This window comes from Gavia stellata, chromosome 2 (genome assembly GCF_030936135.1).
Source record: "Gavia stellata isolate bGavSte3 chromosome 2, bGavSte3.hap2, whole genome shotgun sequence".
Classification (NCBI taxonomy): domain Eukaryota; kingdom Metazoa; phylum Chordata; class Aves; order Gaviiformes; family Gaviidae; genus Gavia; species Gavia stellata.
Genome location: NC_082595.1, coordinates 22,986,405 through 23,058,493, shown reverse-complemented (window position 1 = coordinate 23,058,493; position 72,089 = coordinate 22,986,405).

Sequence of the window (72,089 nt, the reverse complement as noted above, 5' to 3'; positions counted from 1 at the left end):
GAAACATATGGTGCAACCCTAAACAGCAGAGCAATGCTGTAAGGAACAAACATTGCTGGGACAGCAAAACAAAAGGAGACAAAAAGAGAAGGCTTGAAGTAGTAAATAAGACTAAATTCTTCCATACAGTATTTTTTTTTCTACAGATCTATATGGAACTCGACAACTTATTTCCTTGACTTTGACCTTGGAACCTCCATGGATTTTCACAACTTCTAATGGTACATAATGGTGTTTACAGAAGAGCATTAGATCTGGCAGGCTATATGCTAGAAGCCAGATTTTCATCTGCATGAAGGCCATTTCACATCACAACAGATATAAAAAGGGAGGAGAAGACTTTTAAGAAAGTGACTTCATTTCTAAATCTTCACATTGATAGTCTCAAGATCAGTGCCCTGCAAGCTGATTATTACTGAAGGTTTTCAGAGTGGAAAGCATGAACATGGCATGGGAATAGGTCTTTGGGCTAACAGAATGGGTGGCATGAGAATAAATACAATACAATAAAAACATACTTATTTTTCGGATTTGCTCTCTGCAAATTTGCAGACATGCAGTCCTTTAGGTACTTATTTTAGTTTTATAACATTGTTGTTCCCTCAGAACACTGAGAAGTTTTCAATCATTCAGGCAATCAAGGTGTTGTACATTCTTTCCTTAAGCAAATTATATTTGTGGAAAGGTCAGAATATAAGTAATTGAACTTTAAAAGAATAATTGGCTTAAAAGACTTAATGATTTGAATGGCTTTGGAATTTATCCAAACAGAGCAAATAATTTTTATTTCGCTCATGTTAAGTAACAGTGCTGTATTATGATTAAAACCTATACCATAGCTCTCTTCGGACACACGTCATTCCTACACTTTTTGGTAAGAAAAGAAAGATGTTGAGGTTCTGTGTTAGATGAAGAAAAATGTCAGTGGAAATGCAGGGGAAAAGGGCTCTGTTCTTCTAAAGTCTGAGACTGGGGCAGAGTTTGCACCTGAGGACACAGTAAGGTACAAATTCAAACCAATATCCCTGAAATCTGCCTGCCAATTTTTTTACAAGTATGTTGTTTCTAGCACTGTATTGGATTCCAGCTTGGCAAAGTTTGAATAATTTTACATTGTCTAAACACTGTTATCTGTTACTCAGTTTAAATAGCAACCTAAATTCACAACAGAAGAGGTTCTAGAAAGACGTGTCTTTTTTCCCTATTTTGCTTTGTGAAAAAATATTAATGGTAGTTGACAGAGAAAGATACTCACATAAACGTGCTTATATTCTTATGTCACTTTTTTTTACTAATGAAGAGAGTAACAGAACTTAACAGTTTTGAGCACCTGCCTAACTCTCATAGCCAGTTTCCCTTTCATATGTAATTTTGTAATAGCCCCAGTGTTTCAAAAGAATCAATTAGCTGTTTCTTAAACATGACGTGGTTCTTGTTCAGAGGGGATGATATTCATGTTTATGACAATCTTTCATAGCAGATATGGGGAGAAAGTGCAAGAGGCTCCAGCAGAAACTCCAGAAAACTGCCAAAAGCCTGGCACTCACAGCTTTCTTGGTAAGAATTGTCTTTCTCCCTGCAATTTGGGAACTCCCTGTTTTATTGATGCCTACATTACACAGGGTGTTTGCACATGCTGCTCCTTCTTCTCTCACCCCTCATCACACAGCTGTGTTGCTAAGTGGTAGCCAGGGAAGAGCAGCGTCACAGTCGCTACCAAAGGAGGCTTCATTCAGGGCAGTGATAGCCAAGGTCCCCGTGCCTATCCCTGTACAGCCCTGGGAGGGGAAAGGCTTACAGTACAGAAGGGTCAGAAGGGGTGGATGCTTTCAACTAATTAGGATGCAGGCCAGAAGCAGAAATGAGTTTTCTACCTTTTCCAGATGTGAAGCTCCTTGCAACACAGGGCTGTGGGGCAGGCAGCACTGGGACTGGAGGAACGCTGCAAGTTAACTGGACAGCAGCAGCGATGCAAAGAGCACCGAGGAAGAAAAATAAAAACTGCCAAGGTCAAAACTCAGACAAAATAAAATTTCTGTGTTTTGAGGCATGCTGAGTGCCATGAAGGAAGAAATTAATCTAACAAACTGGTATCCTTAAATCCAGATTCTCCCATGGCTGCTTGTTGTCAGAGCAGCTGGTGCATGCATGCCAAAGGGGTTGTTTTCTCAGCAGGAGCTGCTTAAATGTAAAAGAACCAAGCTTTCTCTGCAGTTTTAAACTAACGTTAGTCAGTTATCAAGGATCTGGAATATTTGGGAGCTCAATCAAGGAAGCGAAATAGATAATCTCCCACTGTTCAAGAAAGATATTAACCAGTACCTCTGAACCAGATACCAAATAGGTAGCAGAGCTGTTGTGAGAAGGATTCTTGCCCTGCTGGCATTTACTGATTTATAGGGCAGTGGGGACTCTCCACCCTTCGTTTCCCCAAAAGCTCGTCCCTGCTTGCCCTAGTCTGCCAAGTCTCAGACCCACTGAGTGGGACTCATACCTTTGACTCCTGCTGCAACACCAGGCTTTTGTACGTTCACAACATCATGGCACAGTCCCTCTCCAGTCCCAGGGAACTACAAATAGATACTGTCCATCTGGCCAGTGACCAGCTTCACCTAAGGCATGCAGGAGCTAGGCCATAGGGAAAGACAGGCTGTGGCAGTGCACTGAGCTGGGAATAGCTGTAGTGCTCAGCTGCCTAGCTGAGAGCGAGCTGTGAGGACACCTGGACAGAGAACAAAGACTGTCCCTTCATAGCAAATAACGTTTGACAGGTGCCTGTTGTCTGACATCAGTTTTCTTTTTTCAATATTTTCAAAACAATCTGTATTTCCAGTGAAGACAGGGAGCATTTCAGTACCTCCTGGCATAGGACTTCCCATAATTTCCCATTTCTTATCACCTGAACAACCTGTTTGTCTGGGAGCTTTTAGCAAGTTTAGAAATCCTTCCCATGTATCTCACATTTGTGGAAAGGCCACACTGTAGGATTACCATGTTGTGAACTACACAGCTTTCCATCCCAGAGGATGTTTTGCTGGGAGGATGGACTGCAGCCCAAGGCGGAGCCCGCCAGTGCCTGTGTCAGCAGATGTGTGCATGCTCCTCACACCTACCGCTATTCCTGCACGAATTCTTCATGCACGTGGGCTACACCGACGTTGTTTCATCTTTGGCAGAAAATTGTCTCAAGCAGTATTGGCACAGATGCAAACAAATGGATTTGGGGGCTATTTTGTGAGCAGATTGGAAATGTTACCCAAAGTGGCTGGTTCAGCTGGCGAGTGATAGTGACATTGAGGCACTCTCTGAAACACAGGTAATGTGAGGTTTTTCCTCAGGTACTACAACTGGAGCACACTCAGGATGCCCAGTAGGGAACTTGTTGTACCAGACAATATGTACCATCAAGGACTTTGAAATGAACAACATTGCAGGGTAGTATAAAAATAGCCACTGCGAACCTTGCCTTGTGCTCTCTCTCATTGTATCTCGAGAACAATACAACTGAAACACAACTGAAAAGTTCAAGCCTTGTTACAGCAGCCACACAAAGTTTCTGAGTATATTTTAACTACCACCTAAACCAAAGTCCTGAAGCCAACTGCAGGCTACTCTGCTCCTGGCCTTCTATACAGCATCTTGTGCTAGTTGATAATTGCCTCCCTAAAAGTGTTTAAATTAGTCCCAGCTGGCCTGAACTGTTGTCAAAGCTCCTGTTATCAGGAAGTAACTGTCGGTTTTGCAGATCCAAACTTTTCCTGGATCAAAAGGAAGAAATGGAAACTGCTATTGCTCCTTTCAGGCAGATTAAACCCACAGGAGATTGAGATATGGAAGGGGAGGAATAATTTTTCTCTGCTCTGGGGAAGAAGTCTTTATAACAACCATACATTGGATAAATAACTGGGTTGATTTTCTCCAATTTCTGATAATTGTGTGAATACAGTTTTTAAACACATTTAATTTTAAACAGAACCTTTGCTCTTGGGAGAATGGAAAGAAAGTGGAGAGAACAAAGAAAAATGTAATATAAAGAAAAAAATTATATATAGCGGTACACTGGAAAAAATAGCAAGGGACATAATTTTACCACTATCTTGCTCTGATCACATCATGTCTCTGTTCATGATTTCTGTAGTGCTTGGCTTCACTTTTAATACCTTGTCCAATGTCTTCCTTTCTTACCTCTCACTCCACTTGCTGGACTGATTTTTGTCTAGCACAGTTTGTGACACCAACAACTTCCACCATTTCTGAAATTTTCCAGCAAATGTGAGCATCTTTCTCTCATGCTGCCCAGCACCTGGGTAGATCTGCCTCTCTATCTCACCAGTCCTTCCACTGCCACAACACACCAGTAAGTGTTGGTGTGGCAAAGCCACTGTGGCTTATGCTGACAACTTTTGTCTCAGTGTTTATCTTCCTCCCTTTGAAGAAGACTTTCCCTTCTTCTTCAGATAAAGAGGGCTGAAGTTCATATCCATAGGAATAAACTGCTGGACGAGACCATTAACACAGAAGAGAAAAGGTCATTCATTCTTCCAGTACAGGTAATGGTATTGAGGAAAAATTGCAGGTGCTGGAGAGGTATAGCCTGAAGAACTGAAGGGGCAATAGTGCCATAGCCTGAAAAATGTGGAGTGCAGACAGCAAACATGATTCTTCTGATTCACTGCCAAGTAATTAAACATAGGTATGGCCTGTCTTTAAGAAGTTTTCTATCTTTAATGCATTTAAAGTGAAATAACACATCAAAATGGCTAAGATTTGGTTCATATTTACTGTATCATCTTGTGTGGTCTTGGAAAAGTTGCTTCTTTAACCTGTAGCTCACTTTCAACTCAACAGTGTTTATTTGCGCTAAACAGATGATACCAAAGTACTCCTGTGTTTTAATAATGAGAACAATGAGAGTAGCCTGAATGGATATTGACTGGACAAGGCTGCCTCATCTACACATGGCCCAAAAGACCCTGTGCAAGCTGGTCTAACTTCTGAGTTGGATCTAACTTGGAAGTTGGCCCAGGTGACCTCAGTGGGTCTCTCCCAACCCAAATTACTCTGTAATCCCATGGCAGACAGAAGAAATCTAGACCAGAAGCTCATGAAATAGAGGTTCTTGGAGCACCCCAACTTCTGCCACTGTGTATTGGGTCTGGCTGAGATGGAGTTTATTTTCCCCATAACAGCCCTCATAGTGCTGTGCTTTGTAGTGGTAGCTAGAAAGATGTTGATAACACACCAGTGTTCTGGCCACTGCTGAGCAGTGCTCACACAGCATCCAGGCTGTCTCTCCAACATTCCTGCCTCACCAGTAGGCTGGGGGTGGGCAAGATCTTGGAAGGGGACATAGCCAGGACAGCTGACCCAAACTGACCAAAGGGATATTCCATACCATATGGCATCTGCTCAGCAATAGAAGCTAAGAGAAGAAGGAAGAGGGGACCATTCATTATTTACGATGTTTGTCTTCCGGAGCAACTGCTATGTGTACTGAAGCCCTGCTTCCTGGGAAGTGGCTGGACATCACCTGCTGATGGGAAGTAGAGAATAAATCATTTGTTTTCCTTTGCCTCTGCATGTGGACTTTGCTTTTGCTGTATTTTATCTTGACCCACGAGTTTTTTTTCTTATTTTCTCACCCTGTGTCCTGCTGAGGAGGGGAGTGACAGAGTGGCTTGGTGGCACCTGGCATCCAGCCAAGGTCAACCCACCACACACTGATATTTTGGGTTTCATACATAGTAATGCTGGGGTTCCACCGAAGTCAATGGCAGTATTTTTAAAGTAACACCAGACATGTAGAGAGTAAAGAAAACATGTCTATTCCTTCTAATTAGACAGAATTCAGTGGGGTTAATTGTAGCAAATGCTCAAATATCCTTTTTGTAGCAGTCATTCACTACAAGCAAAAGACACAGAGATGGAGAAATGCAGCAGTGCTCAGACATTATTATCTTTTCATGTTTCTATTAAAAAATTGTTTGCATATGTTTAACCAACAAGAATCCAGTGAGCTTACAAGATCATGCAGATACTTACTGCACCAAATTAAAAACTTCTCTAACAAGTAAGGTTTCCGGAGACTGCAAGAGAGACATACCTGCAAGTATGTACATAAATCTAATCTGTTCCTAATATCTGTATCTCTCTATCTATCTACGCAAAAAGATATATTTACACAGAGAGAGAGAAAGCAGATATATAAGGAGAGTGAAAATGTATACAAAATCCTACGTGTGTCAATAATTTCTCCACAGTACTTCCAGTACTTTCCTTTTAAGTAATTCTGTCAAGCACTTGCTAATATCTAATGATTGTGAATACATCAAACTGGAAGATAGCCAGTATAATCATAACTGAAAGAATGTACTGAATACTACAACCTGGGCGGGAGTGTTTATAATTTAGGTTGGAAATTTCCAAGAAGCCTTTAAATGATTTCCAAACACAAATAAATAGACCAAATTGTTTACATGCCTTTTAAAAATTCCACCTGAGTCTTTTCCTGATTTATTGATTATAAGTATGCTGATTTTAGGTTTATCAATTTAACTGGAGACATTATATTTACAAGAAGAATATAATGTGTGAGCTTTCCAGACAATTTTAGACTGATGTAGCTCTTCTAATCTGTCTGTTTTCTGCTGAGGAGATAGTGTAATAAGTTTGTCGCTCTCAACTGCTTTCACAACGTCCCACAGGATATATGGGCTAATTTCTTCCATGTTGCTATAGAAAAACTATTATCTTACAATATCTCCAGCTGAGATATTATGCCACAAATCCTTTTCAGAAGCTGAATTTCACAAGCATTCCCAGAGAGCTGCAGATAAAGAGAGCCATATTTGTAGGCATTAGCAAGAAGGAAATGAAACAGCAGATACACACTACAATAGGAACTCGTGTAAAATTAGTCATCAGTACATGTCCCCCTGGAAAAAGACTGATTGAATGTGAGTTTCCAGAAAATGAGTGTCGAAAAAGAATTTACAGGTATAATAGAATACACTCTTCATGCAGGGAGCACAAAATTCAACCTCTGCAGAGGATGAATCACTTAAGAGCAACTTATGCTTTATTTTGTCAATTTAAGAGGAGGATGGATAGGGAACAGATAAAATTTAAAGGCACTGCAGAACAAAAAAAGCACATGTAAAAGTTCCTTTTCTGAAATTTGTGATAGCTTTGTGGAAGAGTTTCTTTGGAAAAACCCCTGGAATCACATAATTCTTATCTTCATAGAAATACTATTGCAGATAAGCAACACAGTTTGGGCAGGCAGCCTAAGTTAGCCACTTTGGAGAACAGAAAATGACATGTTGGAAGGCTGGAGTGGGTATGGGTTTTCAGACAATGGAGAACTGTCTGAAAAAAGGATTGTCTAAAATCTGAGAACTGTTTTGATAATGATTCAAACATTGAAACTAGGGTAACACTGAAAAGAATTACCTCATTCAAATGTGGAATATAAAATACACTCTAGTGGTATTTCTGGCCCCTGTTATTTATGCCTTGCCTATGTTCCTGGAAGGAAATTTTTTTCTTGAGAACTTTCCTGTGAAGGGATAGCAATGTACACACTCTGGAAAAAATTTCTTTTTTGCATGCAGATTCCCTCTGAGATAGTTCGCACAACTATCTTCAAAGCTCTTTGTGGTCCCAAGGCCATCTACATGGAAAGGAAAACAATACTGTATGACTGTGGTAATGGATAGCACAACATGAAGAACAGAGCAGTTACAAAGGAGAAACACTGCAAGCAGTAAGTGGAGTGAAGGGTTTGCAAGTGTCTCATAGTTTGAAACAGGTTTCCAAAGAGTCTTCATTCAATCACTCCAGATAACAAACACATTTATAAAAATCAGGCTATAAGACTAATGTCATGGGTATACATTTAGTAATGCTGAAAATAGTGGTTTTTGCACTAACGATAACCATCCCTTGCTCATGCAGGAATGGTAGGAAGGTCCCTCCCCTTTGATGTGATTACTCTGCACCAGTCTGAGGGCATATGCACACTGCAAAGTCCCCCCACTGACCGACTGAGAAAAACAATAGCACACACCCTCTTCAAACCATCAAAATAAATGGCCTGAAATCAAGCGGGTGAGCAGGGGACACATATGAGCACCACAGATATATGACAATGTGCTTCATACATAGCCCTCAGGAGTAGCCATTGCACATGTAGGAGGTGCTGACAGGCTCCCAGGGGCTGAAGTTGTGCTGCAAAGACGGGGAAGAACATGGTGAGCACAGCCTGTGCGAGGGGATGCATTTCTTTGTGGCCCAAAGCCCAGGGCTCCAGCTCTCTGCCACCACAGCCCTGGCAGATGGCAGCGCGGGGAAGTTCCTCAGCTTCCAGCTTGCAGCCACGGGTCAAGGCTTTCCCTTGGGAAAGTATTTAAACAAAGTGTGTCCTGGCAGATATCCCAGAAGTGTGCCCAATGTCTGTAAAACAGCAGGACATTCCTGAGCAGGGGACTCTATGTATGAGTATGTGTGTGTATTTATGTATATGTGTGTATATATTTATACACACACAGAAATACTTTACATACTTTGTATTTAATTCACTTCCTAATAGGGAAAAAATACACTGAGATGAGAAGAGTTTCTCCACTTTTTCTAAGCATAACCTTCCCTTTCCTTCATAGGCTGTAAAACCTCAGAGACTGAACATAGCTCCAGCATACCGCCCATCCCAGACATCAGACCTGCGTAATTTTGGGTGAGCACCTGCTGCACCTGGGAAAAAGTTCAAAATGCATCCTTGCAGGCTGTTTTTCATAATTTTTTTTTTCAATTTAATGTTTTATGATGCTGCAGCTGTGCAAAGCTGCCCTGGGATCTGTAACATCAGAACAATCCCAGGAGAGGTGAGTTAGTGGGCAGGAAGTGGAGATGTGTTCAAAGGTTCAGCTGCTCAATTCAGTGCATGGGTATCACCACCAGTTATGTGCTGTCTTGAATTTTAATGGTGTGCTTCCATTTCTTGGACAAACAGGAAATACTGAAATCAACAAGCAAAAGAGAAGGTTTTTCATAAAGAAATGGTGGTTCTTCTCCACTATGGTGGGAGGTCATTTTTTTCCCACGTTGGTGTTTGGGAGGCTCTTGTCCAGAGGAAATGCAAATTAAAGGGTGGGGGCTGGGCCTGCTGCTAGTGACATCCAGGGGGGATCTCAAGTCACTTCAGCAGACCCCTTGTGCTCTGCCTGCCGGTGTCAACAGGATCTGTGCAGACTGGGTGATGAGGATGTGGCCTCATGTTTATCACAACCCAATAAAGGCAAGAAGTTGAGAGGTGAAAACTGAAATGTTTAGCTATGTTTCTGTGGCTTTTGGTCTTCTCGAACGGGCTGAATATAAAACATCGCCCCAGTAAGAAACATCTACAATACCTAAGAAAATATTTACTAAATGACCAAAATGCTGTGAATTTAAGTTCTAAAATGTATTTCAGTTTAGCTTTCTCCTGGGTGAACTGACAGCAAGACAAGTCTTTCTAAAATGGTATTTGTTGTGTACTCAGATTTCTAGCCTGAGGGTTAAATACTTTTTTTTTTTTTAAATGCAGAGCTACTGCAAAATGACTAAAACCAAGAAGGAATTCAAAGGCATTCAGTCTCTGTTTGATCTGCCTCAATATGATCCAGAATAATGAGACAAGCATTATTGCATTTCCTGCATTGCTACCAAGACCCAGATCTGGATTGTGTCCTCTGCTGAACTCCTCTGTTCCACTGAGAGGTTCAGAGATATTCCTTTCCCATTGTACACCCTATTGAGGACTGTCTTGCAGAAATACTCTGAGTAAATACACACACAGAAGTCAGGAAGAGTTGGCATCTAGCAGGTTTAGCGACTGACTGGAAGCTCTTGGGGAGCATGGCTATACCATTCAGAGGTCTGTGGAGAAACTTCTAATCTACACCAAGGAATTCAGGACACATTTATGCACCCTGAGCACAATCCTCTTGAAAATTGTGTCTGACATGCAGAAGGTCCAGAGTTCTGCTTGCTTGGAGTTAAACCAATAGCAATGCACCCTACATTCAAGCGAAGGTGTGCATGAGTGTGTACGTGTGCGAGTGAAGGGGCTCAGCTACATCAGTGAAGCTTTGCTGAAATAAAAGGAGATGTTGATTTGCTCCAGGTAAAAACTTTTCTACATTCTCTACTTTGAAGACAAAATTTACAGAAATGATTTCCAAAGATTGCATTGTCTCGCTGTGTGGTCAATAGTTTGGCCAAGATAGATACTGGCAATATTACAATACATGTTTAAACATTTAGTCTGTACACATGCAGAGCCAGTCTTCACTGCCTAGCTCACTGCTGTCCCCCTAACGAGGGTCCAGATTTAGTCTTCTTATGCACGGAGATGACAGATTGAGAGTGCTATCATGAAGAACAGATTTTGTGCCTAAGTTTATATCGTAAGAAAATCTAAGTCTAAAAATGCTTGATCACTAATTCAGCTGAAAATCTGCCAGTGCAGAAGGGAGGGATTTTTCCTCCTTTTATGTGGAAATCCTCAAGTGAAAAGGATGCAAAGAATGTAATTGCCAAGGGACAAACAAAAGGATAAGAAAAACATCTTTTTAGTGGAATAAACTCTTATCTGAACCTGCTGACATAATTACAGGTCATCTCCACAATTCATAAAAGTGGCAAAAATTCAGGTTTGGGAGTCTTGAAGCTTCACAGAAATGCCAAAGTTTCACAGACTGAAATCAGCCAGCAGACAATTTCAAATATTTCCAAGCTGAAAAAGCCTTTTAGAAAACTGTGTTTATTTTGTTTGTTAACAGAGATAATGAAACAGAATTTCAGACCTTGTTGTTGTGCCAGGCTGCAGTGCACCAGCATAAAGAATTCAGCCATTCTTGCTGGAGAAAAAGTAAATTAATGAGCTCTTAATAAATACTTTAACAGGCAGCGTCAAAAAATTGTACGCTCACAGTAAATGATACGACAGTGACTTATGCTGGATTCCTCTTTGAAAACCAAGTGCTGGTAAGTTCTAGGGATTGCAAAGGGATGCACATAAAATAATGTGGGCAGTCAGAGAGTGAGGCAGGGGCTCAGCTATACTCCATCTCCTTTGAAATACTAAGATAGGCCTTCTGCAGCGTGTATACACAATGTACGGGGGTAGCTGCACAGGTGCCTGTGCTTGTCCTGGCCTGATGGTGTGTCTCGGTGGTGCAGAGCTGAGGAAGCCATGAGGGTGCTGCTGCTGCAGCTGGACGTGTCCCAGGGTCACAGTGACGTTGGTGCTGGTGGTGCCCGGCCCCTGCCGTGCTCCCAGGCACTGGGTGTTGGAAGCTGCATCAACTCCAGGCAGGTTTGGGCAGAGAAAAGGGGGGGGTGGTGGAAGGCAGATAAACATGACTGCAAAAGTTGCTGCTCTTTCTCCAGATCCAGTGAAGTTTTCCTTCCTTGCTGTTACCTGTACATTAAAAGAGCTCTGTGTTTCTCCTTCATGTGATAATTAACAGAAACACTCAGATTTGATCTAGCACTCTTCGCAGTGGTGCTCCCATGGGCAATGCTGCAAGACGTAGTCTGTTTTGTTTAACATCTTTATAAATAATATGGAGCATTCACAGACAGCTCAGGCTGGTGTCACAGTTTTCATTACCGTTCAGTGTTTGGTCCCTTAGCCAATTCATAATCAGTTTGCTAGCACTGGTGGTCAACACACACAATGCTTTCCTGCACACTGTTGCCAGGAAATGTAGGGATTTAAGAGAGGAAAGATGGTGATGCTTAATTCAAAGCAGTAAACCAGAGCAGACATTATAAACAACAACAAAACTACCACCATCAGCTTAGCAGGGCAGCATGTATTTTGTCTGAAGTACCTTGCAGAGTGTGACAAGAATTTATTTCAAATGCATTATCAAGGACAGAGCAGGCACCAGTCTAGGTAGACCTTGCTTTTGGAAATGTGTTGGCAACACACAAGCAACAAATTTTCTAATAAAGTACAAAGCACATCCTGTGCATGCACAGGAGGTCCCAGTTTCATTTTTTCTTGCACATTTGTGTCCAAAACAATTTAAATAAAGCTTTCATAGAATATTTGATGAGATTCTATAGCAAATGCTTTGCCAAAATTGATCTAAACTCTGTGCAGGTATTCTTTCTCCTCCACATTGCATTTCTGTCCAGAAAAGCAATGAAATTAGTTTATTATGCTTTCTTTTTAAAAATGCAGTTATTTTTGTGCTGATTTACACCCAGCCAAATTACATCCTCTTTTTTGAAGCTGCAGATGTTGCAACTTAACTAAGGACATGGCTGATGTCATTTGTAGTCAGACTTCCATTAATCAAGATGCTCATAGGTTTCTTTCTCTTCATACTTTTACACATTATTTCATTACTGATTGTAATTGAATTAACCAGATGGCAACTGCCAACTTCACATTTGTTACTTACTTCAGATGGCATAACTCAAAATACACTCACACTGTAATATTTGTTGAGATATTGATTTGTGCAGTAAAGCTTTGCTAAAGGCAGTATCATTGCCTATTACTAAAGTGTTTACTGAATAGAAAGAGAGCAATACTTTGAAGATGCTCAAAGGCTCAGATTTTCACTAGATTTTATAACGAAGCCTCACTGTGCTGTTCAGCACTAGTAAGGTATTTCATTGTTGAGGATGAAGGTGTGCTGAGTGAACCTTTGTGAGGGGCATGTTTGACCCCACGTGAGTCAATGGACAGCTCGCCTTTTGGGAAATAGCTCTGGCATAGGAAAGCAGTTCTTGGGTATTTCAAAAAACAAGAATGTAATTCTTAGTGTAGTTAACATTGATGTAAATGGGATTAGAGTTCCGCTGCAAGTCGTGGTGGAGCTGGAAAGATGGCAAAAGACTGATATTTTTAAAATTGTTTTTGCACTTTTCCATCCTTGTTGAAAGCAGTGTTTTTTCTTGCAAGTCTTTGTAGTCATCAAAAAGCAAAGGTGTTACAAAAATTTTCAAAGATCATATTTTTATTCACATTTCAGAATGCATGTTTCTTTTACGGGTTTGTCTGTATTCTTTTGCTTTTCATGAAACATAAGATAACATTCCCCCCCCCCCCCCCTTTTTTTTTTTGGCAAAGGTAAAATGGGAAAAGGAGAAAAATATAAAGAGAAAAACTAAGATAAAGCTAAAATGTTGGCAGATATTTTTGATAGAATGTATAAAATTGCAAAAATATTAAAGTACACAACAAAAAAATTTCCAATTAATAATAACGATAATGAAATCCACCAGTTCCAGCCAGAAAGTTGTATCTGGTTAGAAGAGAAGCCTCTTTCTTCTCACAAAAATTTCAAAATTTTAAATGTATTTCTATCTCTTGTCAGGCTGAAAAATAAAGACAAAAACCAGAAAAATCTAATGTAAACAACACTGGCATATAATTTTGCACGTGACAAGTTTTCTGTCAGCAATATACAGGGTCGTGAGATATTTGAAAGGCTGCATATATAGTTGGATGCAGACATTTTCATTTTTCTGAAGGATAATAATGCTTTTTTTGACAAAACTAAAATTTTCCTTGGGAAAATTTCGTGTTTGTGACAAGAGCCTTTTTCTATTAGTAAGCCATTCTTATGGAAAGTTCTCAAATGACACTGATTGCTTGCTTTCTGCCAATAAGTTTGATTTAAAGTATTACTATTACAAATTTTCCTGCTATGCCTATTAGCTATAACAGCTTGATATAGAGTTTGACATTTGTTTAATTTTTATTCTTCTCAGCTTCAATTAAAGTAAAAGCTGAAGAAGCCAACTGAAATTAAAAAAAAAAAAATAATTTTGAGAGTCACAGCTTGATTTTTCCTTCTGACATTATACATACATAAATTAGCCTATTCTTATGTATCACAAAAGATCTTGAATCTCATAAGCTCACTGCAGCTCAACCATGTTGTATATATTCACTTTCCACCAGTAATTTGCATTTCTCTTTCTCATAGCAACTTTAATTTTTGCTTTAAAGAACATACCAATGGACTTTTAGATAGCCTTTATATCCAGAATATCTCTATGTCCAGCAGATCTGTATCCATACCATGATCCTCAGCACAGACTCTTGGTGCCTAAGTGTGTGTTGAAGGAGGACTGGGAGCTTCATCTGTGGCAGCACTTGGCTGCTGTAACATGAGCCACATTTATTTGCCTGAGATAAAATCAGCAAATAAATGAGAGGGCTTTTTCATGCTGAGGGCAAGCTCCCTGGCTATCATAAGCAAGCGTAGATCTGTTGAATCGTAATGGCAACCTGCAGAGCTGGAATGGGACTTTGGAGCACACCGAAGGTCCTCATTTCTGATAGCCACTTCCCTCCCCACTTTCTCCTTGCTGTTTCTGGGAGAAATTTAGATGCAATTCTTCTGCCCAAGGGCAGTGGCTGTCCATAGCTTTTTGCAAGCCAGCAACCACAGGGCACCCACCATGCTGCCAGCCTGCAGGGAAGAACAGGTCTGGGGCTGTGAGACATTGGACTGTTACACAGAGATTTTTGTCTCCCAAATACTGCAGAGATGCCATACGCAAAATTTTGTATAGTCAGGAATCACACATGTAAACAAGATTTGGATAAAAATAAATATTTAGCAGGTATTTAGCTAACTGGGTAATCTGTTATAAGCTAGAGCTACACTGTATTAAAAACTGAATGGCACAGATATATTGCCAATAACTATACATGCAGAAGTTAGACCATCATGTTTTTTCCAGTCATTGATATTCAGATATTCTGAGCTGGATTTTCACAAAGCATCCTGTGTCTGAAACGAATGGATGGTTTATGTAAAGCTTAATGAAGGTCAGAGAAAAACAAACAGGAAATAAACTCCCTGTTTTCTTGTCACAGCCTACAAGATGACCCTATTTTTCCACTATCTATTAGTGAATATACAGAGCTTAAAGATTTCACAGTAACGGAACATGTTATAGGGTGGAAAGAGCTAACCATAAGAGCCTTTCTGAAACTATGTTTACAAAATCTTATTTGCTGAAACATAATCCTTGAGATTTATTTATCTGACTGGAATATATGAAAGCTAAAACAAAATATATGTAAGGTAAAACCAATATAAATATTGTCATTTGCACAGCAAGTGGTAATTTGTATTAAACACAAACAAGCAATGTTGTTTAGATATTTTATAACATTATTTGAAAGTATGCATGTTTTCTGTGCTTCCAGAATAAAATTAAAAATACTATAGCAGACACTTTTGGATGGTAATGTATTTTATTAATACATTTTATTGAAGCCATCCTTTGTATGTGAATTCATCCATGAAAATTTCTATTAAGGCATTTAATTCTCTTTCTATTAGATATTAATGTTTTCGCATGGTTCCATCTTTATGGAAATACCACAACAGGCAAACAGTAACTTAATAAAAAAAATGAATTTGTTTTTTTAACTACTCATTTTGGAGAAATGCAGTTGAAAGTTTCTTGTCAAAAAGAGTATCATTATCTCAATGGGTATGTTTTTACAACATGGCCTTACTCTCCAAAATGCAGATTCAGTGAGACTACTTACTTTCATAAATGTAATTATGTGACTTAAAGGACTGAAGCCCAATCCAGTTCAAATTGCAGAGTAAGTCGGTTAATATTTCTGTCATGTAAGCCATTGTATTATCATTTGTAATAAAATAATACATCATTCTTTCTTGAAGTTCATATTATATGTATGTGTTCAAAAATATCTGTGTTTTTGGAAACCTCACCATAGCTATGTGACAAAATGTGTAATGCAGTAAACTTTATTCAAAAAGCATCAAAGTTTAATAGGTTCAGAAAAAATGGTGTATGATTTTTTTTTTATCCTAATCAAAAAAAGTGGAAATTAGAGGTAACAGTTTTATAGAAAAAAACTAACTGAAGTGCTCTAAATAGCATTAATCTGAATTGCTGAGGCCAATTGTATGCGGTCCAACAAGGCCAAGTGCCGGGTCCTGCACTTTGGTCACAACAACCCCATGCAATGCTACAGGCTGGGGGAAGAGTGGCTGGAAAGCTGCCCTGCAGAAAAGGACCTGGGGGTGTTGATTGAGATCCGGCTGAATATGAGCCAGCAGTGTGCCCAGGTGGCCAAGAAGGCCAACGGCATCCTGGCCTGTATCAGAAATAGTGTGGCCAGCAGGAGTAGGGAGGTGATGGTGCCCCTGTACTCGGCACTGGTGAGGCCGCACCTCAAATGCTGTGTTCAGTTTTGGGCCCCTCACTACAAGAAGGACATTGAGGTGCTGTAGCCTGGATATTAGGAAAAATTTCTTTACTGAGGGAGTGGTGAAGCATTGGAACAGGCTGCCCAGGGAGGTGGTGGAGTCACCATCGCTGGAGGTGTTCAAGGAACATGCGGAAAAGGCATTGCGGGATGTGGTTTAATGGGCATGGTGGTGTTGGTTGATGGTTGGACTTGATGAACTTACAGGTCTTTTCCAACCTTAGTGATTCTGTGATTCTGTGAGTAATTCTCCCTCTGCTCAACAGACCATTCTAGATATATCAATTTTTCTCCTGTTGCAAACTAGCAGTGGATTTTAAATACGATTTTAAATATGACTTCTCTCAGAAGACAAAAATATACTTAAAATGTTTACATTTTCTTCAGTTTGATGCATAACAATAACATTGAGAATTTCAGGTTCTTTAAGGGCAAAGCTCATATTCTTTCCTTAGCTTGCACAAAAGCTTCCCCTTTCAGTATATTTTTATTTTATTCTAAAAGCTTAATTTCAAGAATGTAATCCAAGGCATTTATAAAGACAAATAATCTTGATGATGCTTTTGCAAATTCTGTGGCATATTTTAAGTAGGATAATGAACTAGGTAATCTTAATAATTAATGTTATACTACTCATATTTATTAATGCAATACCTAAGGATAGAGCCTGTCTTAGGCATTGCACACACACACCTGCCCAGCTGTACACTGGCCTTGCCCTTAATGACTTATTGTCTATTTAGACAGGATAAGTACAGAAACGGGATAAGCAGACGAAACAGTGCAATTGCAGAAAACGTTAGCCCCGTATTTTACAGTGGGGACTAACTGAGGGAGGATAAAAAAGATGGAAACAAGTCATTCTGCAAGCAGCAAACTGAATGACCAAGTTTCCTCTGGCTTTATGACTTTTTACAGGGACACAGTTGCCCCTCAGTTCTCCTCCCCTCCTTTTGCTTAGGCTGGAGGACTAGCAAAAAGCCAGTGGGCCAGAGCGGTGAATTGGCGGCTGCCTCTTTCCAACCTTTGTGCCCAAGGCAGCAGGGGTGGCTCCAGTAGGTGGGCACTGAGGAGAGGTGGCCTTGGCATGGGATGTTTCCCTTCAGAAACAATTCAGGCATCAGGGCATCTGAATTAATAATTGCTTCAAGAAGAAAACAAGAATGCTGTCAACATTAGCATGAAAGACATGAAGCACTTCGCATGGAAGCATTTCTGTGAAGGGATGGTTTTGAGACTGTGCCTATGCAGTTGTGCTATGGTTATCCTTCTTCTTAATGCATTGCTAAATACCCTTCCTAAGAGAGCAGTGCTGTGTAGGCCCTTCTTTCTCTCACAGAGGGTGATTATGTTCTCCTTTTTAAAATATTTAACTCCCCAAGGGAACCTTTCTCCATTAGATCTCCAGCTCTTGAGCCGGATAGATGGATTCATGCAAGAATGCATCTATGCAGATAAGTAGTAGGAAGAACGACTTTTCACACCAAGAAAAACATTTTCAGAAGTATACAAGTGACTGTGGTACCTACAACCCTTTTGCAAAGCCTTTCACAGCAGAAACCGAACCAATGGTCTTTGTATTTCCAAAGTAAGTTAAAAGGATTTTATTTTCAATACAAATTTGCTTGTTCTGTGTACCAGAAAAAATGTAAGTGCCTCTGCCAGGGTGGATTCACACACTACCTCTCCACCTAACAACCTGGTAACGTGCTGCAAACTGCAGGGCTGGCTGCTGCCCTGCAACTGCTTCTGCAGCATAGCTGTAACGTTCGTGCCACCCGAAGGAGGGAGGGTGCCTTCCCCAGGTGGGCTGTACGGTGGGGCTGAAGAGGGAAGGTGAATGGCAGCTTTTATCTAGGAGTCATTAATGGACAAAATATCTTGTAACCTTTCACTCCACATAGTTTTGCACTGTGGAGGGCGAAGTTTAATGAGGACATAGTTTGTGCTCATAAAAATAAAAAAATATACTCTTGACCATGGGCAGCCACAGTTTTTTTATTAGCAGTGTTCAAATACTTATCTGCTAAAATGTGTTAATAAGTCAACTTCAAATGCCTATAAATAGAACCTACTCTAGATTTAATTGTAATGGAGATCAGTCTAGAAACTAAGATCTGCAGATAGATTTCCTGGTGTTAGATCCTTCTGGCCATGTAGGATACCACTGACTTTGAAAACAGTATATGTTTTTTATTCCAGGCTTAGGAACTTAAGGCAATTAAACATGTTTATTCTCTTTTCTACCCCTAAAGAAGTAAGCTCAGTCTGGCATATCAGCAACGCTTTCCCCCCCAGATATTAGGCTTTTCAAAGAATAATTCATCCTGGAACTTGGAAGATTCATTAGTGCCCGAACTGGCAAGCTGTAAGCATGTACATGAGAAGACAGTGCAAGTCACACAGAAAGTTTCTTAATAAGGATACTCTTTGGTACAAATATGATTTAAAAGTTGAATCAAAAGGAAATTAGACAGAGTCCTTTCTCATGATACTGATCATGTGAATCAACTGTGACCCTATGCATTAGCCCTCTAGACATTTAAGACAATATACACTTTCATTGGGTTTTTTTTTTTAATAATTGCCACTGACACTGCTCTAAACATACCGTAGCACACAGAGAACACATCCAAAATGACCTTCTATAATCACAAATCAAAGGACTTCCCTCTTGAACATTAACTTTGAAATTGTTACCATGCACAATAAAATGATCAGATGTCAGGTATAGGGAATGCGAAATATTTATTCTTTGAAGATAACATAATAAGGAAAAAGTGTCTCTGGTTGAAGTTTTGAAGGGAACAAAAGTCCTGTTATACACCGTTAGAGAATTTGGTATAAAACTTCACCTTGGTTGTCGCACCATTTTATTTTACTGTAACTATCATTGCTTTTACTATAGTGTGTTTTATAGAGCACTTTAGCATTCATTTTACAAGCTTTTTTGTTAACCATTTATAATGACACTGTGGAAGAGTCCTATGTTTTTACCATTTGTTCCCTGTTCTCGGAGCTTGGTGAGAAACCATTTTGCTGTATTCTTCATCCCATCACCAAAAAAATCCCTGATTTTTATAGCGTATCATAACATTTTGTCTCCACAGTACAGCAATAACTTAGTCTTTGGAAAGACTGGCAAGAAAGATGTAAAACGTTGTCACAAGCATTTACTTTCTCTTATGTTGCTGCCTACCGGCCATGGGTCTTTCTGCTGGAGGCAGAAGCTGCAAAGGGGGTGATAGCCAGGACCCACTTGGGATCTAGGTCCACATTTAGGCTCTTTAAACTCCCCTTCCTCTGTTCTGTAGTCCTAAATTACTTACGTGCTTGATCTTCCACCCAGTAAGCCTCAGAAATATGTGCAGTCACTGCATAACCACAATCTAGTTGTGCTGGTGTGAAGGTATTGACCTGATGCTCCAAGCTTCCAGAAAAGTCCGAATAAGAAATTTCTACTGCTACCTCATCACTAGGGCCACATCCAGTAAATATTTTCCAATTAGTCACTGAATGGGCCTCACACAAGGCATAAAGAATGGGCTGGTTCCCATGCTAAAGCCATTTATTGCAGTAGATAAAAGAGTTACATTAAATAACTTCACCATAGCAGAGGCTGATGACAGCCAGCACAGTTGTTGACAGATACCCTGCAACAAATTCCTAGGAAGGTTTTCTACTTGAATTTTGAAATGTTGTACTGCATGGTGAAAGATCTGTGTGCACACAGGCATTCCAAATTAATTTTAAGCAAGGTAACGTTTATAAAGAGATGCAGTTATCTCCTATTAGACAATTGATACGATTGGAAGAAAAAACCCCCAAGTTTCCGCACACTGATGTTGACACATAGAAGAGCTTATGTGCCTGACACATGTGTGTCTTCCACAGAAGTTCTTATAATACAAATGTGAGTCCTTTCAATATTGAAACCTTCCATGCTTTAGATCATCTCAGATAGAACAATACCTTTGATACTAACGCATATTAAATTTAGTCAAAACCAACGCATTCTTCAGAAAAGATGCAAAGTAGTGTTGCTTTCACAAGCTTTAACAACATGGAGTGGAGCCACAGCTGGGAAAGAGACACAGAAGCTGCTTTATTTGTGAACTGATTTTTGTCTGTCTTTATTTATCTATCCATAACAAACTTGATATCTTTATCTCTGCCTGAAACCTGAAGTATCTACCTCAAATCAAGCCCCTGTGACAGTCAGCTGTCTAGCACCATACATTGCGCTGCCCTGGGATTTTGCAGTGTTTCTGAGACAAATGCTTTGACAAGGAACAGAAAAGCCCTCAGGGTATGGCTGCCAGGGACACTTTGTGTTCCTCGGTGCTAACAGAAGTGGGTGTTGACTCTAGGGCTCCAGTAAGGATTAAAGTACGGTGTGTTTACTCCATGGTCCAGTTAGAAGGAGAAGTCTGTGGATTTAATGGTGTTACTTTTATTTATGCTGAATAATACTTCTCAATGTAAAAAGATTTTATAGTTGTATCGTTAAACTGAGACTAGGGTAACAACTTAATGGATGGATTTCCACAGAAGCCATGCAGAGTTAAGTGCCCAACACTTCTATTTTATATTGTTTCAAAATCATAGATAATGTGAATGTGGCAGATTTGGATTTCTTAATGCTAGGAAATCTTTGAAGGTATGTAACATGTTATGGTTCCTTAGCACTTTTTCTTCTGCTCATCCGTCTTCATGTGCAGCTGAGGTTGTATAATGTGAGAATGTGCAAGGCTGATCATTATAGCAGGGGATGGCTGCTGCAATCCTGCTATGATCATGCTGATAACAGGGACTAGTACCTCTACTGACTTGTGTCAAAGTCACTGCAGCACTGATGATGGTTACAATGGCTTGTGCTACTTGAGCATCTACCTAGGGAAACTTTGTGCTGTTACCATGGTTTCTGGAAGTTACACAGTTTTTTTTTCTTTATGACACATTTGTGATAGATACAGAAAAGGCTGTAAGCTCTTTGGGATAAAGACTGGCTTTGGGGTCCATGGTTGAGCATAATATCTGGTGAAATGGATTTAGCCTGTTACAAACTATCTTATCAGTTCAAGTTATAATTTTAGACAGAGTGAAACAATAGTCTGAATAACTGGAGGCCAGACCTACAGGGAACAAAGGCTCAAGTTCTTGCAGTGAGTGCATCCAGACTGAATTTACCGTTCCTTAGTTTTGTCTTTAGGATTAATTGAGAACCAGAAATGTGAGTTGACTAAAGGGGTCTATTCTCAGCCTCTTCAAAATAATTCTTATAGAAAAACCTCTCACAGAATAGTTTACTAGACAGCATCTTGGAGCCAAAGGGATTAAGCTGCTCTCTTTCAACAAGAAACAAAACCTACAAAAGAAGATCTGACTATAAGGAACCATAAATAGATATTACTTGCCCAGTGTCAGTTTGAGAGCTGTATTTCAACACTTGCAGATGATGTTTTGTAAAAATTTGTAGACAGGAAGTCTATGGGCAAGTAGTAGTCACTTTTTAAAGCAACAGAGGAAAATCACAAGAAGTTTATATACAGCATCCAATATTTAGGCGGTACAAGTAGATGTGAACTAGTCACATGCTAATACAGCTATAGTTTGATTCTAAATCCTTCCCTTTCTAATAACGTTGTTCAGACATGATGTGTGTCATGTTTTATCAAATCATTCTGGATTACAGTAGCTCAAAGATATTACAACACCACTGACATAACATGATATAACCTGACAGGCCCAAGATAACCTTATATGATTCCATGTTTATAACAAGGATGATTTTATATAGCTGAACACTGTGTTTTAAGTCATTTAAGGCTAGTATTTGTTTTATACGCTTCTTTAAAGACTTTTTTTTTCTAACTGGAAAGGAAAGAAATAGGAAAACCCCATTTCAAATGTCTGCACGTGCCAAGAGCAGAGAGTTTGTGTGGATAGATTAAAGAAATGACACTGCTAGTGGTACCACAGTTACAAGAGTGGGAAAAATCTATGTGGCGAGATGAAACCAGAATCAAAACCAAGTCCTTCCAATGTTGCTCACCACAGCTAATTCAGACCGTGTCCCTGCACATATGCTGATCACCACCAAGAGCAGAGGAATTTGCAGCCACCTGCTATGCAGGTGCTATGATGGAGCTGCTCTCCAGGCAAGCATTCGCATAAGCAGCCCCAGGAGTGCAGTGCCATGTCTGAGTTCCTGGTACAACAAAGTGAAACAGCTATAATTATTTCTGACACTTCTAGTACTCACTGCTGTCACATATAGGGCTTACAAAGTCTAACAATGTAGTCTTTCTAGATCAGTCTTTGCCTTGTCCTTTGTAGATCAGGAAATGCAGTAAGTAAGAGGTGTTAGCAATAGAAATGTTTACTGTCCAAAAGGCTAAATAGTTCTTTTCTTTCCTCCTTTTTTGCGGCATTTCAGTTTTAATTTGTGACTTGCTGTTGTAATAAAAGTTTTTCGTTCACCTGGGGGGGGACATTTAACTGACCAAACTATAATGCTTTTGTCTATATCTGAAACAGCAGTCTAGAGTCTTTTTATGATGACTGAAGAGAAAAAAGCATTTTATATGTGATTGATAATATCTAATTCAGGTATCTGCCTGAAGTTGAGATGATTTGTATCTCAAAATTGCCTATTTTTTCTGCCAAAAATCTAGACTCTAGACAACCATCTCTGATGTTGACCTCTGTATTTAGAAGTTTGAAGTTAGGTCAAATGCATCCCCTCCTTGGGTTCTAAAAGGATTAAAAACTATAGACAAAACCACAATGCACTGAATAATACAAGCATAAAGCATAAAGTAGTTAATACTAAAATAACTATATCTGTCAGCTCTGCAGTATGTTTGCTTCCTTTCTCTTCTGCAGATGTATACGTAATTAGAGTTTGCCACCAAGAGCCAGGGTAGTGCTTTCCCAGTTCCTCCCCAGGCAAACACCTCTTATAAAGTCAATGGATCTTTTGTCTGAACTGGGACCATGGAACTGTGCTCAGTGTTTATGTTTTGTCACAGGATTTTAGCCTTTGCTTGTAGTCAGTGACAAACTCAAAGTGATTTGCACTAGTAACTTTAAAGTAGTGCCATTCCAGTAAAAAAAAAACAGACCCCATAAACTCTACATCCTGTTATTTCTTCAAATATGAATGCTAAATGAAATTGGTATTGTAATGGATTCAAATTTTCTTTGTTTTTAATTTGTCATACGATTTGTTGCATCTCCTTGGGCATATGAGTCAAAATGTGCTGTATATTACATGTTACTACATTTTCTTCCTATCCCAGAAATCTCACAAAAGTGAAATACAGCCTGATGATGCTAGCATAGAACAAGACTTTAAAATAAAATATAATAATCTTTCAAGCATCATCAAACAGCAATTTTCATCACAGTTGCCAAGAACTGCTTATATGCAGCCTTAACCAAGGAAAGACTGGATCTTTCTTTCCACCTATGAATATGACTGACAATAGCAAGTGGACATAAACAGGCAAATTTTACTCAGAATTACTTGGCTAACTGGTATCATTTAGTCGCTGTATAAAACAGATGCTTTCTTTTCCAATTTACGTTTAATGAATATTGATAGCGATTTCATAGGAGTATTAAATGGCAAGCATTGTAACTGGTCTGAAAAAAGTAATGATGTAGCACAGTAACAGTATAAAGATTAGTGGGTAATAATGAACAAACAACTAAAGCAAAACCTCAGCCCTGCTGAAGTTCATCAGAGTTTTGCCACTGACTTCAGCAGAGTGAGGGTTGTGTCACATTTTTACCTTAGACATTACAAGAGTCCTACTTATAAAAAGATTCCAAAGGTTGTGCTAAAGTTATAATTAACTGGACTTTCAAAAGAATTTGAAACTTTTTGTCTTAAAAGTATGCTGAAAATAAGACATTTGTTATGGACCTCATACTTGCAGTAGTTTTGGCCCAGAACTGGTTGCGGATGGAACATGAAGCTGGTTTCACTGTCCAGAAAAATGAGATCTCCATATTGTTATACTGAAAAGCCCATCAGGAGCATCACCATGCTTTTTTTTTTCACTGCTCTTCAACTTCTGAAAGAAAAATTAGTTGTTTGTGCCTGTATGTTGTGAACACCCAGGCATACATTTATTTACATCTATCTATGCTTACCAGCACACGTTTCTAGAGGTTCTAGCAGAACAGGAAGGACTGCGTTTCCATGCCCCAGTCTGCATTTCATCACTTCTGGCTGTGTGGGTGCTGCTGAGCGCAGCAGAGTGGGTGAAGGGAGACAAGCTGGGGTAACCTACACTCCAGTAGTGCTTCTGCTCTTTCTATTCATCCAGCAGATCACCCAGCAGGTGCTGCAGAAGTCACTATCCTCACTCAGTCTCAGGGAATTGTGTGGGTGAAAACATCTCATGACAAGGTATTGCGTGGGAATGAAGGACCCTTGCCTTGCCTTCAGAGGGCTCTGCAGTTATCAGCACAGAAGTCAGTAGCACAATTGCTCTTCTAGTGCATGCTGAAAGCAAATCACCATAAACCGACTTGAAACAGTTCAGAATTTAGAAAGAAAATAAATTGTTAAATAAATGTAAATGGTATACATACCTGAACATGTAGATCCAACTACATTACATGGGGATCCAACAAACCAATAAGAGTGTTTCATACATAAACTAACTTTTGAATTCTTTGATACAAACTAATAAAAAATTAACCCGTTATGCACGTGTGGGAGAAGTGAAAATACACATGGTGCTCTGCACTTTCTGTTGTTGTGTTCTCACTTTGCATAAGGTTGGCATGCACTTTGGGATAATGTTCTGTATTGGTAGATGAATTTAATATTTTATACGGATTTTATAGGGAGCTCTGATTATGAGGAAAAAAGAAATAATACCCTAGCATTTTCATGGGAGGAAGAATACTCAGTCCTATTTTAGACAGGCAATACCTCCATATCTCTTAAATAACTGTGAGATAGGGAAGTTTGTTTTGTTTTTAAATATCCATGTTCAGGCAAGAAAAAAGAGCTAAAGAGACATTATGTAACTTGCCTTAATTTATTCAGAATGTCTGTGAAAGAGACCTAAAACCAAAATCTTACTTGTGGGCAACCTTGTGTTGTCCTCAATAACTGTGAATCTGAAAGAATGGGTTAACATGTTTTCTTCTAACTGTTCCCATAATATAATTCCAAACAGTACGACCAATATTGCATAGCTCACATCATCAATCTTTTCATATTAGCTTTTTTAAAAAAAAAAAAATCTTTTTTTTCATTTACCCTTTTGTGGTGGATGAAAGTTTTCAGGTTTTGCTTCTTATTTTTGGAACTTTACATAGTCTTGAAAGTGAGTGTTTCTGTCTTCTGAAACCCTCTAAATTAATATTTGTCACTTCTAATTATCAGGTTACATAGCTGTCTTATAGTTAATTGGAGAGTGGTTCATACTGTGTGGGTAACACCTGTCATGGTAAGAAGAAGATTTAGACAGCTCTGGAAATCAAAATATGCTGATACTTTCCTCATTAAACCATGGAAAGATCTGCACAACTGAGACTTCCACAAACCAGCAGGTAGTTAGTTAATCCATTAAGCAATCATAAAAAAAAAATAAAAAATAAAAAGTCCATCAGTTCTAACACACTGATTTCCATAGCAACAGAACTGATAGCTTGTGTACGAAGTATATATCCCAGCAAAGAAAGCGGACCAGAGAGGGAAAGTTGCTCTAAACCAAAAGAGAAGTCTGAAAAGAGTGGTACAGTGGTAGTTTTGTACATCAAGAAATACATATAAACCTTTCCCTTAGTCCTATCATGACAAATTGTATACTCTGGGGACTTAGACATTTGCGTGGTTTATGACAGTGAATAGATAGGTACACACTTAAATATGGTAAGTGCTCACATAAGTGTAATTGAGTCTCTTGAAGTCTCACCATGGGGATGGGGTCTCATGCAGTCAGCTGACAAACTGAAATTTTTTAAAGGCTTCATTTTGGAAGTCAATTGGGTACAGAAAGTAATGACCTCAGGGGCTAAAAATGACCCATACATATACTGGCATGTATGTAAGTGTTCTGTATATTGAGGCTTTAAAGTACAAATAAAGCTGTCATCCTGATTCACTAGGTTAGGACTGCCACAGTTTACATAGCAGCTAACATGCTACTTAGTTAAGAAGAAATTTAATCTTTGTTCTTTACACATTTCTTGTCTGAAGGTAGAAGTTGTGCTCTATATGAATGGGAAAAAAGTGACACGTGCGCCCCCTCCATTGCACACACATCTAAAAGTGGTAAAGGCAATTATTTCTTAGAGGTTTACTTATTTTTTTCACTTGGTCTTTCTGAACTGGTCAGATTTGCTACCTGATAACCCGGGTCCTTAGAACCCGATTCTGTTCGTCATAAATTGAGAATTACAGTAGCATTCATGTGTGATGTCACTTCTCTTAAACCGGTGGAGCTCCACTGTATATTGATTTGTCCTCATATTGATTTGTACCTCATAAAAATGAGGTACAATTAATAGAAACCACATAACTGAAGTCCAACTTTTATGTAAATAACTTTGTAGATAAGACTGGGTAAATAGAATGTTGGTGGTGTCCCCAGATAGCAAGATTCCAGGGTTCTCCATGAATAATACTAAAGTGAGCTTTTAAGGGCAAAATGACATTGCAAGTTCAATATTCATGCTAAAGATGAGACGAACAACTATCCTCTTATTGATTACTTACATGACCACAGAATTACTTATCATTAGGGTTCTGAAACTGAAGATGGACGTTAAGTTCAAATGACTGGGGAAATTGTGTCTCAGGACAGAAAAAAAGGTTACAAGTTAAAAAGAAACAAAAAAAGGGTCATTATTTGTTCTCTAGGGATTGATTAAGTGTGTCAAAGGCAGTCAGCCAGCAGCAATCTCTCAGTCCTTCACTTCAGTGGGAGGTAATGAAATTTAATTAGTGAGAAGAGACAGCTTTCACACTAAGGAGAGGAATGGAGAGAAAACAGGAACATCAATGTGCACAGAGAATAATGCTACAGTACATAACCTTCCCTATTAAAATTGAATTAATAGGAGAAGCTGTTTGGCCTCTGCTCTTTGTTGCAGGGCTTTCTCATTTTAAATAAAAACCTGAAAAATGAGCTAAAGCTATATTTTTGTTATTAATGGTATAAGGCTTAGTTCTGCTAGGGTTAAAGGAACAAGTACAATTCTGCTCCTTCACAGTTATATGAGTTCTTCCAAGTTCAGATTAAAGTGTTCACAGATTATTTTTTTTTTTCCCCATTAGAAGCAGTAGTTAGTTTGGGGGTTTTGTTTTTTTTTTTCCTTTTTTTCTTTTTCTTTCTTTTTTGGCTTGCCTATTTTATGGACTTATGTGCCCTGAAGTTCAAATACATTGGGGTTTAGATTAACCCAGTTTTTATGTGCTTGTATCTCATTTAGAACCCCCAGGCAAGGTTTAGTAAAATGTGCATTGCTAATGCACCTACAAATGTTCACAGGGCTGGACTGCAGCAGAAGCACTATAAGCCCATGCCTAGGGTTGCAGATTCCTTGCAATACTTGCTTCACTCAGGAGTGAAATTCTCATTAAAAAGAAAAGAGTTCCTGGAATCGCTGCTTGCGAGCAAGAGCTTGGAAATGTGACCAAAACATTCCTGAAGGGGTAACATGTGCCAGCTGTCCAGCGAGTCCGAAACATGTCCCTGAGTGACATCCAAAGCTGCCCCAGAACAGGGGGGTCCCTCCAGCCCAGCTCGGCCAAGGATGCTCAGCCAGCTTAGCCAGGAAAAGACAGGTCAGAGGTCATAAAGTTGGGGGTAGGTATCGTCTGCTGCTCGAACACCAGTCAGGCTGGACCCCAAACACCAGTCAGGCTGGACCCCATCTCGGTGCTCTCTCCAGGGTACAGACCAGCTGCACTGCTGAGCCCTGAGGGCAAGGTGAACAAATGAAGTCTGTGGTTCATTGATAACATGTGCCTTCAGAAAAAAATGGATTTTGAAGTATTGTCTGTGCTCTGATGTCCTTTTCTTTCTCCTTTGTTCTTCAGATAATCTACCAAGATCCATGATAGTTCCCTGTCTTCTGGAAATACAGACATTTTATTTGTAGGTATGGTGTCACAGTCTGTTAAGTAACCATTAGGGGTTTTTTAATGCATAGAGAGGAAATAACCATCTTTCATTTCCTTCCTCTGCTCCCGGGGGAAGGAGAATCCAGGGATTTCATTGTCCAATTCTCCTTGAAATTTCTGGCCAAGCCATCTTCCCCAGGACGAGGCACTGCAGGTCTTCGTGGCACTGCTGTTTGAGAAACAGCAATCCCCACTTCCCAATACCCTGGGCAGTGCAGAGGCAGCTCCAGTGCCAGGCATCCCACAGCTGAAGGATTCCCAGTCTCCTTGGGCTGCTCAGGCAGAGCCAGGAGCCTGATTCAGCAGGGCCATAGCTCCTTGCTATGGCTTGTGAGCCTGGGAGCTCTTCTAACCTTGAGCTTGTTTTGTTCTTAGATTTTACTGCAGAACAGTAATTCCAGTCTCAGGACAGAGCTATTTCAGAAAACCAGACATTTTTTACTTTGTTTTTTTTTTTTTTTTAACAGAGACTTGATGATGGGTATTATTTAAAAAAAAAAACACAAAGCCCAATGATCATTCAGTTCAAACGGTGACTATTTTACCTTCAAGACATTTAGAGTGATGGCTTCCATGTCACGTGTATGCTTCTGGGGTACTGAGAGGAAAAACAAAACAGAAGACCAAAATGCTGAAGCTCATGCTTGCAGTTAAGTATGTACTTAAGGCCCATCAGACTCTTTTATTCCTTTTCCTCTCTCATACTAGATAATATTTTATAACTTGCACTTGATAGTCGTGTTTTTAAATAGGGTTTTGAACCATTCTAGAGAAATCCATTATGGGAACATTACTATATAAAACTTAAGGGAAAAAACTGAATTCAGGAAAACTACAGAGAGTATAAAGTCTACTTACTATGTTCAAAAGAGCTTTTTGATAAAACCATCTTTCTGATCACATGTAAGCTAAAGAAATCTGGAGTGCAGGGAAATGCTATTTTACTTCTATGAACAAATTTAAATGAAGCAAGAACAGTATTTTTGATGATGAGGCCGCGAGTCCACACAAGGTCAAAAAGCTTCTAGCTATCCATTGGAAAAAATTTCTGTCCATGAACAAAATACAGGCAGGCAAACTCCAGTTTGTCTCTAGTTAAAAGCAGGCTTCATTTTGCCTGTATTTGGGGAACAAACCTCAAAACTCTGCCAGCCATTTCAGATGACTACAAAGAAGATCCTATTACAGTTTTTTGCTGTTTGTTACTCCTGTGGATGCTAAGTCTTTCAAAAACACCAGCTTTAGTTTTGTTGTTGGTGCGCAATGACACACAGAAAATACCGTTCTCCTCTGTCTAGGGAGTGCTTACAACTGCCAGCTTCTCTCAGTATGTATCTAAAATTTCTTACTTTTTGTTAAATTGACTCAGCCTAATGAGCATCCTATTGAAATCCCACATCTTGCAATCCCACTTGCATGCAGCAGAATTATTCAAAGCAACCCAGCCATTGATTATCACTACAATTTCTCCTGAGAAACCACATAAAAAAAGGCAAGTGAAAGGGCATAAAGAATAAAAGGGTAGAAGATTCGAGCCCATCAAAAATTCAGAGTAAAGACTAAGGGCTATCAGAGCTGTTAAGAATATGTGAGATAAGCTAAACATATACAAAGTGTAATTTGGATTCCACTGGATTTTCACACCCACCTCAAATACTACATTATATACTTCTGCCTTGGGCCTAGTGAACCTCCAAGTAAGAGCAAGGCTTGCTCAGAAGCCATGAGTCTACGAGAGTCAAGCATAGTGTTAGAGAAAGGTGTCTTATGCTCTCCTTGACTTAAAAGAAAAACTTCAAACTCAATACCAACAAAATCAATTTCAGAAATATGTGACAGTTGACATGGCAGACAGGGAAAATCTAAGTTAATTGTTCATCAAAGAAAGAAGCTTCAACTTAAAAAAAGCTTTAAATTAATGTTATACAGTTTGTTCTTGAAATAAACCTGGTATTTCATAGTTCCCTGAAGATATTCCAGGATGCTTCAATTCTGGTATCTCCAGAATGTATGAATTGAGTTGCAAACCATGATTATAAATGTAAGAGAGAATACATCATCTGGGATGGTTTCATCAACCTGAAAGATAGTTGTAGAGGGAAAGAGGAAGGAAATAAGCCTTTTTATTTAAAATAAATAACTAACGACATTTGCTTTTCAGCATTGTACTTCACCCCATGGTCTATAGGCTAAGATATACCACACATGAATGAAATTAGCCCATTTCTTACTTTAGCCTTTTTACAGGTGCTCTCTATAGGGGAACCAGTTTGGATGAAACAGCCCTTAGATGTCTCACCCAGCAGCTTCCTATGCCATAAGGCTGAATATATTTTCACACTGCATGACACTCCACCAAGTACATCAGAAAGCATCAGCACTCAAGAACAAAACAAGGTAAGATGCTCCAATGCACACTGTTCTCCCTTTGCAGAGAGTACGTGAGAATAGATAGCATAGTACTGATGCTAGTTATGTTGCTCTATGTGCAGCTGAGAAGCACCAGATATTCCAGTGAGGGATGTGACATAAGAACTTACACAAAAATAGAATATTATGAGAACTGTAGAAATCTCTCAAGTAGAATTATATTAAAATGTACCTAGAAATATTATAAAACTTCCTTCAGATTCCACAGTGAGAGAAAATGTATCAGAATGAATCTAAATCATTGATTTGAAAAAGAAGTTTATGTGAATGTATGAGCCATGGTTTACAATATGACCCATGATTTAAAATATTACCAATAATATTATTGAGAGAACTCATACACAATAATACAGCCAATTTGGATGTAGGTCCACAAAAGTTTCATAGTAACTTAGTCAGGATAGTGGAAACCTATCAGAAACATTTCACTGTTAATGAAGAAAGGCTTCCTTTTTTTTTTTTTTTAAAGTGGCAGAGATTTTCTGCCATTATAAGAAAAGTTTGAATAAAATATAATCTACCCTCAAATGCTGCCTCTCTAATGTACTTTTTAAAGTCTAAGTATATGAATAGTCACGTTGAAATGTTGCCTACACATTTTTGCAGTGTTCATGCCAGAGCATTTCCAATTTTGTTTCTATACACCTTAATCTAAAGCTGCAGTATCAGAAACCTGTCATTTACATATTTTCCCATCTATCTACAGTGTTTTCAGAAAAACTGCAGAGCAGCTTACTCAATAACAGAGAGTGTCTGTGCACTTTAATACTCCAGGTTATATATATCCTCAGCTGATGCATATGAGCAGAGCTCCACTGATTTCAATTGCATTACGCTCACACTGAGTGCAAGCCTCTTCAAGAAACTACAGTGTGGCAGTAAGTCCAGAGCAGCTGACACTCTGCAGAAAGGAGTGCAAAATATGCTCTAAAAGAAACCAAATGAGAATGTGGTGGGTTTTTTTGTTTGTTTTCGTTCAGGACTGAGTCTATTTTGGATTTTGCAGACTTTTTCCTGGAGAGTTGAGGTAGTGGTTGTACTTCAACAACAGATGTTCACTTAGCTGCCGAGCCTCGTAGCACTGGAAAAACAAGGTGAAATTGAATTTAATCTTCTTACTGAATTTAATTTTCTTACTGAAGCTGATATTCACTTAAGGAAGTATCTTTGCTGAAAGATACTGTCTTTCAGTGGAAGGTGAAAGAAGATGAAAGCAGAAGGCGAGCAGAGGGTGCAGAAGACATCCAATCGAAATAAGTCGTGACATTCTAGCCATGTTAAGAGACCTGGCTTTATGTAAAAATACAGGTCTGTGTCAGAAGTTCAGCAACGAGGCCAATTTGTTCAGGAAACTAGTAACAAGATGCTTCAGAGTAAGGTGTGGATGTGGAGGGTTACAGAAGAGCTCTGGACAATGAGGTACATCCTGCTGTCTGAATTTTTTTGGAGGTGCAAAAGGCTGCAGAAGAAGCAAAAACCAGTGAGATGGCATTTTATTTTGTCAAGATTGGCTGCTAAGAGTTAACATACTATCCTCTCAGTAATGTCATAGATTCAGAGAACTTTAAGGCCAGAAATGACTTTTAGGTCTGCTAGTCTCACTCTGTAAATGACCCAGGCCACTGAAGTTCATTTCAAGGGATATTCACTTGGATATACCAGTGTTGAATCTAGTAGCTAAATCAAATTTTCTTAGGAGCTTTCCTTCTAGATTGCCTTCTGCAGTGCAGTAGTTATTGGTGAGATAATGTTAATGAAAAGAAGACAGTGATTGGTACAGTGAACCTAATGGCTGTTTCCACACTGCCAAGGCTGCAACTCCATTTGGGGTGACTAGAAAACTCATGGAGGTACAGTGAGGATTTTACAGTGAAAGAAGAGAATCTGTTTGCCCTACTGCATTCTTGTATGCCAGCTGACACAGGCTGGAGCAATGGGATTTGAAGTGAATATTGAACAGAAAAAAGTGAGAACTAGTAACTTCAGATCAATTATGCACGCCCGATGGTGTTTCCTGTGAAAAGGATATCTACATACATGTTATGCTTTCAAGAAGCAGGTCTGAAAACACAGGAGAAAAAAAAGGTTTATGTTCATTTTGTAGCATTGAGGGAACTGAGTTTTCTCCACAGACTCTCTGCTTTAAGAGCCTGTAGTGCCCGGAGTGTTCGCAGAATGAATAGCTTGATACAGTCCCCCTGCACTGTCAGGAATGAGGTAATCCTTATTGCACTGTAAATACTAACAAGGTAAGCTGTCTAGCAGGGGCAGCTTAGGAAAATGGCCATCAGGCCTTAAACTGAAAGATTTTTGCTTTGCTTCTCTCTCTAATTTTCTCCCTGCACATCTCATATGTGGATCAGTTTAGTGTCCAATTTCCGCTGAATAGCCTACAAAAGGCCAGAGAGACTTAGCATTTTGTAGTGGATTATAAGTTTCTCACAGATACCTGGCATGAGGAGATCTGTGACAAAGTCAGTAAAACACTATAAAGGCATTTTTTAGAGCCTGGGAATTATTATGTTCCACATAAACATAATAATTAGAATAATAAATTTGGCAATACTAGTCATTATTTATGAGTAGAAATAGACAGTGCATTCAAATTGAAGTAGTAATTTATTCTTAGGCAACCAAGAAAGTCAGCAATTACCAAGTTAGCAAGACTTAGATGACATTGTAGTGAAGAAGGGCAAATGGGTCATAACCAGTTGAAACAACTAATGAAGGAAAGGTGAAAAAGTTTTCTATCACCGTCTTATTATGTTACAACTAGGAAAAGTTGTCTGATTAAAAAAAAAAAAAGCCCAACTCTTTAATGCGTTCTGTGTATACCATGTGGATTAATGCTTTTACTTGTTTCACTTCTACTTTTTCTTACTTTCAGTCTGTGTTGATCTGGAATGTCAGGCTTGTCCTATCCTTGTACCTACTTGTCTTTGTGCATTTTCAACCTTTGGTCAAATGAATAAGATTCGTTTGCTGCCTGTCTTTTTGTTTCTTTCCTCTTCATTTCACTGTCCATGATTACTTCTCAGTTTGAAATGTAGTGGTATGCAATTTGCATAACAAAGGCTCAATCTAAATAATAATACATTTCAGAGTATCAATCAGGTATTGTTCACTGTATCTTTGTATGGCTTTTAAAGAGACAACATAAGAAAAGACTATTGATAGCATATGAAACCAGCTCACTAATCTTGATTTTGCCTGTGTCCATTAAATAGAATAAAATAAAAATATGTTAAGACTAGAGAATAGGAAAAATGATCTAGCTGGAATATAATGTCTTCGGATATTAAGCTACATTGTTTAGGTAGGTAGAGCATTTGCTGGTGTTCAGAAGTAGCGGTGGTTTTTAGGCACTGGTTACAGTAACTTTTATTTTTCATACATATATTTCTTTTGTATTCATATTTGGGATGTTTGGTTTTCAGATCTATTGGAATTTCCCTATAGGTCACACACAGTCATTTCCCATCTGCATCTGTACTTTAGGGAAGTAAGAAGTTCAACATCAGAAATTAGATCAGTATTGCAAATGTGTGTGGTTACTTCTCAGTAAAATTCCTCAGCAGTCCATTTCCCCAAAACACTGGAGGGCTGAAATGGAGAACTAAATATTCAGTTAATTGAGAAATATGAATTTACTGAAGATCTGAAATATTAAATTAATGGAGAAATATTATTCTGAACCCTATTAATAACATCAATTTCTACAGCTCTTCTAAATAACTCTTCTAAAGGGTGGCACATGTGATAACCATTGCTTACTGTGGTGTGCAAAAAACTCACTATCTTTTTATGCCTCAATCTGTTTGGTACATCTACCTGTTATTTCCCATATGGTAAATTATTTTGGACAGAGAGCTTTACTTTATTGTGTGTTTTTACATGATGAAGCTTTGTAGCCTGAAACCCTAATCTTTAAATTCCACAGTAACACAAACAGTAATTGTAATGCCACAGGAAATATTATTCTCCTAGATATAGGAAATAGGACAACTTATCTCCTTGATTAGGAAATAACAGAGGAATCTCAAACCACACTTTATGGATGTCAACTGCTTTTTTAATCCTCATTATGGTAAATTCTGCCATTATTTATTTTTTTAATTATGGGTGTTTCTACACTGCTTGTGTAGAACATCACTTTTACTAGAAGTTCGTAAAGACAGGAACAGATGTCGTTGTGTTTCATGTGGAGCTCTTAAAGATTAGCAAGCATACTCCCACTGAGTAATTGAAACTTACATATGTAATCACCTGGACAATGGACATACGGTTCACTTTTTGACATAGGTAGTATATACCAAAGTGAATTTGATAGCTCAGCAGTCACAGAATCTTTAGGCTAGACTGTATGCTCTTAACCGAGGTTAGGACATGATCTCTTAAAACAGAATCTTTAAAAATAATTTGCAACACCACCTGAGCTATCCAAAGAATAAAGTTGTGAATATAAATAGATAAAGGGAACAAATATCAGAGCTGTGAAAACCACACAGTCAGGAACAAGCCCATGAAAATCAATACAAGCTGCAATTTATATTTCAAATTTTAATACTTTGAGTAAGTCCTTGAAAGCTATCATTATATACAAAAGCTAGGAAAAGATTCGAGAGCAGAAAATCTCAGAAATATTCAGTAACAGTTTATCAGAGAGGAACTTTTGGTTATGTTCAGGCAACACTGATAAAATACTCTTTTTTCTCAATTCATGCAAAAGACCAATTAAGCTAATGCTTGCAAAGTGCTTTGGAGGTGAAAGCAACTGCTACATGATGCTATCACGCTAATGATGCAGCCAGTCAATTCTCTTGCACAGCACTTCTTCCGGACAGGAAAAAATAGGCGAGAAAAAAGAAGGCAACTGCCTTTGTCTGAGTGCTGGGAAGTGAGGCAGGGATCCACAACCAGGTCTGCTATTAGGGGCTCTGGTGCCACCTGTGACAAATCTCACATGGCTGTGACTTTTCCAGCCCCTTGGGACCCCGCATACGTTCGTGGGCAGCCATAGAGGATTACAGCTGCAGAGACATGGCCATAAATGCTACCCAGGAGCATGCCATAGCTGCAGTGCGAAACTGCAGCCCTGGATTAAATTTCACAGTGTGTTTAGCCCAGGTCAAAGTCCAGGTCTGGGACCTAGCCACATTCAAAGTGTTAAACCCTTGAAACTGCCCCTTGTAATGGGTGGGGATGAGGGCATGCCACCACCAAGTTGCAGGGGGGAGGCGAGCCACTTCCAAAGAGCAAATGCCAAAGGTGCTGCTTACCTCCCTCCTGCTACCTGCTGCACCTCCGTGGACACCAGCCCCTGCCTTTCAGGGCGGGGGAGAAGCCTGGGTCTCATGAACAATACAAAAATACCATTAGAGCATTTTCCATTGCACAACACTATGTGATATAGGCATGCTTTTTATTTGGGAATTTTTCTTTTTGGTGTTTTAACGCCACCTGCAAGAGATTAAATTTCTCATCTTTTTTTTTTAATAATGACAAGGCAGTTTCTTATATATAAATAAAGTTTGCTAAAATTATGTATTGCAAAAGGAAGTATTTTCTTGTATCTGAGAGAGACACTTTTAGTACATCTGCCTTCTGCTCCTAGACTATGCCAATGATGTTCTTCACCCCAATCTTGACTAAAAATGCTAATCTAAAAAATACTAGCCTATCATGCATACATGTCTAATAATGCATGAATTCCTAGATGGCACCTAACTCCTCCCCTAATCCCCAAATATAATCAGAAACACTGGAAGGGGAATTGATGTGCCATAGTTGGCATATTACCTATAATGCAGGAAAACAATTGCTGTTAACTTGCTTTTTCTAATAGATCACAGATATCTAAAACTCACATGTAACCAAAAGCATGTCAACAAGGTTTTGTGCCTTTTATTTCTATGGAGAAGAAAGATCTTCTATAAAGGAGAAGGAGGAACGGATCCTGGAGCGCCTGGATCCACATGCACTGCACCCCATAGCTCCATGAAAAAAATTACTAAGAATGTTTGGGATAATTAAAATTTATGATAGTATTTTTTCTTTCCATTAAAAGCATTCAAAAACCAGTGCGAAGCTAATAGGGTCCTTGTCACACAGGTATTTAATAGGTCACTTACAGTAGTAAACTCAGCTAGGGTATCAATTTAATGACTGAGGACAGTGGGGTTTCTGTTCCTGCCTTTATTCCTGTCAGCAGCTACAGTATTGTCATCACTTTCAGAGGCAAGTATAATTTTACCTGAATAAGTAAACTTTAGAAGAACTGGGAAAAAATGATATGAGCTTCGCTCGTACCTCTCAGGGGATCCATTAGGTCTGCTGAGAAGCTGTCACCTGACTCATAAAACTGAACCATCTGTAAACTGAAATTACCGTGTACAGAGTCACGAGCAATGCCATCTATTTTTCGTGTCGCAAACGCTATGTAATTAGAACAAGATTTTCATCATCTAGAGAACATTGCTCTGACTAACTGACTGACTCTGCTATAATGCTGTGTTTAATCAGTCTGTCTAAAATCACCATCACATCTTAAGTAATTTTTCTTGAACTACTAGTGATAGGGTTGTATATGCAAGTAATTATAATTTCAACAAATAAAAATAACCAAATCTTACCACTATGTTGAAAGAATGACTCACCTGACATTCTGATTCTAACGGATACTTGAAAACAGATTTAATATGATATTATTATTTCTGGGATAACAGCAGAAAGTTAAGATAATTTAAAAATGTGATGTTTTAAGGCTGTTACCAGATCCTTAGAGAACTAATTTCATGATAACTAAAGTTAAAATAGTTGATACCTTTTCCTGTGTGTTAGGATAGTGCAATCAAATGGAATGTGTAGGAGTTAATCTTTCCAAATAAAGCAGAGGGAAATGTTTGTTAAAGAAGGTTTTGTTTGGTATTCTTTTACTGGAATTTGCTTTTGGAAATATTTTTAGTAACAAAATAAGATTTTTTTTTTTCTGAATACTTCTGTAATAATGTGTTCCAGGCACTGTATATGAATGATATTCCTCATTTTGTATGTAGGAATTGGTTAACTAACACACAATATAAGCACAACAGTTTTACCTATTTAAATAGCTCTTTTATATAATAAACTTCCTGCCTAGAGGGGACTTTATTAATAAAATAGGATAACTGGGAAGTACTGATTTTATTTAATGGAAACACACAGATTCCATTAAATTCCAGAATGCGCACAGTTTTTTGATATTTATCCAAATTATGCCAAGGCATATGGTGGCTAAATCTTCCCAGATGTATTTTATTATTGGTTCCTAATATAAGATTCTCTATTAGGAAGACATATGGGAATGTGTTGATTCATTCTGCACAGGACAGAAGGGAATTTATTAATTAAATGAACATGTACTTCAGTTTGGATCAGTCTATTGTGAAGAAGCCGCTGCTTCTAGTCAGGGGTTCAAACTGGGAACGTGTGACATAGTAAGAGAATGTTATGATCCAAGGCACAAGACACCCAAAATCTGTAATTCATGTTCTTCAGTATAGAGTTTGATTTTTGGTCTTTTTCAAAAGAACAGTAAGTTCGCTGATTGATAATAAAATTGTGAGCACATGTGCTCAGGATGTGAAGACCATTGTAGGGCTCAAACCTACCTCTCCAGGTGTTCTGAGCCCCCAAGCTATGGCACTGTACGGTGGGAGAACACTCTCCTTCCATGTTGTGTCTGGGCCAAGAAAGAGAAACTTCACCGAACTGAAGAGAGAACAAGGAAGGTGAAGAGCAATGTAAGGGACACACAGAAGTAGTTGGAAATCTTGGATTCTACCTCCTGTGCCTAGGAAAATTTCTATTTTAGCCATAATTTTTAGTATAAATTCATAAATATTATGTACTAAAACTTTATTTTTAGCTGAACAATTGATACAACATTTAATTGTGCTTATCAAAAGGACCTCAGTACTGCTTTGGTTTAATCCCTTTGTAGAGCATCTCTAAGCCAGGAAAAACTCTCCACTGGTACCCTGGGAATAAAGGTATACTGTGTGTTTGCAACTCTGTCAGCATTATTTGTATATAATTGTTCTTTTTGACTAGTTTCAATTCCCTTGACTGAGACACTATAGGAAAAGGGAAACAAAATTCAGCACTCGGAGAGAAAATTAGCAAAGGTTGCTTTTATTTTTGAAGTAGGCCATATAATACCGGTTTGCTCTAGCACAAGGTGTATCAGGCACCTGTTCGAATAGGGGACTCTCTGTGACATAAGGTGAGAAAAAATGCATTTCATGGAAGTGCTGAGTTTGCTGATAGTCTGCAGCACTCCACCTCCTGAGAGCATTAGTACTGTTGATGTAGTCATATTCCCTCCATCCACACACATACACGCACACACGAATCCTTCCCCCACCCTGCCCACATTCGTTCTCTCTTTGGATTCCCTGCTCATTATTTGGACCTTAGCAAAGCTACTGGCAGCATTCTTTATTTTCCCATCATTGGGATGGATGAGGGCAAGCTTGCTTTCTCCAAAAGCTCCTTGCTGGTTGGCCACATGACTCTCCTGCTGAAAGAGCTGATGGGGTGGCTCCAGGAGCTCCAAGGGAGCAACCTGGATCAAGGAGAAGAGGGAGGACCCCAGGTGGGGAAGGTGCCAGAGCGCACTATGGGTGCGGTTTTAGATCAAGACTTCAGGTTGAGATAGAAACTTTTCTTTTTAAGAAAAAAATGGTGTTTGGGAGCCTTTGAAAGAACTGGAGACCTCACTGGAGAAGAAGGAGTCACAGGCACGCAGTGAGTCTGGCAGGGCAAGTCTATGAACAGTGAAATGTGGGGACAAAGAAAGAAGTCTGACACTCGCATATCTTTAAATGGATAAACCAAATCTCCCTAAGGACACCCATTTGGGCTATGCATTTCCCGTGGAATGTAAATTTCCTAAAAATTTTCTGCATGGGAATCTGGTAAATCTGCAACACCCCAGGCCACAGAAAGTAGGCTTTTTACTCTCCTAAATTTCAATATCCTGGCTCACCTATCCTCTCTGGATTTGTAAGTGTATTTGTACACCTAACATAGCTAGTCCTGACTGCCTAAGCATACGTAGAAGGTATATAGCAAATGACAAAGGTTACACCAGAGGAAAAATATATCAGTGACTGTGCCTTCAAATAACATAAATAAGTAAACAATTCTACCAGAAACTGTAAAATAAAATCTTACTGATTTTTTTTTTTTCCCTGCAAAAAATGATTCACAGTGTGTTTTCTTGTGTAACAGAGCGAAACATGCTGTTACAATACTGGTAAAGACTGCAGTTGCACCATGACAAGGAAAAGGGTTTCCAATTTAAGCTGCCATAGGTATTGAGATTAACCCATCCGTGCTGCATTCCTTTCTGCACTAAGTGGCAGTAGCTTATCTGGTCAGATGATTCTTGTTATGAGTAAAGCGAATTTACTCAGCAAGCCCAATATAAAATGCCAGAGTTGTGCTTGTTCAAACATAATTGAAGAGCAGCAAAAGAGCACATTAATTGTTCTTTCGATGCCCATTTTCAATCTAATTGCCATGAACCTTTCTGCCAGGGGTATTTTTCCACCTCTCTAATGATATTAGTTGTCCTATACAGGGTCCCTTCAACCCAATTGTGACTTTATTACTAAGGCAACCAGTTGCGTACTGCAAGCAGCAGCCATTTTTATTCATCTTTTCACAGTCAGACTGACAAAGCAGTGCTTTTAAATAGCATTTTTCTTTCATCTTTAAAAACTAAGTCCCTAGGGAGCAGTACCAATTTACATCAGTTGAAGATTTGGATCAAAGAGCCTGAGCACCTGACAGAGAGCACCGTGAAAAGCAGCAACAATCTGGGCAACTCAGCAACGACTGATCTATGTGATGAAGGAATCCCCAAAGTCTGAAAATACTGCTGAGGTCCAGTTCTTTAATTAGCACTGTGCAGTCGGAGTCCCCTACTGTTCATGGCTGAGGAGAAGGTAACTGGAACTACATCTCTTTGTTGCTTTCTGTGAAAGCAGTGGCTTGAGCATCTTTCCTCTCTGTCACTTACCACTTGTCTAAGGCATGCAGGGTAGGATTTTTCAGCCTGCCAGTCAAATCCACTGCAGAATGATAAATTGCGTTCCCTGTGTTCAAGTGGAGAATTCACTGTACTTTAGTATTACCCTTTTCTTACAGATCCTGGGATTGGTAATCTCACCAGAGCCCTGGGAAAACTGAATGGACTTTGTCATGTTGTTCTGGCTGGATGTGATACTGTTTACATCAAAGAACTGCTATGCGTAAAAGAGCTGCATTAAGGGTGTACAGGCTGCCTTTGTTAGGACCACTTTTGAGAATTTGCCTTTGCAACCCCAAATTTTTGTCCCCTTAATTTGTATTTATGCATGATGTACCCCACTCAGACCAACCATATATTACTCCATTGCTGCTTTTCTAATAGATAAAACTGTATCTCTCCATTCAGGAGTCTGCTCCTCTGAGCGTGCCCTCCCCAGGGCTGTGGGTCTTGGCAGACACTGCCTGCATGCCGCAAGGCTTTCCTGGGCCATGGGGAGCTGAATCCCCCACAGCCCAAGGCAGGCACACTCAGCTCCTGCTGAGATTTGGGCAGGAAGGTGCTGCTGCTGTTCCTACTGCTCTGCCCAAGCTGGGAGCTTTTTCATCTGCAGGGGCCTCCAGCTGGGAACAGTGAGCATCTGTCCAGGACAGGTGATTGCTGCTGAGACCACATCCCTGGTTCACCTTCCCTCCCTCCCGGCCTCCCCACCTCGAACGCTGTGTGTATCAGTGTGCATACACACACCCATGCATGCAGGAGCGCACGGGTGCGCATGTGAGACCTATATACTGCTTGTAGGCTCAATATGCTTCTTCTTGACCATGTAATCCTTAAACCCAGCAAGAGCCCTGAAACACTGCCCTGAGCCCCTCCCAGTGTCGCAGGTGCCACTGGGCTTGTTGCACTATATCCTCAGTCAGGGACCCCATGGGGATCTACCTGCCTGGTCCTGCCTAACACCCTCACCTACAAAGCAGCCTCCTGCCCCACACCTGCGATCTTGGGGCATTTTCCCAGTTTAACCTCACTGTGGCAGTCCCCAGGCAGACTCAGACCCAGCCACCCTGGCTTCCCCCTCCATTTGGGATTTCCCCTATCTGCTTTCCGGCTGGCTATACTGATGGACCCCAAGATACCCCTAACTCTGTGGTCATTTTGCTGATGGAATTCACAAAAGAGCTAAAATCTCTTAGCTTGAGCACAATGAGAAGTTTTAATTCAAAAGCAAGACTTGAGGTTTGTCCATGGTGGATCCACCCCACAAAATTTAGAAGGACAAGCATGCCTGATACTCCTCCAAAATGCAGCAATGCTTTAACTTCAGCAAAACAGTTACAAGCAGGGTCTGTTTTCACACGTCCGTGGTGTTCTGTTTGCTTGTTTTTCCAGTGTGGACAAAATATAACTTCAACAAAATAGTTACAAGGGTTTGGTTTGGGGTTTTTGTTGTTGTTTGGAGTTTTTTTGGTTGTTTTGGGTTTGGGTTTTTTTCCCTTTCAGTGTGGACAGAATGATGTATCTTTTCCTTCAATATATTCTTGGAAACAGCCACTTTATTTTGGCCAAAACATTTAGAAAAGAGAACAAAAACAAAACACAGCCTGAGGCAGATGCCAGGCATGGAAGGTTCAGCCTAAATCTGTAATTTTTATGAAGTTATGAGCAATGGAAAACAGAGTCATAGGATGGAAAGTGTCGAGCAGCTCCTGTAATAGGTGCCATTGCCTCTGTCTGTAATGTTCGAAACAGGGAGCCCAGGATTGAAGGCAGTGCTGCAAAGAGCACCTCAAACAAAGGTGATGTAGATGCGCCATCAAGGAAATGGCAAAAAGGATCTGTTCTTACTTTCAGCTACAATTAAATCAGTCTATTTTTTCCCTGCAGTTATCAGACACTGGCCGGACTTTTGAAGATGGAGCAAAAGAGGGAGGTTGAGGGCGTAACTAACTGGATGTAGTGCTGGCATGGCTGCTGGAGTAGCCTTGCTCTGATCTGGGCTCTCAGAAGCAAAAGGCCACTGAAGTTCAACCTTCATGTCTCATCTGTAAAAGCAAACAAGCATAAATGCCTTGCTTCCCTCTGTTCCTGAGCTAACCTCCGAAACAAAGGGACCAAACCGAGCACAACAGCCGGTGCTGGGTACAAAGGGAGTGAAGGTGTGAGCAGCAACGCAAGAAGTCAAAAAAGGAGGCTTCACCCCAATGCTACCCATCCCAGCTGGGCTTCATAGGGCGAGCGGCACATCAGGGCCCTGGGGGCTGCTTCTGCAGCTGCAAATGCTGTCTTAGGCACGGAGTATTAGCAAGAGTTTTAAAATATTTTGAGTTTTGGGTCTGAAAATTAGCTTTGAATCTTATCCCTTTCAAATTAAGCTTTAGATATTGAGAAAGAAATCACTTCAAGCTTTAGCATTTTAGCTTGCTAAATTACTGAAGAGGATTCAAGCTCATATTTTATTTTACTTTTAATGTGCAAAAAATGTTGCCTGTCTGCAAGGACTGTTTTGGTCTAATGTTTTGAAGATTTTTGAAAGTAGGTTTTATGTAAAAAAAGTTCTATCAAAATATTGAAAAAAACCTAATTATTTTCAGAGACACTATGCTCACTTTTACATTATCCTGCTCTTAACAAATTGGCAACATGGAATGAAAGTTTGATCTCCCTTTTCTTATGGTAGAAAAACGTCATCCTTTTCAATCATTTCTGTCTTCACTTTGGATGACGTAACTTTAAAAGGATCCAGTAAACCTATTCTTTAAATTGAGAGGAAGTAATAACAAGAAATCTCATAAAAATGTGAAGTGAGAGAAATTCCCCCAATAAGTCACTCTTTTCAAACTGTCAAAATTAAGAATTGAATAAAAAAGAAGAAAAACTTATTTTTGCATATTTTTCAGTTTTGAAAATATTACTGTATAATTTTAGTGAAGTAAGAAATCGCTATTCAAAGGCTTCTCTTGGGAAAATCCTCACAAGAATACTTTTCCCCCCCCCAGTGACTACTGGTGTTACAGTATTGGAGTAGTTTAAAATTATACCCTCAGTAACAGTCCAGTTGCAAACATTGCTACAGCAAGACTATGAATGTGCCACAACCAACATAACTTTTTAACAACTGGTAACTGCAAAATAGCTATTTTTAAGAAGATATTTTAAAAGAAGTTTTGCCTCCAAAATAATTCTTGTTATATTCAGGCATTAAAGGTTATCTGAAATAAAGAAGTTGGTGGAAGCCTTAACCAAGGAGACAAAATTATATGTCCACAATATCTCTGTTTTTATTTGGTGCTGTAAAAGCCTAGTACAAAGCTCGTTCAAAAAAATGAAAATCTTTCATTCCTAATAGAATTTTATTCATGTCTTCAGTTTTTGATTTCTGTGAGGAGAAAACATGTAGTTAACCCTATTCCTATTTATTCTGTTGAATCTATCTCTTTTTATATCATGATAGATTTAATCCTATTTATTAAGTACATATTTTGTCCCTTTTGCTTTCCTTTTGGGGACACATCATCTATCCTGTTCTTTTGCTTCTTGCAGTCACTGCTGATCTATAGCAAAGTACAAATTAATTATTTTCATTTTGAGCAAGCATACCATTTATTTGCCTTTTCACTGGAGTTATACAGCTATTATTTCCAGGTAGTTTCTCTAACATAACTTACCCTGCAACCCCTCCTTCCTAAGAAGATGTGCAATGGACACCGGGTTTTTGTGTTTACCTGGCACAGTCATGGTGAGTAGTGAAGTGCCCCATCAGCCCATGTTGAAAAGCCCTTCCCAGGAAGTTTTCTATTATGAATTTGTCTAGGGAAAAATTGATGTGTTCAGTGTGGCAATCTAATTGACTTTCTATTCAACCTATTCACCCTCCCAAAACCCCCAAACATGAAATTATGTACTTGGAAGATGTGCTGATTTATTGCACTGCCTGTTGCTGGCCCCCACGACCACTCGTCCATGGAGTCTGGATCATGAGTTAAAGAAGCCTTAAGGGTGCTCCTGAGAGAGCCTCCCCTGAGGTGTAAGTGTGTCTGCTGGTCCAAATAGCAGACTCCAGCTCAGTGCCTTTTGATTAGAAAGTCAGCTTGAGATTGTAATTGATCAGGTGGACAACATCTGTGCAGATGTTAAAAGCAGGATGTTGAAACTTCAGAATCCTTTTAAACTGCACTTGGTAAGAAACATCAATTAATATAGCAAAGGCTCACAGGAAGCAGGATCACAAAAGCTGTGGAGAGGAAAAAAGATAGCTACTGGCAAATCTTGACTACCACACCAGCAAGGCGGGAGTGGTCTCTGCAGTAAATTCTCCAATGCTTTATCAGGGTTGCTCTTACTTCTGCTAGGACACTATTTCTCAGTCTAATCAATCTGCATAATTAAGATAATTTCCACAAAATCTAGTTTTAAATAATACTTTGCTGGATTTCATTTTGCAGCTTGCTATATATCGTCTTGAGCAGTTCTTATCTTTGCTTTTACACCAGTTTTGCATTTGTCAGCTGTTACAAAGCAAGTTCTGCCTATTTTATGCCTTAATTCTCCCTCATAAAACACCTTTATTTATGATGGGGTGAACCTTTACGTTCATATTATTATTTTTCTGGTAGTCATTAAATAGCTTATGCACTCACAAAAAAAAGAATACAATAGAGAAAAAAAATTACTGTAGTTAATGCCTTGTAAAGTGTTAAAATTTTTGAAGTCTCAATGTGCTGCTTTTTGAAAATCAGGGTCCACATTTAAAAGCCAAGATTACAGTTACTGGTTACTTTTGAAAATATGATGTACTATTTTTTAATGAGTAGACTTGTAGACGATATAGCAGTGTTGTTGCTTAATGTGTTAAGGGTTGTTACTTAAGGCTCATACTAAAGGAAAAGAGCTGGTCTTGCAAATGTCTAATTTCTTATGATTGTTTTCGCAGATTCATCCACTTTAGCTCTTCCATTTAATCTTTCCCATCTCTAGACCTTTTTTCTCAAGCAAGAGAAAGACCAAATTACTGTCTTAATTCATGCCTGTAGCTGTGTTCACTACCCTAATTCTGAGCTCTAATTAAAAAAAAAAAAAAGACAGAAGAGCAAGACAAAAAATAGATTTTGTTGACTGAATTACGTAGAAGAGTGGCCTTGAGAGCATGAACTTTGCTTGAGCTATAATGGGTGCAGTAGTGTATAAAATTTAAACTTTTCTCTGTGGATGAATGTCAACAGTGGTTTGCTCTTTTCACGAATGATGAAGTAAGTACAATGCTGGATATACAGAAAACCTTCAGAAAGTACCCTTTTCCCCTCCCAGAATATCCATCCAGCACATCCACAGTGATGACAGTTTTCCACTTGCCCTTATTGTTATAGTGTCGCTGATGCTTAAAGAAGACCTGTCTGACTGAGTTCACTCAGTGGTACTTAAGTTGCAAGGAGTTAGGTCACCAAGACGTCTCTTGGGGAACCTATTTTTTTGAGATTTTCCAAATGAGTTATCCTTCAAAAACACAGTGCAGCAAATTAGAACAGCTTGGGGAAAAAATAATCACCTGGGAATTTTTCATTTTGAAGGTCCAGCTTTTCAAGCACCATACCAAACTATATTGGTTTTGACGAATCTTCTGATCAAATAAGGTTTCAGGTCTTGCCTCTTTTCTGTTGAGCCTCTCCCCTTCTCCCTTGGATAGCCAGCCTTTGTCTACATTTCTGGGACTGCGACGGCCATGGAGCTGTGAGGCAGCCTGGTTCTGCTTGGGTTTGGGGTCCACAAGGCTTCCAGGACCACCCTGTGGGAACAAGCTGCTGGGAGCCAGGGAAGCAGAGGAGGAGGGAGAAGGGATGAAGGGAGGAAGGGCGTTTCTGAATTTCCAGAAGCTCTCCCATGGAGGTGTGAGCTGAAAACTCTGTGCACTTCAACCATCTCATGAGGGATTTGCAGCACTGCAACAGAGGCTGCCTCTAGTCTGATACTTAAGTCAGCTTTGCCAAAGCTGGATTGAATTTATATCATCCAGATACCAACATTTCCAGTCTCTGAAGTCAGCAGCACATTCCTCTCAGAGCTGTGTGGATGGGGAATGAAAGCCAGAAAGGCTTGTATCCTGCTTTTTCTTGGGAACTCATCCGTCTAAATTTGGGATTATTGTTGCCAGAAACAAAGAAAGGGATACAGGCCTATGCAACTAGCCTTTTTTTTTTTTTTTTAAAGTGAACAAAAAGGAATTTAGAGGGTTTCCCACTTTGACTGCTTCTTTTGTATGTGAATTCTTTACTCCCTCTGTGGACTGAAACACATGATTCAAGACACCGTGCCCAGGGAGTGAAGGCAGAAGGGGCAATGGCCACACGGTGAGTCTAGTCATCACAACCCTAGGATGACAAAAGGGTGCACGCTGATACATTTGGTGGCTAGATTTAAAATACCTGCCATGATCCTTCTCACTTCCCACAGTCGTTCAAGGACAAGATAACATATTTTGTCGAGGTTGTTCATTTAACACTTCTTTCTCATTACCCTCCCACCTTCCTGTGAATATGCTCATGTGAACCAGTTTCTATCCCTAACAGAAGCAGACTACAAAGAAATGCAAAATGGTGCAATTGAAAGGTTTATACAGAATTGTACCAGAATGAAATTCTAGTGCGCATTTGTGCTTGCCACAGTGTATATTCTCTTTTTCTTCTCCAGTAGGAGCAGAAACTTGCCTTCTTTTTAGTTCATTTTGGTCTGTGGCCTGGAAACATTTTATGTACATATATATGTCATATATATTACTTAAAATTAAGGGTAAATAATTACATTATTAGCAGTGATACTAAAATTGCACTCAGTGCAAAATTAGAGTTTCATCTGTAGGATGTTTCATGATTCTGAGCACAAATTTTTCAATTTTTTTCTTAAAAAAAAAAAAAGTATAACCAGTATGTGAAAAATTAGTATTTGGTACCAAAACTTCTCTATCCCACACACTTACAAATTTTGCAGCAGAGAAAGGTATAGCCATATACTTTAAAAGATTGAAGACATTCACGAATAGTTATCTAGAAAGGTACTCCTGGGGAAAAGAGTTTTGAAACAACTCTTAGACTCTCACTATTTCATGGAGAAAGAATAATTCAGCACTAAGTTTTTAAATGCATTTCACAAGTTTGTTTAGTTTGAAGAATTCATCCTGCTCTAATTAGCACTGTGATATAGGGAGGCTTGATCACTCTCAGTGGAAAGAGGCTGAACTTTTTATTTCAAGTTAAATCAGATAGGGGCCAAAACTTCCAGCTTCATATCTTGTGATAAAAGATACGAAGCTTTCTATGCTAAAACTGGAAACAGTCTTATTAAACCATGCAGCTGGGTGCCTGGGTGGCAACTTGCATCTTCCTCTGACAGAATGAGAAAATATGAAAGAACATCTTGTTGATCAACCTTTTATTTATTCATTGCAGATAAAGGACTACCTGGAAAGCACAGAACTATGCTTTCTTTGTAGTGCTTTAAATCCTTGAATACTGTACAAGACACATAGGTAATATCACTTACAGATGCTTTGTTTATTGTCAATGATAAAACGTCTACAGGCTCAGGAAAGACGTGGCATAAGAGAACAGTGTCAGAAAGATAAATTGCTAATTGAGACCAGCTATTTTGTAACCAACTAAATATGAACTAAACCTTAGCTTTCTTCAAGCAGAAGTTCATAGAGGGAGTCTGTGGATCTTTTCAGTAGCTAATCTCATATATTCCTATTTTCACCCCAAACAAGGCTGAGGCTATTTTACTGGAAGAATACAAAGACTGGAAAGATGAGCATTGTGCTAGAAAGAAACTATATTGCTATAGTGACAGTAATTTAAAATCTTTCTTAACATATATTAAGAATCTCAATGTTTTGGTGGAAAATATAAAATAAATCGGAAAATAAAAACTAGCTCCATTTTCATCCTAGACCCACAAAACAACACAGACTGATAAGATGGCAAGCAAAGAAATGTGAAGACACTGACTTTGTAACAAAGGATGTGTTATTTGCATGGAAGTGAGTGATAACATAAACTAGATTGAGGCAATTTTTTTTCTGCAGCAAGCAGGAGGGTGTGCGAAGTGAGGGAAGACTGAAGCCCCTGGCTGAGCAGAAATTAGTTCTACAGAGCCCAGCAGAGCCTGTGGAGGGGCGTGGGGGACAGGGTAGTGTAAAGAAGGGAGCAGAGACAGAGTCCCACCAAGGAACAGCGCTAGGACCCAGTAAATGCCACAGGCATCCAGACTCCCCTGCAGTAACTGGTAAGGTCTCATCAAACCTTGCTTCACCATCCCATAAAACATTTCACTATCACTGCTCATTTGCAATCAATGCACAGTTAATTTAATGCATCCTGAAGTGGGGTCAGCAATAAGGTCATATCTTTGATGATTGGCAACAGAGCATGTGACTCTCTGCTTTGATGTCTCATGGTTGCCAGGACAGCTATCTGCCCTGCTGTAAGGACTCCTGGGTCCAGGTCCTTTAAAAAACCAGTTTGTGGTGGGGCTAGAAGAGCCCCCCAGGTGCCTGCCCAGCAGGGAGAACCTGCAGCTTTCAAGACATGAGAGAAATGCATCAGGAAGAGAAGAGCAGCGATATCCAAACACCACAAAGGAAGCAACGCTCCAAGTATCGATGCAGGTGAAAAAAGATGTCATAAAAAACCCCAGCCAACTTCTTTGTAGAGCATTTCAAACCCCATCAAACAGACTGAGGCTCTCCCAGCCCCCAGAAGGGTCAGCAAGCTAGAAAATCTTTCAGGCACAGGCATTCATATGTTACTTTGAAAGATGCAAGAAGTATCTGGGAAATTCATCCCTGTGTTAGCTATTCAGCTCTGTAGCATTGTTACTCTGCTGAAACAAGCAGGGTCTCTGGCTTTGTTGATCAGATCCACCCATGGACAACATGGTACAGGTGCAGACGCAGAGTGTTTTCATCAGTATTGCGATGACTTGCCAGAGAAAACTAGCATGAGGCAAAACCCAAAAGCTTTAAGCTAAAAACCTGTCATGTTTTCAACAAGTCTTACTCTTGAGAAATGTCTTCCCTAAAAAAAATAAAAAGAAATCTCATTAGACTTCAGGATTTTTATTCCAGTAGCTGTTATTCAGCTCTTAGGAGAAGAGTCCTGCAAGACGGATGAGACTGAACGTGTGGTCTGGTTGGAAAAGCTCCTGGGAGCACAATGTCAGGCCAATTAGATTGTATGAGTAATTTCAAAGCTCGGGCGGGGGATGAAGTGTGTGACAAAAAGCCTGAAGTGACTTGCAGTCCCATACAAAGCCTCTGTGAATGGAAGCAACGATGTTAATTGACCCTGACAGGGAAAAAATTGGATATGAAAAATGACATCGCAAGGGTGGCCCTTAATGACGTTCTGTGCTGGGGAGAGTGGGAGTAGGTAGACAGGACACACGTGAAGGTTGAATTTCAGCTGGAAAGTGAGTCTGAAATTAACCTCTGTGACCTCTCAGCTTCTTCTGTAATTGCAGAATTTTCTTCAGCCAATGCTGAAGAAAAATGTAATGAATTTGCCAAACTGCTATCAGATTAAAGAGTTTAAAGCAAACACACAGTTCACATATTGAAAATTTAGCAATGTAGTACCTTGCATAGTGACTTAACCTCTTTAGGATGCAGACTGTAAATAATGAATAACAGTTTGGATTTGGCATATTCCTATGAACTGTCACTTTGATTTCATGTTCACTTTGTGAACACACAAAGCAAAATACTCTAGAGACAGCTTATGGTGGATGTACTACTTCTTGTTATTGGTAATCCCTCTTAGGACTACCCTATTGGTCATTTCTCTGCTTGATACCTCTGAAAATATTTTTGATACCTTTTTTATTTTCATATGCAAGCAAGTATTATATTGGGGTAACTTATTCTTAGTTGCTTATACTATTTTCTTGCATCAGGTCTATTAAGTGCACATTTTCATTGGAAAACTGCACCTGCAAAATAAAGTCTTCCTCCTCCAAAGGTTCAGAACCTCTTCACAGTGTTTGTCATTACTGACAGGAGAGTTCATCAGTGCCTTTCAATAATGGATAGGAAACAATGTCCTGCTTTCAGTTACAGCTCACTCAGAGAGGACTTTCTGTTTAAGGGAGGGCTTCTCTTGTGTTCTCTACTGTTCAGTAGAGTGGTTTCACCCCACACTGCAGGTTGGTCTGCATCTGTGGCCACACGCCGTCCTGCTGAAGGATGGCTGTGTCCCCAGAGCACTTAGTACCCCAAACCAAGCAGCAGCTGGTGGGGCTGGTTGGCCCAGGCTTCTTGGCGTGGGGGCAACGTGGCCGCTGGACCTTCCAGGATCCCCAGGAGCTTGTGTCCCTCTCTATTTTCCTTCCCAGCCTCATTTGGGAAGCAGCTGCAGAAACACAGTAAACTGAAAGTTAATCACCAGAAGGGTTTTGATAAAGCTGTTTTCACTTCTGTAAGCCACGCATGTCCCTAAGCAAAGTCTTTTGTAGGACTGTGGCAAGAGGGCATGAACAAGGCTGAAGATAACTTCTCTGCTGGTTCCCTGTGCTCCACACCCATGGGAGCAACAGCTAATCTAAGGCAGGCCCTAAAATAAACTTCTTTGAAATACTGCTTGAAGAGTTCATTGTGTCTTCTCTCACTCTTCTTTCTCAGCCACTTATTGCTGTGGTGTTTAATTTTTCTCACACAGTTTTGAGACTGTGACACTTTAACTCAAATGCTTTTTCTTTCCTTTCAACGAATTTCAGCTTTTCAGTAGTCAGCTCATAATGTCTTTCACATTGGTCAAACCAGTCCTCTCTTTCTGTTACACATTCATCCATGACATTGATTTCTTTTAATTTCTTTTAACTTAGTAACAGCTGCTTATAAATCAGAGTATATTAACCCACTCTGGCTTTTTATTGCACTCAGGAAATCTGTTAAATCTTCTTCAATGAAAGTTGTCCCATTCTCCACTTCAGTTAATCTTTCTTCTGGGGAAGACTCCATTAGTGGATGGAGTATCACAAGTTAACTCATCTGTTCTTAATGTCAGGGAAAATATAGTTTGTTTTCTTCAGATGAAAAAATCAAATATTTCAGCTGTGAAACTCTTCACAGGGAAATTCTAATAAATGCTGTAATTTATCACAGTTCATGTAAGATGGGAGGAAAAAAAAAAGAAAAGCAAGAAAGACCCAGGAGGTGGAATTAAACAAACTAATAAGCAACGAATCAACTCTAGAAATTGGATGTCAAATTCTGCCAGTAGAATGACAATGCCAAAATATGTGATATGAATTTAATTTCTATAGAGATATGCTGTTGCTAGAAGTGAGATTCTACCAACATGTTTCCCAGCTTTGATAATGCATCGCAGTGGAAATACTCTGCAAAAGTATTAATGAAACCCAATCATTTTGTTATTCCGGTTCCAAAGTTCACTCCTTTTAGGAAAATCATGTGTTTAGTTTCTTTGTTTTCTTGTCTCAGAATCTCTCTGTTTAGCAGAAGTAATCTGATAGGATTGGTGTATAACCTGGTTGGTGAAGCACCGTGCTGAGACTCAGGAGATCTAGGTCATATTCCATAGTCTGACGCTGGTTCTTTGGATGACCTTTGGGAAGTTTCTCACCTTTCCATGTCACACTGAGCATTTCTTCCATGGGGATGATATTATCCTCCTCTGTAAAGCACCGAGGAAGCCATGAAGAAAAAAATGGGTCTAAACTCTCTGTTTCCCTTTCACTCTTGCTTGCTTGTTTGTTGTTTTTAATACAATACTCCAAATGAGTAATTCATATAAAGCTCAAGGACTTACTGGTAGTATCAATGATTCTGCAGATTGTCCCTTAAAAATAATTTCAATCTTTTTCGAACTCTTCCTTGGTAGAAAAACATTCCAGTCACCTCTGCTCATAAATGAAATTACCCTCTGCACCACCTGCTTCCCTCCCTCTGCCGCAGGTCAGCACCTTGCCTGAGCTACACTTTCCAGATTGCATTTCGGACTCCCTCTGTAACTGAGCCACTTATTAGATACATCCTGACACTTCACATCAGTGTGTGAGAAAATCTGAGAAAAGATTTAATTTTCTAATAATTTTTCTTACAAATTCATTTCTAAATCTGCAGATTATGACCTTCACATGTCAGGTGACTAAATGCATCACAATGCTTGTTATAGTAACACTGAATCCTATGATCTATTTTAGGGTGGTACTCATCTATTAAATGTTCTTGGATTTAATTTAGATTTTTTAACATATAACATATTTAAATATATATAGGCATCAATAGTACAAAAGCATATTTCGTATATGGCAAATTCCCTGAAGTTAATATCAAAATAAGAGGAAAATCACAGAATCCATAATTAAATTAAGAAAACTGACAGGGTAGAAAATGAAAACATTGCTAGAACTACATTGGATGAAGCAGGATATATTTTATCAAGATGAGACTCAATTCTTTTTTTTCCTGTTACTACAAATGAAAAGGAAGCAAGATTCTTAGAAGGTTTAGAGCAAAATGGTCCTGCCAAAATTATGATTTCTTATCTTCTGCATGGTTACTCCGTGCCTGAAGTCTGATTACCAGCTATTGCCTTTCCTCATAGTTTCATATTATGTGTGTTATTCAAAGTCATAAGAAGTGATCCAATCACTCCTGTCAGTGATCTAAGCATTTCATTCTAGAATCACAATCCCATACAAGGAGAAAAAAAAAAAAAAAAAAAAAAAAGAAGCTATTTTGGTAGTAAATCTGAGACTTAGGAAAGCAGGAAAAATATTTTGGCATGGTTTTTAAGGAAAAAGGAGGACCTATTTCCTACCAAATGCTTAGACTCAGATATGAAAGAACTTCTGTTTATGTTCTCCAACACTTGTGGGCTTCAAGCCATAAAAGCTTTTTTTCCTTTTTCCTTTCCCTTTTCCTTTTCCTTTCCCTTTTCCTTTTATGCAACAGAAGTTTTAATACATTTTGCTCATGCATTTCAGCTGAAGTTTCTCATTCTAAATTAAAAATGCCTCACCAACAGCCTGACAAGTCATTGGAATTGAGGGATACCAATAGGCTTTACATTCAGAAGATGTATGCCTCAGTACAGACAAAATCTTTTCATCACAGTGATTGTCTTGGAGGAGACACAAGTAATGAACAGTAAATAATCTCTTCATAAAAGGTAGAGCCTTTAATTTAAATGAATTACACAGTCCAATCTGTATTTCTCATATACCTTCAGGGACTTCATTAAGGCAATTAAATGGCAAAAAGAACTCCCCCCTCTCATTTCTTACCCTCCTATTTTTAGACTAAGCGAATTAGACATAATTTATACCAATATGATTATCTTAAGTGGAAGTCATTTTCTTCTGTGCTTCTTCCTGTGGTTTTGTTTCATAATCTGTGTATAAACAGTCATTGTTTTTCCAACATGGAAGGCTATTTTCCAGGCACTATTGATTCTCTTATACACACACACACACAGATACAGACTGTTACAGCATATTTTTCAACTTATTATTTAGTTGATTGTTTAGTGTTTCTGATGAGCCTGGTGTATCTAAGGCAGCAGGGGAACTGCTTGTCTGTATTTTCCCTGTAGCCTGTTGTGACAACGAAGGCATTACTATACCATCTCTTGCAGAGGACTTTCATTTTGCCAACTGGCTGCAAAGAAAATCTGTTCAAAGGATCATATAATTGCATTGGTTTAAAAGACATAGATCCACAAAAGCAAAAAAGGATATTTATACTCCAGGAAGTGTGTTGAAAGAGAAAAGAAAAAAAAAAAAAAAAAAGAGAAAGTAGGGTAGATAATAAACTCCAGGTAAAAACTGAGATTTCCTCACAGACCATTCACTCAAACCCATGCTTTCTTTTCTTTAATTGTAATTTACCGAAGGCTTTTGGGCTTGAAGTCCTGTATACCCTTGGCTTTCCTCCCCTGCAAGCAGAATTGTACAAACCTGACTGAGGTCAGCTACTGAGGGGCAGACCCAGGAGATCCCCTTCCCACCTGCCCCTTCAAGATTATTTAAATTAAATGTGATTGTTATGAATGAGATTATCCTATGAGAATTCATTTATTTCTGCACTCTTTCCAGAACTTTTGTTACATAATCTGTGCATGACCACTCATTTTTTTCCCAATATGGAAGGCTGTTTCTGAACACTGAGTCTGCTGTTTACACAGAAGCACACAGTTCTAATATCTTCCCCTATCTGTCATTTGTATGTGATTGTTCACAGTTTTAAGTGATTCTAAGATTTCTAAGTAAGCAGAGGAGCTCCTGGCAGAGGTCAGCTACTGGTGGGTTGGCACAATGGAGAAGGCCGAACAGTCATCATAAATCGTCATTGTGCTTTGTTCATCTGTACTATTCACACTATTCAGTGAGGAAGCAGAGAGCCTACATGTCGAGAAAACCCCTGGAAAGACAGGAACAGAGCGTACACATCCAGCCTCGTGTTTCAAATAAAACACGAATACTTTGCTGATAAATGCTAAACCCAATTACTAAAAGGGTTCAACAACTCCTAGTTTCTTATGGGTACTGAATTCTTTAAGTATTAACTGTAGGAGTGAACAATGTAGAAAGGATGTTCCTAAATCCTTAACATTCATAACAGACTTGCCTAACACTGGAAGAAATGGCAGTGTTTGGAGCAGAGCAGAGGAATGCCTAGCTCAGTAGTCTGTCTCTGTTACTGGAAGGTGAAGATTTTGAGTGTGGCAAAAAAAAACGGACTTCTGTGTTATTTTATAAAATTACAGATTAGATACGGTTAGATGTGATGTTAGATACAGTATGCCACGGCATCAGGGAACCTCTGAGAATCAGGCAAATTGTCTGGAGAAGAGAATTCAGCTGTAAGAAATACAAGCATCATATATTTTCTTATTCTGGAATAGTATTCTGAGAATAACACTATCGCCTTGTCGGTATCCTTCAAAAGGAGGAAGACAGTGAGGGGCACTAAACAGAAAAGCAGAAAATGGAGATTTTTTTTAATATAGAGAGAGTCAAGATGAGTCTCCAAGAGGGCGTCTTTCAAAGAATGTGGCAGGCATTTTGTCTTCATGTAATAAAGTGTTTTTTGCATTTTTTTCCGAGAAACAGCTACTGTGCACAAGATTTTTTCAATAACATTTAAAAAAAACAACCCTCAGCTCTAAAGCTAGATGCTTAAATTTCTATTCAGATACTTGTGTAAATCATCACAACCTTACCGGAGCTTTAACCTTTAATAACTTAGCCTCCTCCAATTTGGCAACTTTGGGACTATCTAACATCAATAAATAAATAAATTACCTTTGGTCTGGGAGTGTTTAATGAGTGCTTTATGGGAGATGTATGAGCCACTGAAAAAAGGAGAGGAACTTGTAAATGTATTGCATCTGTAATCAGAAAAGTTATGACCTTTCGGCCATTTCCAGTCAAACAAAATGCACTTTTGAATATTAAACCAGCAGAAACTGCAAATTAAAGACTACGTGGCTTCTGAATGAGAAGTTTTATAACTGTGGGGAAGTGGAGGAGGAATGAAAGTCTTTGTGACTACTTCTTATAAGCATATAAGACAAGACAAACTTTTCTATAATGCTTGGCCAGTGGTATATTTGGACATGAATTCTTGTTTTCAGAGGCTGTCCTGATGCATTTACAAATGCAGAAGTGCATATTTTGTGGGGAGGTTGGAGCTTTTGTAGATGGGAATATGATGAGCTTTGACTTTAGACAAAACCACTTAAATAGATTTAACATTAAAAAAATGACATTGTATTCCTTCCCCATGACATGAATCTAGTATGAATCATCCTTTTTAACATTTTCATAAACATAAATTAAATGCCAAACCATAGCAGCAGTCATTAGGAACAATTAAAAAGCAGTTAGCAAGTTTATGGCTGAAGTCCATTTGATTGGTACAGCTCTGCATTACATCAGCTTTACGGCACTGGCTATTTCCCTCGGTGCAGTTACACTAATATCATGCTGGCACAGGAAAGCAGAGCCACAGTCTGCTTCTTCAAGGTATAGATGGGTAAAACTTTAGGGTTGTTCTGAAATGTATTTTAAACCCCATAGTCTTTCTTCTAAATCAAAGCTCTCTTTCCAACATGGCTGACTGATTCAAATGGGAGTGAATATTCCTTGGGATGTATTAAGTAGGTGTGTGCAGACACGTAATCTTATCTCACTGCTTCATTTCATTATACGTTCTATCTAGAGCATTCCTCTTAGCTATTCATCTCTCACACTGATGGTATTTAAGCTTTTCCTGTTCTGTCTCACTAATTCCCATAAGTACTGACTTGACACCATGCTACTCTAGCTTTCTACTGTGTGCATCTTTGCTATGATACATGGGCTTAAATGCAAAAGCAGTGGAGTGATAAATCATGTCTGTCCTGCATGAACTATACTTGCTTTGGGTAACCCGTGAATGCCCCAAGCAGTATGAACTACATGGCTTTACTGTTTAATGTCCAATGTATTTATGCCCCAGTATGTAAATCACATCTCATATTAATCATGTTTTATTTTACCCCAGGAACATAAACAAACATCAAACTTAATCCTCTATGCTAAATTTTGCTTAGCATAGACTTTTTAATAGTCTTAATTCTTGAGTAACTTCTCAGCTTGGACTTTAAAAAGTAGAAAGCCTTTTTATTCTATCCTGGTGAATACTGGTCAGTGCTGCAGCAGCAGAGGGGTTTTCATCAAGTTAGATTTCCTGGCTCAATTCTTGATAATAGACCATATTAAGTATGATTGTCTCCTTCTTTAAAGCCCCAGATTCACCACTCTGGTTTCCATGTTACCATGCTTCAAACAAACAAACAAAAACAACACAGGACCAATCCAGGAGGATAAGCATGCACAGCAGGCTTCTCATTGAGGAGAAGTGTGGAGGAACCCTAATTTCTGCAGCTGGATATGAAAATATTTTGAGGAGAGAAAAACTATAGTTTCAAGTGGGACTCTCCAAAACTCTTGGGAGAGATCTTATTAAAGATAAGGAGAAAATAAAATATTAAGAGATGTAATAGTTGAATACTGAATTTTTCTGAAGGCTACAGCTGGGATCTGAACGGGCTAGAAAGACAATATTTCACTTTCAATATGAAAAAGTTTCACCTGCGGAAAAAACTTGATCTGCCACTTCAGATAGCAGAGGAATTTAGAATCGCTTACAAAGCTTACTCCCATCTTTATTGACTGTAGATTTTTTCCCAAAGAAGCAGGCTTTGTTGTTTTCTAATCTTTCTGTTTTTCTCAGGTGGTGATAAGGACCACATTATGAACGAAATCAGGAAGTGTAAAGGAAATATTTCATATCTAGGAGAAAATACATGTTTCTCCAGATTTCACTAAGGCAAAACAAGCCTGAATAAAAAGAAGCTTATGATTCTGAAAGCTGGGTTTGCTTCCTTTAGCATGACTGCTTCAGGGCAGTGAGGAGTTTTTTGGGTTGCTTTTTTTTAAAAAAAAATTCCCTTCAGCTAGAATATGATTAATTGCTGAAGGGAAAGAAAAAAATTGGTTTTCTTTGATTAAAATGATGCTGAGCGTATTTACTGTCAGTCTGAAAAACATGAAGCTCAAAAAAGACATTTTCTGTGATTCCAGTGATGGCCTGTTATCTGAAAATTTTGTTACCAGAATAGATATTGAAAGAATTGTTTCACCTTCCCTCCTTAGTCTTTTCAGTTTATTGATATACAATACAGATTTATCAGGATTTGCTAATGAAAATGAGTACAGAAGATTGCACTGCTTAACGGGCCGGAAAAAAATTCTCTCTCAGTTCTGTAAAGGGACATTTGCCATCATGCAATGGCCTCTGCAGAGCTTGCAGTCAGGTTCTGTTCTGTTTTCAGGGTATCAGAAGGGAATAAATCTTGCATAGCCCTTCTGGACTGGTGAATTTCCTTGTTTGCTCTGTTCCTCCCCTGGTGGAGGAAGGTCCCATGTGCACTAGGCATGTGAGTTGCCTACCTAACAGGCACTAAGCAGGCTACTCCCTATGGAAGTTCACCTCCCTGGGAAGGAAATCAGGGATAGGCTAGTCAAGCTGGCCCACAGGTATGTAGGCAGGAAACATCATCACAGGAAGGGGTAAGAATAAGGAGCCTGAAGTAGATAAGCTCCTGTGCAAGTTTGCCAGGCGTTTACCTTTCATCTGCTATGGTAATAATGTCTGTGAACTGGCTATTCTACAGCTTATATTATTGCTAAAATAAATGTGGTTTGAAGGATGGTGCAGCTGCCTCACCAACATGAGCAGGCTCAGCCAAAGCTTTCCAAGTGGATGCTGGAAGACATGAATAGAATAGAATAGAATAGAATAGAATAGAATAGAATAGAATAGAATAGAATAGAATAGAATATTTCAGTTGGAAGGGACCTACAGCGATCATCTAGTCTAAATGGGGCCAATGGCACCTCAACCTCTCATAGTCAAGTGCTTGCAAATGCCAAGGAAGTCACAGTGTGTGAAGAGACTCGGCATACCATCAAAGCAGTAAGATTCGAAGGAAAATCAAGTCCAGTTTGGTCCTTTGAACAAATGTACAACTGTCAGTGACAGAAAATTGCTCTTTCAAGTAGTAGGAAAGAACTTTTATGGCTCACTAGTGGTTCTTTGTCTGGTTACCTCTCATTTCTGCAACATGGGGCATTACTAATTAATATATTCATGTATTATTAAAATTAGAAAAAAAAATATTTTTATATGGAAAACACTTCTAAACATTTTAAATTAAACTGAATACACAGCTCTTCAAGAACTAGGGCCTAAGATGGCACAGTGAGGACTTAAAATTTTTACTCTTTTTTCATTCATCTTTCAATCTCTGTAGTGATGCCTGTCCTCATTTCTAAGCTTCCATGTAGCTGTAAAAGTTTCAGCTTCATGCTGCAGTTCTGTAATTTGTCGGACTTGAGAACACACTTTCAAAGACATTTGCGCAAATGATTACAGCTACTGTTAGAAACCCCAGTTCTGAATACCGAGGAATGAACATCTTAGTAATCAGATGTGAGCAAGTCATGCCTGTTTTATTGCTAGCTGTTCTTGTTTTCTTGTCTGTGGGGAAGAATGTTATTTTTATGAGAAGTTAAACTTTAGTTAGCAAGTGCATCAGCATAACTTGATTTGCCATGCCGTTGTAATAAAAGCAGTACAAAGGCCAAAAACAATTTTCATTTTATGCACACATTAAAAGTTAACCTGCAGCCTTTTCCACTTCACTAAAGGTCCAGCAAGTACAGTACATAACTTTGTGCCTTGAGCTTTTAGATGGAACTAATTTAATATTTATCAGTTGCTTTTCATGGTAGAGTTACCACTCATCACAGTTGAGTGCATTCTTCAGCCCAGCTAATCATCTGATTGGATCCTGTATCATGGAAAATAGGTGAATATTTATTTTTAAGTCCTTTTTGATAGTTGAGCAGTCTGATGAGGGAGAGGAGAATTGGTTGTTTTAGAGTGTTTGGATGAAGGGAGGAGCAGTGTTTAATCAGGGCCAGATTTATGAAGAGGATGCCAGTGTAAAGATTCCTGTTGGAAATGGTCCATGTGTAATACCATGGTTTGACCCCAGTTAAGTACACAAGGCATTCAAATCTAGACTGAAATTGGAAAAATGAAGGCAGTTACATTAAATAAGGGATAAAGCTGATCTGTGAACACTTGAGGATATGTCTCTGCTCCTTAACTCTTACAACTGCCTGTCAGATTTTGTTTCTCAAGGCTATTCACAAGTATTCACACATTCCTTCTGTAGTTTTATGTCAGCAAAAATCTATACTTTAAAAACAGAAAATCCCCTTCCTGCACTGATATAGTGTGTTTACAAATTTCATGATGCCCATTAAATGTCTGTTGTTATGAAATCCAGGAAGGAGACACACTTGATTAAAATATTTTTTTTCCAGGCATTCAATCTTAATGCCATCAAGGCAGAAAAAAAAAATCAGAAACAAGGGAAAGATAATTTGCTATTCAGGTGTTCATAATGCATGAGAAATAATTGGTTCTTTCCTGATTTCCCTTAGCTCTGTGGGATTTTAATTTTGTTTTAGCATAGTGCTTGTTGTAATAACCTATAGACTGATAGCCTTAGAGTGTGTTCTTCTACATTTGTGGACTTATTACAATACTTGGTACTCTAAGTTTTCTTGAAACTGCTTGCCATTTGCACTTATAATAAAAGTTAAAAGCTTATTTGCAAGACCTGACCATTTAGGATTTTATTCCTTCTGATTCGTGTTGGCTTTAGAGATATTTCTGCTTACATATAAACCATTTTTTTTCCTGACCTATGACACATTATGATTTCTTCAAATAATATATTCAAATTTGGTAAATAGATACTGAAAGAGCTTTTGTTCTTAAAAGTGTGATCACTGAAAAATCCGAGTCAGTATCTTGTACTGGAAGTTCAGTTTTGATGCTGGTTTTGCTTTGCGGTCATAATTAGTAATGTGAGTTGTACAGGGGAATTCTGGTTGCATTAATACATCGCTTACAAAACCTAATTAAGTCATCACTAAGGAATCAGCAGTCTTCCCATTTGACTTCAGTGAGAGTGGGTTCAAGGCCCCAGACAAGAAATTTGTTAAACCCATGAAGTATCAGCAGTCTGAAGGATAATTGGTATATAAGCAAGTATTTTTTTTGTTGTTTTGATCAGGCTGGTGTTTCAGAGCCAATTTCCTTTAAACAAAAAAAGAGGGAAAATAAAATAGATTTGCTGAAGATTTCAGATGCAATTATCTACACCATGCACCTATTTTCTTATCAAGACCATGTAGTTCTTAGAAAGAACACCTGGCAACTTTCACCAGCTGTATTTGCAAATGACTTGATGTAAAAGCCAAAGGCCATAAGAAGTCATGCACATATGGAATAGTGCAAAGCCAACTGGTGCCATTTTTTTATTAAATGGAACAGAATATATGGATATTCTGATTCACATGCTTCAGATGTTTGCAAGCATATAAAGCCATTTGGGTGAATAGAGGCAGAGTAGCTGTGTCCTACATGACTAACCACAGAGCTAGGTATTGTCTTATACTGTTGCTATTTACCTTTTCACAGCAGATTTTATTGCTTTATTTTTCATTACATAAGAGTCTTGCAGAGGTTGACAGGAGGATCAGTGTTGTTTTCATTGGAACAAAATTACAGTTAAGGTAAAAATTAAGAGTTCACTCTTCTGAGAAGCAATTGTGAAGTGTATGTCTCTCTGAGGAAGCCAATGGGTCTGTTAGTTCTATTTCCTCACACTGTATTTCATACCTTCCAGACTCACTAAAGAGATAAAGAATAGAAAAATGAAACGAAAGAAGAAAACACGTGAACTTTCCCCAGTCTACTGCTTATATAAATACACACACACACACACACACACACACATATTTAAAGGAACATTTATTAAGTTGTTTCCACAGTTCCCCTCTGAATTAGGTACTCTGACACTCAAAGCTCAAGCTTTCTTATAAAATATGTGGAAATGTATGTAAAAAAGTAAGTGACTAATTTTCAAAACCAGCTTGGGCAATCATAAACATTCATTTTTATATATGCAAGCAGCTAACCTATTTGTTTTTTGGGGAAAAAAAAATAGAAAAAGAATAATTTCACGCAGTTACATATCTGAATGGAATAAAACACCAAATAGATTTTCTTTTTGAAATTCTGGTTTTTCATGGATAGTTCAGTCACTGTGATAGGTCAAATGCAGAGACAGGCTTGGAATTACATAATTTCAGTTCCCCGCTGCTTTTTCATTTAATTCACATAATGTTACAGATGAAATGTAACATTTTCATCACTTTCCTTGTGGAGGATTTGACCCAGCATCCCTGAAAGTGAAAGTCCTACCCGAAAACCACACTTGTGTTCACTCCTCCATGATTCTCAAGTGCTGACATTGAAATCTACAGTTCATTTGTGGTATTTCTATTGAACGAAAATATTGAAAAAGATAGATTTATTTATTTATTACACTGAAAAATCAAGTATTGAATATGCAAATATCTCTAGTCCACTACATCTCCCTAACTGTTATCTTCTGATGTTGTATGTTATTAAATACTACTTGCAACAAGGCCACTCAGCTCTGCCATCTCTGCCACTTACAACCTCCCTTATGAAAATGTGAGGTTTAGTGCTTATTTTTCTACTAAGTTGACACCTCTCCAGCTTTGTGCAGCTATGCCCCCATGGCTGTAACAATGCTAGCCTTAAAAATATTGTGTCCCAGAAGATGGTGCAGTTGATGTTAAGTACCCACATACACACATTGCGCTAAATATCTTTATTTAAAGGTTTTATTCGACTGATGAAGAATTTTTTCTCCTTGGACAAAGAGGAGAGGGAGAGGAGGATTGTCACCTGAGAGGCACCTGACCACCAGCAGAGCAAGTCAGGGTCTACCATGTCTCCACCTTGACCTGGTTGTGTCTCTGCAAAAAAGCCAATGTGTGAGGATGTCTCTGCTCTACCTCCTTCTTCACCTCCAGTTAGAGATTTAATGAGTGTCTTTATAATCTACAATAAGACCTCCCAATTCTGCAAATTCTATTGGGTAGAGAAATAATGCCAGACGGTCTTTAAGAGACCATCTGACAACCCAGTCATCGCACTATTAAGTCCTAAAGACTTTGCTGTTCAGTGATCTCCCTTTCACACCTACTCTAGGTCCTTCTGTTGTACTTGAGACAATGAGACTCTCAGTCACATCACTCTTACAAAAGAAAGGCTGTGAGGACCTCCTTGTGTTAGTGTTTTATACTGGCAGCAGTGAAAAGCAAAAGTATGATTAAACTCTTAATTTCAAGGTATACTATATTTTTCAAGGTGTATACAATGTATTTCAAACTATACCAAAATTGTCTTTGATCTAAGTTTGCATCAAACGTTAATCCAAAAGTTATTAGCTGTGTTCATCTTGTTTATATACTCCCATTATTTCAGGAGCAGTGCCAGTTTTCATTTTAAAGGTTTTGATTCTAGCACTATATTTTCCTCAAAAATAAATGTGTTATCTGTCCACTTACTTCATCTTTTTGTACTTGAAATAATACACAGAGCACTTTTGATTTCACAAGTCTGGACACTTGCTGTTGATGTCAAAAATGAAAATGGAGTTAGCAAAAACACCAGGGGTAAAAAGGGTAGGTCTGCTGTTAAACTGAAGTTCTACAAGAAAACACATCAAAAACAAGAGAAAGAGTGCTGCTGATTTCTCTACACATTGGGTAATTTGTTTGAGTTTCTAGCACAAGGTAATTTAGAGAATTTTTCAATATAGGATGCTAATTGTGTCTGATACATTCTATTTTTCAAAACATTAAGTTCATATGCACCGAACAAGTTAGATATTTCTATTCTGAAGAATTTTAAAACATTTTCATGTGTCCTTCAGACTTCTTTTCAATGAAAGCTTAATGTGGAGGTAGATGTGAAGAACTGCTAGAGTATCTTATTGTTACATTTTAGTGTGTTTAGCATAGGAGCTAAGAAACTGCACCCTGACATATTAAGAATAATATGTGCCAATGGACACACTTCAGATAATGGATCCTTGGTTTACAACTAAAACTGTGAATATAGTAAGAATAGGATCTGCACTTGAGCTGAACCCGTAATGCAGGCTCACCGTCAAAGGCGAGGAGTGAAACACCCTACTTCTCCCTTCGGAACTCCCTTTGGACTGGGTACTTCTCTGGCAGCTCATCCTGCACTGTGGCAAGCAGATTTAGCTCTCATTGACATCAGCAAAAGCTCTAGTAACAGATACTAAAAATTAATTTTAAAACCCCACAGAACTTAAACCCCCCCTGCAATCTCTCCTGTCATATCTAGTCTTAAATAGTCTTCATAATTCAACACCAGATTCTACCTTCTCCACAGTCTTCAAAGGAAAATAAAGAAGATGAAGGATTCCTTTAAATTAATCCTTGGGCTTGCTTCTGCTCCCTGCAGTGACTTCCCTGGGGAGGCTACCCACACGGGTGGAGAAGTGGTGATTTCAGTGGAGGTTACTCAGAAAGTAAATGAAAATCCTGACGGTGCTTTCAGTCTTTGTTTGTACCATGCTGCCTACATCTATCTCATGATTACCATCCTCCAGCCCCAAACACAAATCTGGAAACATCATTGCAGTCCCTAGGCCACCATACAGAATTTAATTTTCTTATGATGAATCTGGCAATTTCTTAGGGAAGTGTCCAGTCTCGCTGTCAGACAGAAGTGTCGCTAAGGGGTACTGCCAATGTCCCCATCCATGATCTAAGGGCTCATTAGAAATTAAGGTGTTCTGAGGATAATTTTTCCCATATGAAAAAAAACAATCAAAGCACTATGGTAATGTCTGAATGTTTTGTGGGCAAATCTTTCCCTGATTGTTTTATTCTGTGAGGAAAACCAATGAAAAAAATCAATGCTATTTTGTGAGACAGCCCCGTGTATTACATTAGGGCTCCCCCTGCCTTTTTAAGGAGAAGAGTGGGGAGTAGGATGGCAAGTCCCATCAGAAAGCCCATGCAGCTCCAGGGTGTAAGGCCAGGCAGCCAGCTTAGCTCTGTGGGCAGCAATCTTTAGAAGAAGACAAGTAAGATCCTTAAAATGCCAGATCTACTTCTATAGCGAGTGTCTCACAGTGGCCACTGAGAGCATTTTTGTGGTGCTTGGTGTGCGGTGAAGTTCTCCTTGGTCTGGCACAGTTTTACCACACTGATCAGTGCTTAGGTCTGCGCCTTCACACACATCTTAACATTTAGGCTCCAGCCATTTGGTCAATATCTTCCAGGAGGTCAGAAACATGCATGTCCTTTGTACAGAGAAAAACAACTCGAATGCCGAATTCAACATACAAATGGAATTATCTTTCAAAATAAGAAGAAAGATACATTTACACATGTGCAGGTACCTGGATTGCCCTGATGAAAAATTACCCAACTCCGCAAGTGTTAAGTCACAGCATGTGTCATGTTATCTAGACTTAACCCTGAATATCTCCCAGCTGGCAAGAGAAATGAGGCTTCTTCCCTCTCCATACCTGCCTGGTTCCTTGGTATCCATCCAGAAGGCAAGAAGTCCACAATTTAATCGTCCTTGTCCTTTTCCACCCTCTTTAGTCTTCTGGACGCTGCCTGTTAATGAAACTGGAAATGCTGTTTTCAACAGCCAGTGGAGCTGATCACATCCCTGGCCCTGTGCAGCCAGACCCTGAGACGGCTCTGGTCCTTACAGATGCAAGTGAGAACGAAGGAGAGTGAGCTCCCTCATGCTTCCCCTCAGCCAGTAATTCTTGCCAGGGCTGTTTCAGCCGCACTTAGCACCCCTGTCACATAATAGCTACGCAGCAGTTTCTTCTGATCTCATGACATAAAACCCCTGAGAACAGTAGTGCTGATTCCTCCTCCTTTCAGAGACAACTATCATTGCCTATTTGCCTGTATGATCCCTATATGATTGCTTTGCTTCATTACTCATTTTGCAGTTGGATTTCAAAAGAGAAAGCTGGTTAATAAATCTTAATCTAATGAATCATTCAAATCATCCAGCCACTTGGCTGCTGGCTCTTTTCTCACCCTGACCATTTTTCATAGTGGTATTTTATATATTAAGATATTTTGGTCTTTGGATCATAAAAGGTTGCTAAGCAATGTATGTATTTACCCCAGAGGATAGGAATAGTCTGCTGCTTTAAAATTTTCCCTTAGTTTAAAATGTTCTTGTATTTAAGAAAGAACAGCAAATAGACAAACAAAAAACCTCTCTTCCCATCAGGTAACACAAAGTATATTTGATGGTCTATAATTTATTCTCTCAGCAAGGATTCTTTCTATTTCTTTCCTTATGTGTGAGTTTGATCTAATACCTATAGGAGAATTTTTTCCCCAGACTGGAAAGTATTTGCAGATAAGAAATACAACTCTTACTTTAACTGCTTTATCTTCATTTCTTCTCCTTCCTTTTCTCTTAAGCTGTGGAAAAGCAAATTTCTCTGATATCGCATTTTACCATGCAGAACCCGAGCAACAGGATCCAGCTTCTTGAATACTTAAATATCCAGTACCCAGTTATTTTTCAGATTATTAGAAATGCAGTATATCCTCCTGTATTGGTGTCTGCATCATGAAAGCCTGAAGCACCTCTGGACATAGCTTCTTTAAGTGGTGGGGTCATTCACTATTTAGAAGAATCAGACCCATTGGTACGCTGGAATGCATTTTTCCATGTTAACTCTGTGGGGGTTTTGTTCATTTGCTCTGTTTTATCCTCTAAGATTCTGCATCCATTCAGGAACCACAGGGACATCTCCTTTGGGCAGTTACTTTCAGAGACTTATAGCTGACGAGCAAGAAAGTAATAATCCGTACGAAGTTACTGACAAATGCAAAAAAGAATTGATAAGGAAATTGATAAGAAAAAACCAGCTCCCTACCTTACTGTGCTGGATGTGCTGTGGATTTTGTGAAAACAGGTTGTCTTTTAAGAGCATGGGCATTATGTCTCATCATTGTCTCCACTTACTCTTCATTTCTGTCAAACCTGAGAACTGCAAGAATGACAGTAAAATAAAACAAAGCACCTATTTGTCATTGTCATAACAGCACATCCCTGCCACCTTTCTAAAGCTGCAGGGGATTATATGGTGCAGGGACCCCTACAGCTGGGAAAGCAAACCTGCCGAGTTTGGCAATAGTGGCACCACAGGAGGCTCAGCTGGGGTGTCTCTGGTCTTGTGAAGCTTCTTGAGCTATTTGCAATGATTTTAAAATGTCATTTTGAAGTTTCTTAAAAAAAAATTAGTTTTCCTGACCTGGTTGGGGTGTAGGGAGTAAGAGAAGAGTGGTAGTTGACATTTTCCCACGTAATATTTCCACATGGAAGAAGACTTGTTTTCCAAACAAATTTTTCTTCATTCAGAACATTTTGTCCAGCTTCAGTGATTGTCTGATCTGCTACTCTCAGACCTAATAATACAGATGAGTCAGAGGTGCAGAACTTGTATCAAGGGCATGGGAATTACCATTTGGGGTCAGCTCTAAAGGTCTAGGCAGCCCAGGTCTTAATGGCAGTGTCCCAGTGGGGAAGGAACATGCTGCCCCTTACAGTGTTGGATCCCAGGTATGGTACACAGGTCACAGTGGAGATGTAAAATTTAGATTCAGATTTGCCTTTGGATTCCTAATTGGCCCTCCTTTTCCAAATACCTTCTTCTGTATTCATCCCAAGTTCTGCTCTAGGAGATTTAATCACAGTATTTCTTCTAAGGGCTATTTCCTGCCTGGTTCTTAAGCTGGTGTGCAGTTTGGCATGGAGGAGATGATGAGCTTTATTCTTTGCAAAGAACAGATATGATTGCAGCCCATGCACTCTGCGATTTCCTTTCCAGCTTGTTTGTGGTCAGGAAGAGGTGAGGCCATAAAGGTGCAGGGCAGTTAATGTACAAAATCCCTGCATATCACAGAAGCTTCAAAGGGATTATTCCTCTTGATGTATCTCCAGGCAATGCACCAGCCTTGTAATTGATTGTAGCCATAAAACAAGTATTAGGGAGAAAAAAAAGGAAAACCAAAACAATATTTTCCTGATTCATTTTTGTTCAGAGTAAGTTAGGATCAAGTTCTATTCTCTGTTTCATCAGTACAAATCTACTCCCCCACTGATACCTTATCCCAAAAAAACTGGAGTTGCTGTATTTTATTTATGTGACTGAGAGAAGAACTTGGGCCTCTCTGATCAGAAGATATTTTATATTTCAGTGGAGTTGCTAATTCACTTGGGGACAAGGCAGTGGATTAGTTGAATTAAATTTACAGAGGCAAAGAGAATTTTACGGTGATTATGACCTTGGCCTGTAATACATTTTGATCGCTGTTGTCTCCTTGTCTATTTGCAGAACTCTGAAACCATTATAAATATTGTGTTATACCTGCCAGACAGAGTGTACAACATTGGCTATTTTCAAACCTGTACTGAAATAAATTGATCTTGTTTTTCCTCTTATGCACTTTAAAGTACTATTTCTTTTTTTATCCATTACAGTACATTGTTTACCTTTCTTGCCTGAATGATTTTCTGAAGTCCTATAGTTTTAACTGATAAAATAGAATTAAAATTATTTTTTCTCAAGGGTTTTGTAGTTATAATGTTTGGTTTCCTAAAGGAGTAAAGCTTACAGGATCATTTCTCTGTGTGTGGACTTCAAAGTGAGATAGACAAGAAAAAATCCTCACAGCTTAATGCAATCCATCTTTAAAATTAATCATAAGACTTACCAGCAGTACTGTGAGTAGGGTACAACGAAGTTAGAAAGCCCTGCTCCACTGAACTCTATGGCAAAACTCCTTTTTGCATTAATCATGCCATAATTTTGTCCCCAGAGAGAGAAGGGTAGAAATTCAGTGAGCATTTGCAGGAAGATTAGCCTGTAATCCCCTCCAAGAAAACAAGAGTGATTGCTGTTACAGTGCATATGTTTTTAAATTAAGCTGCTTGGGCTAAGGAGAAGGTAAGGTAGGGGACCATCCTGGTGTACTGCAAAAAGCAGACTTTCTTCCTAGTTTTAGCAAGAAGTCACAGTGAATTTGGAGGAACTGCTCTGCATTATAAATGGGAGCAGCCACTGGGTCACATTGATCACTCTCACATTAATATTGCACTTATTAAACAGGGTGATTGTACTCGGTTGTGCAACACAGAAAAACTTGCCAGCGTCTTTTGGAGGAGCAAAACAGAACATGTGAAAGCAGCAAAGAACATGTAACTGCACTTCAATTACAATTGTAAGGTATTTTCAGCAGCTGACAGCACAACCTGTTGTGAGCTATGTACAACAAAGTGCAGGCATCTTTCGGGTAGCATAGTAATGTGGAGAAGGAATGAAATGCGTTAAGTATGTGATTTACTTAATTGCTTTTGAATGGGATGGACTACTCATTTAAAATGAAAACCTCTTTTCAGGTAGCAGAGACAAATAGTCACTAGTGAGTTGTACTGTACTTGGCAAGCCAAACCACCCATATTAACAACATCAAGAGAAATAGTCATTGATGGCTTTAGCCCCCTAAGGAAGAGAACGGGTAAAGGCCAGAATGAGTAATTTAGATAGAATCATAGAATCTTCTAGGTTGGAAAAAACCTTTGAGATCATCAAGTTCAACCGTAAACCTAACCCTGCCAAGTCCACCACTAAACCATGTCCCTAAGCGCCTCATCCACATGTCTTTGAAATACCTCCAGGGATGGTGACTCAACCACTTCCCTGGGCAGCCTCTTCCAATGTCTGACAACCCTTTCAAGTGAAGAAATTTTTCCTAATACCCAATCTAAACCTCCCCTCATGCAACTTGAGGCCATTTCCTCTAGTTTTTTCACTTGGGAGAAGAGACCAGCACCCACCTCTCTGCAACCTCCTTTCAGATAGTTGTAGAGAGCAATAAGGTCTCCCCTCAGCCTCCTCTTCTCCAGGCTAAACAACCCCAGCTCCCTCAGTTGCTTCTCATAAGACTTGTGCTCTAGACTCTTCAACAGCTTCGTAGAAAGAGAGATACACTATTTTACTACACTGTTTTAATATTCCCCAGCAACAGAGAATACATATGGCCATGAAGCAATGTTGTGAATATATTAAGCTGCGTGTCTCTCTCAAAATCTCTGGCTGATGGTACATGTGTGCATAAAACATACAGATATGGTGGTCTTGTAAGAAATGTGTAACCAAAAGGGACCCTCATTGCCATCCAGTCCAGCATCTTGCTATTACATGCAACCAAACTAAATTCTTTCACAAGCTGCTCAAAATTAATCTTAAAATTACATAGTTATTCTCTTGTCCTCCATGTACACGGAAAAGCTACTCCAAGGCAGCTGAGTCTGGGCAGGACTGCTCCAATATTCAGAAAGGGTCTTCACCTAGTTTCCAGCCTAAATATATTCATGCGCCATTCCTGTCCATTTGTCAAACAGCAGCCTTGAGCTTGAATCATTCCTGTCCCCCTGATTTTTCATACAGAGCAATCAGATCTTCTCTCATCCTTCATTTTGCTAACAAAATAACCCAAATATCCCAATTTAGGCTATATAGATGCCTTTATCCACTTCTGTCCTTACAATCTCCCTTGTTTATTGTTGTCTGTTTCTTGTACTGCTCAGCTTTCTAAGGTTTTTGCCTCTGTCAGTCCCATCCTCTGTATGATTTAGCAATTTTCCTTTTGATGTGATTAGGGACAGGAAATTGGGCTACTCAGAAAACATAGACTAAGGCGAACTTTGTAAGCTACTGCCAAACCACGCACCTTCAAGCTACAGCCAAACAAGCCACTAAACAAAGGGAAAACAGAAACAATCACTTATCTCAAGGAATAAGGGCTGTTCCTTTCTAAGTCCTACTCACACTCCTCTGTTCTGTGTTTGCAGGGATTCCCTGAGTTATAATCTCACTGAGCATTTGGTATGAATTGCACCACAGATAATATCTCTGAGAAATGTTTTGGAAAGTCTGCCTAGGTAAACATGCTTTACACTTTTGCATTATTTATTGATACTTCTTTAAAAAACTATTGACGAGATTTTGTGCTTTCTTATAAATCAGGATCAAGATAGTTCATAGAATGGATGCTACAAAATAATTCAAAATGCTTAATCAATTTCTATAATTAGAAATAATCCTATCTTTGCCTCTGTTTAAAAATCTACACCAGAAAAACCAACCAAAAAACATAGAATCATTTGGGCAAGGGGTCCTGAGATTTGACCTTAAAATTCAAAGATTTTGTCAGAGTTGTTTCTTTGCCAAAATATGTCTTTCTATTTTTCTTTAGACTCTCACATTTTTTTATGAAATCAATATGGAAAACAAGAGAAAACAAAATTAATTTAACTAAAAGGAATTAAAATTAATTTCTTGAACACCCTAGCTGACGTCTGCTGTGCCTTATATGCTGTTTAATCGACTACTAATTGATAGTTAAAGGTGAAGTTACTAACTTTGAATATTAAACCTATTACTGCGGTATACAAATTTCAGAAAGTAGATAAGGCCAGGACATGATATACATATATAAAGTTTTTGTTTAACCTTGTTCTTGTATTCACAAGAGTACATTTGCTTACTCTTTCAAGC